We start from the raw sequence: 72,089 nt of genomic DNA on the forward strand, positions 1-72,089 counted from the left end.
CATGTGAAATCTGTCAGGGCTTCTCCCAGAAGACCCTCAAAGACCGAAAAAGACGCCTTGTCGATTGGCTCAATGACGGGGCGGGTGCGTACCCGGCATCGGAGGTGGGCTCCACGGCCTCGAGAAGTAAGTCAGAACCCCCGGCGAAGACGGCGCGTTCTGCTGAAAAACGCCCCTCGGAGAAGCATTCGGAGAAACATTCGAAAGGTCCCCTCTTCACACAAGGCGTCGTCTTCTTCCTCCTCATCTAAAAAGGAGAGAAAAGAACCATCTAAATCCTCCTCAGGAGACCGTCATAAGTCTACCTTGAGTCGAGAGGCCTCGGCCAGCAAGTCGGCCCAGAAAGCGGCGGGAAAACCTCAAGGCCCGACGCCACTTGCTTCGTCGACGGCCCGCTCGTCGACGCCTGCGTCATCGGCGGCTCCTCCCACGGTTCAGACTGCGGCTGTAGGAAACATATCGTCGTCGACGGTGGTTCCGTCTATGGGATGGCAACCAGAGGTTTTCGACCCCGTTCCGCCTGAGGCCCTGCTACAACCAGAGGTGGCTTTTTCCATCTCGTCGGCTGACGAGGAACGTGGCCCGGTCGCCCACCCAACCGATCTGGGGTTGCAACCAACCAGTGCGGCGAGAAGGAAATCCATATTCGGCCATCCCTATTTTAGAACATGTCTGGCAAGAGGGCCTGAAGACCATGCGTCATCCGTTCTCGGAACCGGCAGTAAAAGGTTGTTTGGAGAAGAAATTCAAGGCTCCGGAATCGACTCCCAAGTGCTTGACGTCTCAACCTTCGCCGGAATCGGTGGTATCTGCGGCGGCGGCTAGAAAGGCCAGGTCTCAACATAAATGCACGACCCCGCCGGACAACGAAGCCAGGAGGCAAGACGCTTTTGGCAAGAAGATGCTGTCGGTCGGCGCGACTACAGTTAAAGCAGCCAACTCCTTGGCGATTATGTCTATGTATGACAGGGAAATGTGGCACCGGCTGGCTCCTATCTTGGAACATTTGCACAAGGAACATAGAAAGTCCGCCATGTTGCTAGTGCGGGAAGGAGAAGAAGCCTCCAACCATGCTTATAAACATTGCTGTCGACCTAGCAGAGTCCGGATTTAAGCAAATCAATAATGGCGTAGTACTACGAAGACAAGCCTGGCTCAAGTGCACTACGTTCAGACCGGAGGTGCAATATAAAGACTTGGATATGCCGTGTGAAGGGGAACAACTGTTCGGTGAAAATGTTGATGAGGCCTTGAAGGGCATGAAAGAGGATACTGACACGGCGCGGTCACTCGGAGCCCTCCAGAGTGGTAGGAATTTTCGTTCCTTTCGTCCTTTCAGAGGGGCTTCTGGTAACTCCCGGTTTGGGTCATCTAGAGACCGAGGTTTCATCAGACCCTCCTACTCGTCCCAAAGCTACAGACGTGCGGCCCAGTCTTCTCGTAGAGGCAGAGATTACCAAACCTCCAGACGGCTGGGTGCCTACCCTTCGTCGACGAAAGATAAACAAGCCAAGAACCACTAATGATATGTTTCAGGACGTCCTGGGGAGCCGAGTGTCTCGTCACGTCGACGAGTGGGAGCGCATAACAACAGACCAATGGGTTTTGGACACGATTCATCTGGGCCACTCTCTACAGTTCAAGGACAAGCCACCACACATTCCACCGGTGTTCTCGGCTCAGCCCCACCTTCAAATACTACTGCAGGAGGTGGAGCTTATGCTGCAGAAAGGGGCAATAGAACAGGTCCCGGTGGCAGAAAAAGGACAGGGAGTGTACTCCTCTTACTTTGTCGTCAAGAAACCAAATGGAAAATGGTGTCCCATTCTGGATCTACGAGCACTCAACAAACTGCTCAAGAATTTAAAATTCAAAATGCTTACGCTCCAGGAGGTGATCCGATCGATACAACCCGGAGATTATTTGTCGTCGCTAGACCTTCAGGACGCATACTTCCATATCCCGATGCGTCGACGACACAAAAGATTTCTGCGGTTCGTCGTCGGACGAACCCACTATCAGTTCAAGGTCCTCCCGTTCGGGCTAAAATCGTCCCCCAGGACGTTCACCAAATGTCTGGCTCCAATAGCAGCCTGGTTAAGAAAGGAAGGTCACCATGTGTACCCTTATTTGGACGACTGGCTAGTGAGGGGATTGTCTCCGGAAAGGGCACAAGAAAGCTTAAATGCCACCATGTCCCTCCTACAACATTTGGGCTTCTCAGTGAACTTCGACAAGTCCTCATCAAAGCCATCAAGGACCTTGGTCTTTTTGGGGGCAGAGTTCCACACACAGTCGGGGCTGGTGAGGCCATCCCTCGAAAGGGTTCACAAACTGCAACAAAAGGCATCGGAATGGAAGGTCGACACCAGATTGTCGGTGCAAAGGTACATGTCCCTGCTGGGGACCATGTTGTCCTGCATACCCTTGATCGACAATTGTCGCCTCTTCATGAGGCCTCTTTAGGAATTCTTGGCGGACCAATGGGCACAGAGTCAAGGGCGCTGGTCGGACAAGTTGACCATCAACGGCCAGCTCGTGCAGGCTCTTCAATGGTGGAGAATTTCCGTACATCTAACGAAGGGAATCCCCCTGCTGAACCTGCGTTCCAGAGGACAGTGGTGACGGATGCTTCTCTAATTGGGTGGGGAGCTCATCTGGGGTCCCTACAGGTTCAGGGTCGTTGGTCATCGGAAGAATCCGCCATTCACATCAATCTGCTAAAGTTGAGGGCGGTGCGTTGGGCCCTGAAATCCTTTCTACCACAGATAAAGGGCTCGGTGGTGAGAATCATGACAGACAACACAACAACAATGTTTTATCTACGAAAGCAGGGAGGAACTCGCTCCAGGATCCTGTCGACGGAACCCCAGGAGATCTGGCATTGGGCCCTCCAACACGACATACATCTGTTGGCGTTCCACTTACCAGGAGTAAAAAATGTGCAAGCAGACGCTCTCAGCAGGGAGATGAATTGTCTACACGAATGGGAACTGAACGACCAACAACTGCACCGTGTCTTCGCGAAATGGGGTCATCCGGCCCTCGATCGCTTTGCGACGAGAGACAACAAGAAATGCTCACAATACGCGAGCAGGTGGCCACAACAAGACTCGCTAGGGGACGCGTTCTCCTTCCCGTGGACGGGCAAGTTTCTGTATGCCTTCCCCCCATTTCCTCTCATCCGTCAGACTCTGCAATGGATCCACAGATATCCATGTCGGGTGATCCTGGTGGCCCCGTATTGGGCCAGACAAGTGTGGTTCTCCGATCTACTTCACCTTTCAGCGGCAGAACCAATGAGGTTCCAGAAGATCCCCAACTTTCTGTCTCAGGAGAAAGGGGTCGTTTGGCATCACGACCCGGACAGCATCAGTCTGACGGCCTGGTTCCTGATTTCTCTGAATTTGGCACATTAGCGATTCCAGCGGATTGTCGTCGCATTTTGCAAGCTGCAAGGGCACCTTCCACGAACACTTCCTTAAAGGGTTGTTTCGAACCTTTTCTCCCACGAGGAAGTTTCCTCCGATCTGGAGTCTAAATCTGGTTCTGGCAGCCCTGATGAAACCCCCTTTTGAACCAATGTCGTCGACATCATTAAAATATTTGTCTTGGAAATTGGCTTTCCTGGTGGCCATTACTTCAGCTCAACGTCTGTCAGAAATACAAGCTTTAGTGATCGACCCTCCGTATTTGAGGTTTTTCAGTAATAAAGTTGTGCTGGCCACTAACCTGCATTTCATACCTAAAGTGCCTTCCATGTTCCATAAACACGCTTCTATAGTGTTGCCTACATTCTTTCCAACAGCGTCTTCGGTGGCGGAGAAGACTCTCCATACATTGGACGTGAAAAGAGCTTTAAAATTTTATCTCCATCGCACTCAAAGCTTCAGAGACATGAGACAACTTTTCGTAGTTTATGGTCCTGAGGCTAAGGGTAAGGCGATCTCCAAGCAAGGACTATCCAGATGGGTGTCTTCGGCCATTTCTTATTGTCATTCCAAGGCTGGAAAACCACTAGAAAAGCATCCAAGGGCCCATTCGACGAGATCTACATCGTCGTCGACGGCGTTGTGGTCCGGAATTCCGCTGGGGGATATCTGCCAGGCGGCTTCCTGGCCGGTACCACACACATTTACCCGGCATTACTGTCTCGCACAGCAACATGCTGAAGATACACAGATGGGGCGTGCAGTACTACGTCACCTGTTCCAATAAGGTAAGCCCGAGTGGGGGTTACACCCTTCGCCAACTATGCTTTAAAATGTCGTGTCTTTCACTATTAACATACTATAATGTAATGTGTTGCCATGGTAAATATGCATTGTGATTATTGTGATGTTGGTTTGCATACACGCCTCCAATGTTGGGGGATACTGCTATACAATCTATTCTAAGCATGTGAATCCATGAAAGATCCAATGCTGGAGAAGGGAATAGTTTCTTACCTGTAACTCCATTTCTCCAGCATTGGTATCTTTCATGGATTCACATGCGCCCGCCTGCCTCCCCTGAGCATGCAAACCAGAGATCCTGCATACTACTTTGGGGGCTGAAATCTGAGGGAGCCGCGGGGGCGGAGCTATATATACCTCTAGGTCCTAGTGGCGCCGGCATGCGCGGCCCAAAACGACGTAGATAGGACACAAAAGTGTCGGAATTTTTTCCTATGGAAAATGTCTATATAACTTACCGAGGATTCCCAGCCTGACGACGGAGAATATTCTAAGCATGTGAATCCATGAAAGAAACCAATGCTGGAGAAATGGAGTTACAGGTAAGAAACTATTCCCTTCTTTTGTGTTTCTCCTGGATTCACAAGTTTAGCAACAATCTTTCTTCAACAAAAGTATATCCTTAACAAACACTGTACTTCTGTAGTTTTGCAACTTGCATGGTATACTCCTCTGCCAGGACATTTTATGCAATTCCTATTGCCTGGTGTACTCTCCTGCCAGGACTCTTTATGCAATTCCAACTGCCTGGTGCACTCTCCTGCCAGGACTTCTCTTGTGGTTTCACATGCCTAATATACTCCCCTGCAAGGACTCTTTGTGCAATTCCAACTGCCTGCTATACTGTCCTGCCAGGACTTCTCTTGTTGTTTCACTTGCTAGGTATGCTCCCCTGCTAGTACTTCCTAGGCATTTCATAGTTCCTTTGCACCACCAAAACTGCATATACTGTGGTGTGCTCGGTATATCTATCTGCAGTAATATTTGTTCAAACTTTGCCACACACTTGCATCTGGTGCACTTGTATCTCATTGAAGCTCGACTCTGTTCTTTGCCTTGTCTGCATGCAAACAAACCTTTTATTGGTGTTTGATTCTGCACTTTGCCTTTTCTGCATTCAAATAAACTTCTTGTATTTTCTGTATCCGTAATCTCAAAACATTCAAACTGTTGATGGCACAGTTGCCGGAACGCCCCAGAGTCCCCACTTGCTTTGGGTCGATAGGCTGATTCTCTCCAGTGTCTACAGTCCTGCTCGCACTTCTGCAGCGTCTCTCTGCAGTTTGCTTCCCACTCTGGATGCTGCAGACATCCTTCCGGCCTCCTGTGCAGCTCTGTATTCACACGCCTGCTTCCCTGCAGGTCCCAGTCTGGAGAAGGCTGCTTCATCGAGCTGCTGTGTGCCCAGGAACTCTCTTGCAGCTCTCAGCGTCTCCAAATCACTTCCTGCTCTCGCTCTGCGTTTCTCCTTCTGCGGACGCCTATGCGCCTCCACACAACAGTACGTGTCTCCCGCACTTGAAAGCCTTCTCTTTGGAGCCAATGTCTTCTCCTGCTCTGCTTCTTCCTGTAGTGCGGTTGCCAGCTTTAAATGTCCTGCACACAGGTATCCTGTGGAACAACTAGTCTGCACATTGCGATTGCCTTGTTCCAACTCTTTCATCCTCCTCGTCTCAGTACTTCGGTGAATATGGGAGTTGGAAACCATATATGTCGTCGGATATATATTGTTTAAGTAGTTTTTCCCAGTAGTTTTCCCTGAGCGGACATCTTCATATAAGGGTGTATTAGAAGCAAAAAGAGTTCTGTTGGAGCATTGTATGTCTAGGTCAAAGGTGGGGTTTTGACCTAAGAAAAAATAAGAAGTTTATTTACTTCCTCTACAAGGGGAATCTGCAGCTAACAATAGGCCAGTAAGGTATTGGGCATAAGAGGGTCTTCATCAGGGAAAAAGGTATTGGGTATTTGATGGTCTTCCTTATGGGAAAGGGGGATACCGGGTCTCGTCCAATGAAATCTTAACATCTCCCCGGTAGTTGTCTCCTCCCATGTGATCATCCCTCATAAAGCCACCCCCAGGGTCAGCATCCGGTAGCGACTGCCGTCCCCTGGCCACATGGGAGTAGGTTACTGCCAGAGTATCAGTGATGACTCCATTGTATTAATTACACCCCTTGCTTCTTTCTTTGTATATCAATGCTTTAAATGACATAGCTAGAGAGTACAGCTGGCATCCCAAAGCTTGGCAGAATGTTCGTATCTGTTTTGGCCTTTGTGGACGACACCGTCTTAATTGCCTGAATGCCAAAGTCATTACAGTTAGTGAGAAGTAAATATACTGAATTTATGAACGCTCTAGACATACAAATCAACACAGCCAAATCAGCAGTGTTAGTGTGCTCAAGGTGGTGGAAGCAGCCGAACATACCATCTATGAATAGTAATGGCAGCCCCGTTCCCAGTCGAGCACGCTTTAATTGTCTATACCTGAGGAACGTGTTGACCTCTAGATCTGGCAACCAGTTCAAACAGAGATGTACATTTTGCAATGCAGACAAAAAAGATCTATCCCAATTTCTTCTGGCACTTTGTAACATTCGCAGTCTTGTGACTCAAAACCCATACTGCTATGTATTCATTGCACATCGTGTCGCAATATTTCATGATGAAGTTATCTTCTCTATCTGAAATAAAGAAAGCCCTCTTAGGAAAGGTAGGACAGGACAGTGTTCCTCTTTGGAGCTCCCATCTACTGTCGAATGAGACACCCCATTCCCTGCCCCGGTGCTAGAAGGGAGACTCCAGAACCTAATAAATCAATGACTCGGGAAGAAAGGCTTACCCAAAGTGTCCTGGAAAAATGTAATCTGGAGCAATGTATTAATGCTTTGCCCACCCCTTTCCACTCCTCTCTTAAGACAACCTGAACCTTCACTTAAGAGGGCTATAGAAATTGCCCAGGCAGACTCCAAAGCTTGTAAACTAGAGGGTAACTCCCTAATCTATCTGAGACTGGGAAGAGGAACAAATAATCAGACAAGTGTGTCCCAGTAGGAAAAGTACGAACTCTAACAGTGAAAAGATTCACTGTGCGCTGTCTCAATATACAATGGCTGAAGAAGGATCCCTCCCAACTAGGTGCATCTATTTACTACCTAGTGTGGTGCCCTTCCGATGACTCTCTACTCACTCAGCAGGGAGCCATCAGTATGTGTTATTAACTAACGCGTACTATTATGCCCTCGTGGCGGCTCTCAAATGCAACGGAGTGAAGGCACTCTATATTGGACACTCAGCATATATATGGAGTAAAGTTTCATATCATTTATTTCTTTAGCTAACAAAATTAAACAAATTCTATAGTGACAATTTCTAGATATAAACAAATATTAAGTAGGCAATAATAAATCAAGAAGCCTAAAGTCGAAATCAGTAATAGAAAGAAGCAAAGATAAAGGAAAAGGAAATTAGAAAGGTCTAAAATAAATACAATTGGTATTTTAGAACCAAGCATTATTTTAAGTACATCAACAAGTTGCATGAATAAAGCAATGTATCATGACCAAAATCTAGTCATTGATTAATCCGTTTCTCGTAGCATGTACAGCAATTATACATATAGTTTGGAGAAATGTTCCTGATAGGTGTATCATTCTACTAATAAGTAGAGCTCAATGTTTTCAAAATCTACTGGGGGTCTACGTATGTCGCCTGCGTAGTTCTTGAGAGGCGCACCACTCTTGCGTGACTAGATGTTGATGCAGGGGTAGGCTACATTTCGGCAGGTGATGGTGGAGATGTGACAATGACTTTCTTTCCCACTATTAGATTCACATGCAGTACAGGGGACTGAGATGCAGTCTCCCTGCACCAAAACACTACGTGCTCCACTATGGGAATATGTTCATCAGCTGATCCCATTGCAGTTCTCACACTGCCCACTGCAGCTATTTGGCAAATAGCCCAATTAAGGTTGAGAGAGCAGAGAACTCGCAAGGGGGTAGAGGCCTCGAGATCTCAGGGAGGGGCTGGAATCAGGCTGGGAGAGGCCTGACCGACTAAGGACATTTAAAGAACTTTGACTCTCAGAAAACAGGTAAGATCCGACAGACTCAAAAAACAACAGATAACTAAACAGAACTTTAATTCCCAAGAAAGAAAGGCAATTAATACATACCAACCAAACAAGGACATCAGAATAAAACTTGCAGACAAGGGTGGAGCTGTTGTAGTCATGGATATCCAGAAATATAAGCCAGAGGCATACAGACAACTTTTCGACACACCTTATTACCAGCAACTGGCTGATAACCCTACCATGGAGTACAAAAAAACCTCTGGAACAAATCTTCAAGTCAATGCCCAGCAGTGTTGAAGAACATCTCCAGAATCTGCTATCAAACAATCCAATTCCTGGGACGTTCTATATGCTCTCTAAGATCCACAAACCAGGAAATCCAGGCCGTCCAATCATCTCTGCGGTCAATACACAAAGCAAAGCCATATCTTGATATTTTGAATCGATCCTAAAACCTCTGTTGATGGGCACAAACAGCTTTGTAGAGGACACAACACATTTCCTCAGGAAGATTCAAGAGGTAGAACGTGTAGCACCCTATGCGCTATTGGCCACGTTGGATGTCACCTCACTTTATTCCAACATTCCACATGAAGATGGAATATCTTCATACCAGAGTTTCCTGCAAAACACAACCCCCAAGACAGACATCCAAATTAGAACCATAACGGAGCTCATGAGGTTCATGCTTACACACAACTAGTTCCGCTTCAATGGAACACATTTACTACAAAAGACTGGAACTGCCATGGGCACACGAATGGCGTCCCAGTATACTAACATTTTCATGGCAGACCTCGAGCAGCAGGGTTTTACAACAACAATCCCAGAAATCACTAACATACATGCCGTACATCAATGATCATTTCTAGATTTGGTCAGAAGGTGAAGATTCTCTGAAACAATTCTATGAATGCCTAAATTGCTTCCACCTCTGCATTAAGTTCACCATGGAAATCTCCAAGGTGAGCATACACTTTCTGGACATCAGCATTTCTGTTGGAAGCAGCGGCCTCCTAGAAACAGCGGTATACAGGAAACCAACAGACGTGAACAAATACCTACACAGGCCAGGTTTTCATCCAAGCCACACAAAACAATCTATTATCTACAGCTTGGCCATTCGATACCAAGGTATATCTTCCAACAGGAAGACAAGGGACAACCAACTTGCCACACTTCGTACCTCCTTCTTACAAAAGGGACACTCAGCCAGACGAATTGACAGGGAATTTTATTAGGCGTTGAGAATACCCAGAAATGACCTTCTTAAATACAGAGACTGTGAAACGACAGAAAGAATACCCTTGGTCAGCACATATCATCCGGCACTAACACAACTGAATAGAATTGTTAAGGACCTACAATCAATATTTAACAGAGACGAGGAACTGAGTGACATCTGCAAAGAAACCCCTTTAATTGCATACAACCAAAAAAACATGCACTGTCCCTCACCAGAAGCACATTTCCTCCAGCTCAAGAACAGGGACGGCAGGGAACATCCCCATGCATTGTTAGTAGATACAAAACCTACCAACACATCTGCACGTAATTGGCTGTAAAAGCTCCACAGAACCAAACATTACATATACAAGGAGCATACAATTGCAAATCATGCAATGTGGTATACCTCATCCAATGCATGACATGTCCACAAGGAAAGTGTGCTGGTGAGACTTGCAAGGAACTCTGTCATAGAAGGAACCTGCACGGATGCACCATCTTGATCCATAAAACAGAAGCACCTGGTAGCCAACACTTCACACAAATGGGAGCTCAAGTACTTAAAGATTCTGAACCTGAAAGATGCTGGCCTGAACCTAGACACAGGCTTTATGTCACACTATGGTCTACTTTGAGACTGATATTTTAAAGGCACCCACATCAACAGTACCCGAAGTACCTCTAGCATACACCATTCGGACACAATGTTTAGATCTCCTCCGAATGGGTAAAGACACAGGCATCATGTATGGTAATTTTGGATGTCTGAGCAGAAATTATTGGTACCCATTATTTAAATTATTAAAGAAGAGCCAACAGTGGGAACGTCAACATTTGAACAGTGGTAAAGTATTCTTGTAATTGCCACTTTGTATGTGAGTCATTAAGAAATATGAGGCACAACTAGGATACATTTTGACATAGCACCCTAGAAGTTTAGGGAATATGTATGTATTAGTTCCACAATATACATACAAGTAGGCCTAAGCAATTCAGGTTAACCTATTTACCACCTAGCTCAGTATCCAGGCTGCAGAAACATGCAGCCTCCTCTGACCATATTTTTGTCCGCACACACTGAGGCACAGTGCTCTTCTTAGTCAGGTGGGACATTACAATCACTGCAAGTAATAATTCGTCTGTGACGGCCAGGAAGATGATTATACACATTGTATTGGAAAAACCTGAGTCTGCTTATCACATTGGAAAATGTATACCACTGTACATGTGAAAAACCTTACTGCGCAGGGAAGGTGGAAAAACCATATCCTTTTCCTTCTCAACCTGTGTGCCTTTGAATCTAACATTTTGGAATCTGTCTACAATAGCATTACTGTTTTTTTATGATGGATTCCACTCATTAGACACTGCGCTTAAACCTTTGGACTCATTACGAACTGCAAAACATTTGCTTGAAAAGTACCTTCTCACCGAGGGAAACTGCCTCTCAGTTTTTGATCATGTGTCTGGTTTTCCTTTCCTATTTATTACCCTTCAGCTAAAGGGGCTTTGCTAGACTGAATTCCTGGCATACTTTTTTCTGCAGCCAATGGAGTTTAGAGTGCAGGAGCCCTTGTAGAACTGATCCACGATGGAACTGTTCAAAGGGCACAGGCCCTCAAATTAGGACCTGACATTCAGTTGGGACAATACAGTGTGGGTCAGAAGCCAGACAGTCTGTGAGAAGCCTTAACCATTTTATTTATCATTCTGTTTTTTATAGTGGTAGGTTAGGATCAGGTTAGGTAGGTTTCTAGATAGAGGACAGCTTTACTTTGTACGACCTCCTGATGTACCCCTCTTCAGACTCTTTCCTTTCCCAGAGAATAGGGACTAGATTGATAGGGTTTTAGAGCAGGGTTTTTACAACAAAGTAAGGGTGTTTCTTTACCTTGAGTTGTCCGCCTCCTGAATCTGACCTACCACAACACATACACAATTTGCTTTTTCATGTTTGGATGCTCTGCATACTTTTTTGCTTGTTTGAAACAAGTGCGGGTGGATGCACAATGCTTTGAAGGGTTTTTCATGGGACAGCAACAGAATGAACCACTGCTGTGTTGCATGCATTTATATCCCTTTATTTAGAAATGCGCTTTCTTTTTCTAACATTTCACCATAAGAGGCCAGATGAAAGCTTGTCATGGTGAGATGTGCTTCTAGAGACCATATGGGAGTTCGGATCCTAAGATATATTAGTGTTAGCCACATGCACTAGACACTGTATTCCAGGAGGCTGGCCAGAACATCATACATGCTGTTACATATTCCTGGAGAAATGTGCAGGCCATGTTTATCAGTTGGGTGAGCTACATATCTTTCTGGATCAGGCACCTAATAAAGCACATTCTGTGACATTTTTGCAGGTTCCAAATTATTTGCTTATTGGGCCCTATACATGCAGTTACTAATGTAATGAATTTTATTGGCTCTGTTTAAATTGACTGGTAAAATGAACTGTTATGCTATGTAATGAAGATGATTTGTTTTAATTCATTCATGTTATGTAATTAAGATGATTTGCTTTAATTGAAGGTTGTTAAAGGTTATGTTATAACCATATAACAATAAATAATATATACATGCAGTTACTGTGTTGAGTGGCGCTGTACGTCCCTGCGCACTCCCGTTATATTGTGAAACATGTGGTGCGACAAAATACGCTAATGCTCCGGGTACATGGCAGGTATTTGCATTCAATGCAACAGGTAGTGCTGCTATATGAATAGGTGCTCACATTAAAGTACGACGTTTGCCAAATTATGCTGTGTGACAAGGTCAGTTGTCTGATCTTGTCAAGAGGGCATGGGGGCACCTCTCGGCCTGGGGTAGGAGTCCTATCAGGGTGAAACCCAGAGCCAGTCCTATGCCAGAGGGGGAAGGTGGCAGTTGGGAGGAGCCAGGTCCTGTCTCCTCCTTAATTGCCTTTATGCGCATGGGTGGTACCACTTTGCATCACCCCATACCTCTTCATCAAGATCTGCCCAGCTTATTTCTTTTTATTACATGCCGCACCATCCACCAATGGTCTGGGTGGATCGTCCACAATATGTCAGCCAACTTGAACCTCCAGATAAACATCTGCAATTACAAGATCTGCTTGAATGTTGTGGGGCGAGAGAGAGAACCACTACGCGGAACGGCAGAGCCCATACGTGACCACAAGGAACTCGCCACACGTCCACTGACATCAGGGCATGCCGTGAGCAAGCAGCTGCGGCAGGATTCCCTAACACGGACTGCTTCAAACATGCCACTTTGCGGCTCTCCTACATGAAATTAAGAGATGCTCTAAATCTTACCTGGGACTCAGCCAAGGCATGGCTCCCTGACATGAACAGGCTGCCATTACCTCGGCACTGTAGACCAGTGGGCAAAAAGGGATAGGGCTTAACCCCTTTTTATGTATCCTGATATCTGCAACACCTCCTGGTCAGGAAAGACGGGGTGATATTGGCCCGGGCAAGAGGACCAATGGGAAAAGAAGGCATAGGATAAAGCTGGGGATAGGAAATAGGAAGGTGTGGATTGTTTGAGTGAGGTCCGAGGAGGTGAAGGTGGCAGACCTAGAGACCAATGGTAGACAGGAGTGTGGAGGCGATTTGTAGGGAAGGTGAGTTATTGGTTGGTATAACTGCCGTGTGTGTCTTTTAGAAGGTGAGGTGGTGTAGTAGTGGAATGGAGAGGGCAGAGTAGTGGTGGAGGGGAGAGTAGTGGAGCAGAGAGGGGAGAGTGGAGAGGGAGAGTAGTAGTAGAGTGAAAAACGCACACTAACAGGAGTGACAGTCGGAAGGATTTACATCACAGAGTGGAGTCAGGTTCTAGAGAGAGAGAGAGAGACATTGTAGGGACAGAGGAGAAAACCCCTGGAGGAGAGAGATAGAGAAGGTGGGTGGAGTTGGAGGGGGGAGAGTAGCAGGAGGAAGGTAGAGCAATTGAGAGAAACAGGTTGTGATGCTGGAAATGCCTTATGGAGGGACAGGGCCTCCTTGTCGTACCACTTCTTTGTTTGTATTTTCCTTATGTTTTCTGCCAATGTGGTCCAGCCTGGACCTCTGGCAGTGCAGCTCTTCATTTTATCTTTTGGTGAACAACACCCATGGGATACCATAATGGCACCCCTGGTTAGGGATGCACCCTTGTACCCCTTATCTGTGCGTTTTTGGGCACCTGAGTGTTGCCCACAGAGCAGGGTATGGGCTGGTGGCAGCTACATGCTGACTTGGCCGTAGCTCTGAGCATCCTCCATTTTGGGACACCTAGGCCCTGCCATAGGAATCAATGGATTCCTGCAGGAAGGCAAGATGGTGTCAGCCCTCTGAGAATGTTCAATCTCCACCCTTAGCCTTTCTCCCCTTTCCTCCTGCTCACCTGAAGATTGGTCTTGAATAGATGATATTTGTGATCTTCTAGCACAATAATCCTTCTCCTTCTTTCTTCTTTCTTTTTTTTCTGTGAAAGTGTCTTTCTCACGAAAGGAAGCCACAGTGTACTGCTGTGAATAGCACTACCTGCGGCCCCTCTTCCGGGAGGGACAAACTGGGGAAAAAGTCGTCCGGCACAAAAAAACCCAGAGGTTGAACAGCAACAGCGGAGGTCCGTCGTAAGGATTCCGTGTGGAACAGCAACAGTCCTGGAATCCTTACGACGGACGGAGGTCCGTCGTAAGGATTCCGGGTGGAAAGCAGGCTCCGAAGGAACCGTGAGGTAGCCGACAATGACGGCCAGCGAGAGACAACAGAACGAAGAAAGAACCGGAAAGGAGCCAGAGAAAGGAGGAAAGGAAAACAAGAGGTCCCAGGAAACGGGAAGGCAAGAAGCGGCCCGAAGGGCGGCAGAGGAGAGAGAGGAAAAAGGAAAGAAAACTAGCGTAACCGCAACCAAAAGAAAGCAGTCAGGGAGCTGACCAAGCGGGTTGCAACGCACTGTGTGCCGGGGGGGCATGGCTGATAAGCGTCCCGGGTCGCAGAGAAAGAAACACCAGACTGTTACAGCAACGTTCGAAAACGTGGCGGAACTCTGCAATGGCGGCCCCCAAGCCGCACCCTGGACCATAATGTCCACGGGAGGCGACGCATGACAGTATGCCCCCTTCCAATGTTGTAACCCCCTGGCTTTCCAGGGTGAGCCCTGTGAAACTTCCGCAACAACCTAGGAGCATGAACAAAGGTAGAGGGTTCCCATGAATCTTCCGCCCTCGAGTATCCCTTCCAGTGTATCAAGTATTCCAAGCGACCTCGCCTGTATCGAGAATCACAAATTTGGGATGCCTCAAACTCTGCTTCTTCCTGGGGCGGTGGTTTAAGTGGAACCGAACGGGTAGAGGATCCCTCTGGAGCTTCCCTGATAAGAGAGGAATGGAAGACAGGGTGAACTCTGTGTAAACAAGGAGGCAATTTCAGGCGAAAAGCCACTGGGTTGATTTTGGCCATGATAGGATAGGGTCCGATGAAACGGGGGGAAAGTTTGGAGGGACGAGTCCACCGGGGAAGATATTTCATGGAAAGCCACATCCTGGTGCCCACCTTCCACTACGGCACCGTTTGACGGTGACGATCCGCTTGAGCCTTATTTGCCACTTGACTGTCTAAAAGACTGGACTGGGCAGTCTTGTGAGCCTCCTGAATCTTGGACAACACACCTTCTACAGCGGGTAGGTTGGATTCAATGGATGGAACAGGGAAAATCGTGCGAGGATGAAACCCATAAGTACAGTAGAACGGAGTGAGCCCAGAAGCGGAATGATGGGTGTTGTTGTAGAAAAACTCTGCCGTGGGAAGAAGAGAGACCCAATTGTCCTGTTCTTGGTTTACGTAACAGCGTAGGTATTGTTCGAGAGTGCCATTCAATCGCTCAGTCTACCCGTTGGTCTGGGGGTGGAAACCGGATGATAATGCCCGTTCAATGCCCAACCGATGACATAAGGCCGTCCAAAATTTGGAGACATATTGGCTGCCTCTATCTGACGTAATCTTGTCGGGAAGACCATGCAGACGGAAAATTTCCTTGAGAAACACCTCTGCCATTTCTGATGCCGTAGGCAATCCGGGAAGAGGAGAGAAATGAGCCATCTTGGACATATAATCCACTGTTACCATGATGCAGGTACATGCACTTGAAACTGGTAGATCCACCACAAAATCAGTGGAGATGTGACTCCACAGACGTAAGGGTATCGCACTCTGTTCAAGTAAACCCAAAGGTCTGGTAGTGCGATTCTTGCTGCTGTTACAGATCCTGCAAGCTTGGACATACTGTCTGATTCCGGATCTCATTCTGGGCCAGTAAAATACCTTTTGACGAGATCTAATGTGCCAGTCTGACCTCTATGTCCGGCCGTCGGTTGATCATGACACCATTGAATGACTTGTCGTTGAAGAGGCCCTGGGGGAATAAACAATCAATGGTCCTGAAGCAAAAGCCCTTCTCTGTCAATTAAAGCTACCTTCTCATGGGGGGTAGCCAGAATCGTAGCTTCTTTAACCTGCTGCAGAAAACTGGTCACATGGAGGAAAACCCGATTTCTGGGAAACAGTCTTTCTGTCGGTGGTAAATTGGATGCTTCTAATCCACCCTTCCGAGTGCATCAGCAAGGAGATTCTGACTTCCAGGGATATATGTAATGCGGAAATCATACTGGGAAAAGAAATGGGTCCATCGAGCTTGGTGAGAATTGACACAGTCCATAGACTGAAGGACTTGTAAGTTCTTGTGATCTGTTCGAATGGTGAACGGACAGTTACTTCCCTGCAGCAAGTGTCGCCATTCCTCACACGTGAGTTTCATGGCCAAGAGTTCCCTCTCAATGACCGAATAATTCTGTTGACTGGAAGTGAGGGTGCGTGAGAGATAGGCTATGGGATGTTCATTTCCGTTATGTTCCTGGAGTAGGACTGCTCCCACTGCAGCAGCCGAGGCGTCGGTCTCTAGAATAAAGGGTTTTGTCTGGTCCGGGTGTCGCAGAATGGGAGCTTGACAAAAAAGTTCTTTCAGGTGTTTGAAATTTCTTTCAGCTTGGTCATTCCATGAGAATGGTAACGAGGATTTTTTTAGCAACTGAGTAATGGGTAACACCACTTCAGAAAATGAAGGAATGAAACGCCTATAGAAGTTGGCCACTCCCAGGAACTTCTGTACTTCTTTGACTGATCTGGGAGAGTGCCAGCTTAGAATGGCTTCCACCTTTCTTTGATCCATAAGAACCCCCTGAGATGAGATTACATACCCCAGATAGGGCACGGTGTTGACCCCGAACAGACATTTCTCCTTTTTTACCAGAAGCTTATGTGTTTTCAGACGTGTCAAGACTTCGGTGAGATGTTTCTGATGCTGTTCGGAATCTCTGGAGAATACAAGTATTTCGTCCAGATAGACTATAACCGAGACAAACATAAGATCTGAGAAGACCCGGTCAATGAATCTCTGAAACACTGCTGGTGCGCTGACCAGTTCAAAAGGCATAACATGGTACTCGAATAGCCCGAATGGAGAATGGAATGCCGTCTTCCATTCGTCCCCTGATTGTATGCGCAAAAGGTGATAAGCACTGCGTAGGTCTAATTTGGAAAAAATAGTTGCTCCTTGTACAGCCTCTATTATGTCAGAAATAAGGGGCATGGGATAGCGATCCCGTATTGTGACTTTGTTCAACCCACGATAATCAATACATGGGGCCTCATTACGACCCAGGCGGTAAGTTACCGCCTGGGCCGTGACTTTACCACCATGGCGTAAACTACGTTTACACCATGGTGGTTGGCGGACTTACCGCCCCATTCCGACCTTGGCGGGGCGGTAAGTCCCCAATCCCCATTTACCCTTCCCCATTCCCATTTTTGCCCCATAGGGCATAATGGGAGTGGGGAAGGCGTTAATTAACTCCAAGCTCCCTTAGCGCCATGGATTTTAAGTCCGCCATGGCGCTAAGGGACCTCGTACTCAGGCGGTAAGGGTCGCGCTGTTTACGCCGCCGTAAAACCCTTACCGCCTGAGTCGTAATGAGGCCCATGGTCTGAGTTCAGAAGAATCCCTCTTTGGTATGAAAAACAAGGGAGCACTTGCTGGGGACTTGGAGGGACGAATTAGACCATTCTGCAAGTTGTCGTCCAAATAAGTCCTGAGGGCTCTTTTTTTCTGTTTGTGATAGAGAAAACATTCGACCAAAAGGAACTAGGGCATTGGGAAGGAGATCAATGGCGCAATCCTCTGGCCTGTGCGGAGGTAGTTCCAATGGGTTCTTTTCTGCAAAGATATCCTCGAAAGCCGAGAAGTCCATGGGAAGAGAGTGGACACCCACGGTACTGGCTTGAGGAACGGTATGGGCCTTGGCTTCCATAAACCGTAGATCATTTAAGCAGGCCTGTCGACAAAACTTTGATTCAAAGGTAAAATTGTTGGTGGACCAATTAATCTGCGGATTGTGTTTTCGCAGCCAGGTAATGCCCAAAATGAGTGGAAAATGGGCCGCACGGATGATATCGAACTGAATGGTTTCTGAATGTTGTTGTATGAACATTTGAAGAAACTCAGTAGTCTGTGTAATAAGGCCTGAACTGAGGGGCGTACCATCCACCCCCTCGACCTTCTGATCCTCCTTGCGGTCCATGCGTCATAAGCCGACAGAATCGGCCCAGATTGTGTCCACAAAGTTGCCGGCGGCCCCACAATCCAGTAGGGCCAATGCTTCGATCTTGCGATGGTCTATAAACAAATGCACTTTGAGTACCATTAGTCTTGAATCTTCCTGTGGATTCACTGGACCCACTGATAACGACACATAGGGACTGGTAACTTCCCCTCAGATTCCCGTCCCTCCTAGGACCGAGGGTTCTCATTTCCCGCTCGTCGTGAAGGAATCTCGGAGCAATTCTTAATTTGATGTTGGTCTGATCCACAATAGGCGCATAACCCCAAGTCTCTTCTTCGCCTTCTTTCCTCTGGAGTTAAGGACGAACGTGTGGTTCAGATCTGCATAGGTTCTTCTGATCAGGCCGATGCTGCAACTGGAGGAGGAGGAGTATGGGCGGGAAAGGTAGTATTCCTATTCCGTCGCCTTTCTATTCAGCGTTCGTAGAGTCGATGTTCTATTTGTAAAGCTGCAGTTGTCAGTTCTGGAAAGGATGCCGGCCGGGGATATCGGGCTAACTCTTATATATCTTCTCGCAGTCCTCTTCCGAAGATGACATATTGGGTCTGCTCCTGCCAACCAGCTTCTGTGGCTAAGCGTTTGAACGTGGTAAGAAAGGTGTGCACATCAGTCTGGCCTTGACGTATGTCTAACAGATCTTCGCCTGCAGAAAACGAAATTTCAGGCCTCTCGAACTCTTGTTTTAGTCGACCTACAAAAGCCTCGTAGTCTTGCAGTATAGGGTCTGTTCCTAACACAAGTGGAGTGGCCCAGGCCAGGGCATTACCTGACATGTTGGAAATCATGAATCCCACCCGGGCGTGACCGGTGGGAAATGTATGAGGTCTAAAGGCAAAATGGATACTACAAGCTTCCAAGAATTCCTTGAGCTTCTTTGAAGCCCCGTCATATTTCCCTGAGGGGAGTGCAATGGGAGGCAAGTCCACTGGTTTTGGTTCACGATTAGAAACTAGTTGTTTTAACATGTTATTTTCAGTCCTTAAGGTTTGCACTTCCATATATAAATTTCGAACCTCTGCTGAGCGGTTTTGAACAGCAGCCACCATCTCTTGCAATTGTTCAGGGGTCGCCATCCTGACCACTGGGCGTTGCAAACTGTCAGCCCTCTGAGAATGTTCAATCTCCACCCTTAACCTTTCTCCCCTTTCCTCCTCCTCACCTGAAGATTGGTCTTGAATAGATGATATTTGTGGTCTTCTAGCACAATAATCCTTCTCCTTCTTTCTTCTTTCTTTTTTTTCTGAGAAAGTGTCTTTCTCACGAAAGGAAGCCACAGTGTACTGCTATGAATAGCACTACCTGCAGCCCCTCTTCCGGGAGGGACAAACTGGGGGAAAAGCCGTCCGGCACAAAAAACCCCAGAGGTGGAACAGCAACAGCGGAGGTCCGTCGTAAGGATTCCGTGTGGAACAGCAACAGCGGAGGTCTGTCGTAAGGATTCCGGGTGGAAGGCAGGCTCCGAAGGAACTGTGAGGTTGCCAATAATGACGGCCAGCGAGAGACAACAGAGCGGAGAAAGAACCGGAAAGGAGCCAGAGAAAGGAGGAAAGGAAAACAAGAGGTCCCAGGAAACGGGAAGAAAAGAAGCGGCCCGAAAGGCGGCAGAGGAGAGAGAGGAAAAAGGAAAGAAAACTAGCGTATCCGCAACCGAAAGAAAGCAGTCAGGGAGCTGACCAAGCGGGTTGCAACGCACTTTGTGCCGGGGGGGCGTGGCTGATAAGCGTCCCGGCTCGCAGAGAAAGAAACACTAGACTGTTACAGCGACGTTCGAAAACGTGGTGGCACTCTGCAATGACGTCCCCCAAGCCGCACCCTGGACCATAATGTCCACGGGAGGCGGCGCATGACAGATGGCCCCTGTGGCCTCTTGGTTTCTATTGCCTTTCACCTTGTTTCCCCAAAGTCCTGGGGAGCACTGCCTCTGTTCCTTCCCCCTGACTGGCTGTTGGGTGGAAATACCATATATGACTCTGGGGCTGCCTCCTGTCAGGGTGACTGGAGCTTTCCCTGAGGTTGTGTGTTGTGGGTACACCCTAGGGGCGGCACCTGTATGAATGGAGTTTGAAGTGAACTCACATTCGAAGGGATTGTGTCCTCCGACGTATTCCTTATCTTTGATAGTTCATCTCCCAGCTTGCTGGCCTCGGAATTTATTTTTCAGTAGAGGGCGCTGCGCGTCGACCTCCCTCGAGCCGATGTCCCTCGACGGCCTCTGTATCGGCGCCAACTTCATCACGCGTATAGATAGACTCGCGCAGCGTCCGTTGCTCAGTTCCGTTTTTCCGCGCTTTGTGGGGCCTCGGAATATCATTGCTAAGTTCTTCAGTCAAATATATCATTATTACCTCGTGAATACCGACTCGTACTTGATGGCTTCCACACCCGAACCGACGACTCCACGGTCCGGCTTCAAAAAATGTCGAGACTTTGGAAAGAAAATGTTGTTAACGGATCCTCACAGGATCTGTTTATGGTGCCTGGGAATCGAGCACCATTGTTCGGAGTGCGAGGACTGCATGTCCATGACGGCGAAAGCCTTGAAGGAGCGTAAGGGGAAGCTCGAGAGAGGTAAGGCAGTTAAAACTTCTTCGAAAGTTTCCTTGGCAGAGTCGAGACATTCGTCTCCTCGCCATCACAAAAGACATTCTCATTCTAGGTCTCGAAGCAGTTCCCATCACTCTTCGAGATCTAAGCATTCAAAAAATAGACGTCGAAGATCCCCTTCCTCATTTTCGTCTTCTTCCGTTTCCCCAAAAAGGGTCTCCTGCCCCACAAAACATAGCTCTCAGGCTGAGTGGGAGGAATTCAGGAAAAAGATGCTAAGCGTCTTCGAGAAAGCAGCCTCGACCCCCTCGAAGACTGCTGAGGGTGATACCCTGGGTGAAAGACCCAAAAAATCAAAAAGCCGCAAGTCGCAGCACCCGGCGAAAGAAGCCACTCGAGAGCGTCACGAACCCTCAAGTAAAGGCAAAGTTGCGTCTTCGACACCGTTGTCGAAGATCCCTTCGACACATAGAGCGGCGTCGTCGACGCCGTTATCGAAGGGTTCTTCGACGCACAGGTCAGTCGAGTCGACGCCGTCTTCGACGTTGACGCTGAGAAAGGATAAACCCACGGCCACCTCACAGCCAGTGGCCATACCCAGAGCCTCGAGCACAAGAATTGTGTCGACAACCTCGAGTAGAATCCCGATACTCTCGAGTTCATCGAGGCCTCTGCCACCTTTCTCGACGCCTTTAACGTCCGCGTCGACGACGTCGACGTTTTCTCAGCAAATCATGACGAATTTGGCTCCTTCTGCTCTGGAAATGGGATTTATACCATTTTCAAGACCTGATCACTCCAGAGTCTTATCTTCTATTTATGAAGAAGGGGAGGATTCAGATCAGGAAAGACCTTTTGAGTTGCAGGGATCTGCAACTCCTGTACCAGAGGAATTTACCTCTGGGGAAGGTAGGTTGAAAGACCTTCATGAATCCCTACAGGAAGCAAGTGGGTTGGACACTTCCCCAGAAGTGGAATTTGCCACACCAGACTCAGGGGAACATGCTGAAACCCCTTATCGAATCTTGATGGCAAGGATAATAGACTTTATGGGGTGGTCCACACCCTCACCTACTTTTCAGCAAGACGACCTCACAGACATTTTGGTCAAAGGTCCACAGGAGGATCCGGTGGTGCCATTTCATGCGGCATTACAAAGGAGAATATTGGCAAACTGGGAAACACCTGAGGTAATCCTGGCGGTTAACAAAACATTATCAGCTAAATATAGGGTGTCTTCTGCTGACCTTGAATATTTATCCAAATACCCAACTCCGGAGAGTCTGGTTGTTCAGGCAGCTACTTCAGCAGGTAGTAAATCGGCTTACCCTACTGTCCCACAGGATAGGGATAATAAGAGATATGACTCTATGGCCAAAAAAGTATTTTCCGCATGTAGCATGGCGTTGAAATCCATCAATGCTACTTTTACGCTCACAAGGTTCAGCCACACACTTTGGGAGTGTGCTTCATCAGCGGCTGACTGCCTTGCGGAGGGAGAAGAATGGGAAGCATTCCTAAACATCATCAAGGATGGTAAAGACGCTATGTGCGAATCCCTTCAAACTGGCATTGATTCTGCTGACAGCATCAGCAGGGCCATGGTGGCAAGTACAACAACCCGGAGATTTGATTGGTTGCGAAAGTCTGGTTTTGCTCCAGATGTGCAAAGCAGACTCTTGAATATGCCCTTTGACGGCTCTTCTTTGTTTGGTAAGAAGGCGGATGACAGTTTAGAAAAACTACAAACATCAAAGGCAGCAGCAAAATCCCTAGGAGCTGCAATCCGTCAGACACCATATCGCCCCTCAGGAACCTCTTGGAGAGGTAAGTCCTTTCGCTTCTATTCCGCATTCGGAAAAGGCAGAGGACAGTCGGTTCAAAGGGGTCAGAAAAGATTCACCCGAGGTGGACGGGGTAAAAATACAAAAGCTGCAGCAGCAGCAGGTGCCTCTTTACCCTCAGCATCTGCATCAGCCGCCTCCAAACCGCTCTGAGGACTCTCTTCACAAAACACCAGTAGGGGGCAGGTTAACTCAACATCTGACGGAATGGCAGGCTATTACGTCAGATGCTTGGGCATTGGAGACAGTTGCCCAAGGTTACTGCCTACCTTTTCTACGCATCCCTCAGAGTCATCCACCGGGGAACAGCTCTCTGAAAGTTCCAGATCCGCTCCTCTTGCAGGAAATTGTAGACCTGCTAGAGAAAGGTGCCATAGAACCGGTACCTGTAGCGGAGAGGAACAAGGGCTGGTACTCCCCCCTACTTTCTCATACCGAAGAAAGACGGAGGACTGAGACCTATCTTGGATTTACGAGAATTGAACAAGTTCCTCAGGGAGGACAAGTTCAAGATGGTAACTCTCTCTCAGATCCTTCAGGCCCTCCAGCAACAGGACCAGCTGGTATCTCTGGACCTCCAGGATGCTTATTTCCATGTGCCAATCCATCTCAAACACAGGAAATACCTGAGGTTTGCAATTGGCGGCTCTCATTATCAATTTCGAGTTCTGCCATTTGGGCTGACCTCCGCCCCAAGGGTCTTCACCAAGCTAATGTCGGTAGTGGCTGCAAGTCTAAGGAGGGAAGGGATCCACGTCTAACCCTACCTGGATGATTGGCTGATCAGGGCTGTATCTTCGGAACAAGCTCAGACCAAGCTAGATTATGTCTGCCACTTCCTTCACAAACTGGGCTTCTCCCTCATTTTAAAGAAGTCACAGATAATACCATCACAGAGACTCCAGTTCATTGGAGCGGTCCTGGACACTTCCCTGGGAAAAGCCTTGCCACCAGAGGTGAGGGCTCAAGATATTCTGCAGATGGTCACCAAGTTTCAAAATGCCCAACGTCTCCCAGCCTTCGACTTTTTGAGGTTGCTAGGCCTCATGGCATCCTGCATCTTCCTTGTGCCAGAGGCTCGCCTGAGAATGAGATCTCTTCAGTGGGCACTGAGAACTCAGTGGTCGCAATTCTCAGGGAGAATGACAGACCTTCAGATTCCGGACAAGGTGGCTCGAGACCTTCAGTGGTGGGCCTGCCAGAAAAACATATTGAAGGGGGAACTGTTTTGGCAACCATGGCCGGAGATAACAGTAGTCACAGATGCCTCACTCACGGGGTGGGGAGCCCATACCAACGACTTGACCATCAGCGGTCGTTGGTCTCCATCGGAGTCCAGACTACATATCAACCTGTTAGAGCTGAGAGCAATCAGACTAGCGCTGAAAGCTTTTCTGCCATCTGTACAGGGGAAAAATGTCCTGATAATGACGGACAACACAGTGGCCATGCACTACCTCAACAAAAGAGGAGGCGTAGGATCACTGCCACTGTGCAGAGAGGCAATGCACCTCTGGTTTTGGGCAATTCAAGAAGGAAACTCTCTATCGGCAGTTCACCTAGCCGGAGAGAAGAACTTGACGGCGGACACTCTGAGCAGGCAGGGCACAGTCTCCCACGAGTGGGAACTTGCTCAGGAAGTCCTTCAGGAGATCTTCGCCCTTTGGGGAAACCCTCAAGTGGATCTGTTTGCCACTAGTACCAACAGAAAGTGCGATCTGTTTTGTTCAAGGGAATTTTCCCCGAGAGGAGCTCTAGGGGACGCGTTCGTAGTGGACTGGTAGTTTCCACTCCTGTACGCGTTTCCACCAGTCCCTGTCATTCCTCAAATGATCAGGAGGTTGAGAAGATTCCGGAGAACCATGATCCTAATTGCCCCAGACTGGGCCAGGAGAACGTGGTACCCGGACCTTCTGGACATGTCCATCTGCCCTCCAATTCGTCTTCCACTCAAGGAGAATCTTCTCTCACAGAAGGGAGGTCATCCAGACATCAAAACCCTCAACCTTCACGCCTGGCTTCTGAAAGGTTGAGATACAAGGATTGGGACCTCACTGATGACGTCATGGAAGTGTTGCTTTCGGCCAGAAGGCCAGCAACAAAGTCTTTATACCGCTGCCATTGGAACAAATTTTGCAGCTGGTGTAGAGAAGAGAATATTGACCCCTTTTCATGTGGTACACCAACAGTGTTATCCTTTCTACTCTACTTGGCAAATTCAGGCCTTCAAGTTGGCACTATCAGGGCTATCTCGCAGCGCTATCGATCTTCAAGCGCACTGCAGAGGAGCATTCGTATTTCAAATTACCCTTAGTAATACAATTTCTAAAGGTATTAACTAATGTCTACCCTCCAAGACCTTTCCAGGTTCCTTTATGGGACTTTAGTCTTAAATTTCCTGATGGGTACTCCTTTCGAACCACTCCGCTCTTGTTCACTAAGATTTCTCACCCTTAAAACTGTCTTATTAGTGGCTTAAACATCTGCTAGAAGGGTGAGCAAATTACAAGCTCTATCTTGTAAACCCCCTCATACAATTTTTCATAAAGACATGGTTGTCCTACAGTTGAAGCCTAATTTCCTCCCAAAGGTAGTTTCTGAATTCCACATCACTCAGAAAATTACCTTACCTTCATTCTATCCACCTCCCCATCCGGGGAAAGAGGAAGAAAGGCTACATAGGTTGGACCCAAAGCGGGCTTTAAGCTTTTACATCAGCAGACTTGCTAGGATTAGGCAGGCAGACCAACTGTTCGTAGGTTACTCAGGGCACAAATTAGGACTACCGATAACAAAACAAACCATTTCCAGATGGATTATTTTGGCCATCTTGGAATGTTACAAACTAGCAGGGAAAGAGCCTCCTCAAAATCTTAGGGCTCATTCAACCAGGGGTATCGCAGCCTCCTCAGCCCTCCAAAGAGGGGTTCTGGTTCGAGACATATGTGCGGCTGCCACATGGTCGTCCGCACATACTTTCACAAGATTTTACAACCTGGATTCCTCCTCCTGTCAAGAGACTAGGTTTGGCAAAGCCGTCTTACATTCGGTTCATTCCTAAAAGGAAACATGGCATTTTACTCCCACCTCCAATTACACACCACTGCTATGGGAGTCTATCAAAGATAAGGAATACGTCTGAGGACACAATCCCTTCGAAGAACAAGTTACTTCTTACCTTGTAACGTTCTTTCGATGGGATGTTCCTCCGATGTATTCCTTATCGCCCCTCCCATCCATCCCCACAGTAATACTTCCCTTGTGGTTGCAGCTTACGCTCCTTCAAAGTCAATAATCAATGAATGTAAAACAACTGTTAACGTCAAAACGTAACTGAGGAACGGACGCTGTGCGAGTCTATTTATACGCGTGATGACATCGGCGCCGATACAGAGGCCGTCGAGGGACATTGGCTTGAGGGACGTCGACGCGCAGCGCCCTCTACTGTAAAAAGTTTTCCGAGGCCAGCAAGCTGGGAGATGATCAATCAAAGATAAGGAATATGTCGGAGGAACATCCCATCGAAAGAACGTTACAAGGTAAGAAGTAACTTGTTCTTCTGTGTTATGGGTATCTGGTTTCTGTGTGTGTGATACAACGAATGAGACAGCCCTGACTAAAACTGATATGAATGCAGTGTAATGTGCTGAAAGGCTGGGTGCTTGCCCCAATCCACATTCTTTTTTATGGGTGTCTGGGTGGAGTGAGTGTCCTGAATGCCTGTGAGCCTGATTGGCTGCCTGCATGCATGAATGCCCTTCTGCGTGATTGGCTGACTCAGCCTGGCTCTGCCAGAGTGATTGGGGAACCGATGTGTATATCTGGGGACCTCTCACTTACCAATTTGTTCAGAAGCAGAAGTCGAAGCTGAAGCAAGAAGAAGCTGTTCCTTGAAGCCCAGCTGGAGGAGAAGTCTGCTGCTGCATTTTCTTTGTGTAATCCAAAAGCTGCCGTTTTCTTCCAAGGACTGATCCATAGAGGACCTGCAAAGGAGACGTCTCCAAGAGCTACAAGGGACCCTTGTGCAACCTGCTGCTCTTCATCGAATTACCCTTGAAGCCAGTGTCATGAATAGGCAACTGAAACGCCTATCCCTGCGATCAAAGTGGAGGCTCTCCTATAGACACTCTGTCAATGCTCTCCACTCCAAGATGACGCCCTCATTCCCCATACTTGACAAGACCTCTATGATTTCAATATGGTGCCCTGCTGACAACACTGTGTGTGACAGCAATCAGACCCGGCTCGAAGCGTCTCAACGCTAAGGGAAGCTTAGCTCAGCATGCCTCGGTTTTCTTCTCTATGACAGTTTGCTTCCGAAATATTGCCTTTCTTTCCTACTTAGCGTTTTCTCCTGCTCTGTCCCTCCGTGTATCCCTGGACCTCTGTACTGCTCAATCGTTCCCATGTTGCTTGTTTCCCTGGAGCATGCCTCCTGGATCCTTCTGTATTGTTGCTGTTTCCTGTCTGCCTTTCAAACCCCTGGGCTCTCCTCTGCTATTTGCGGGGTCCAAATTGCATAGTGCACATCCTTGCTGATGGGAAACTATTGAATTCCATTCTACTTCTGAACATCCAACTCCATATCAATTCCACATCAGGTTTTTTTTACCCATCTGTCAGGGATGGCACTCTATTAAGAGTGGCACAGGACACCCAGAAAGGGTATGGGTGGTTGTGCCAAAATAAAGTGGACAGATAAGTACACACACAGCAGAAAGGAAAGAGAACGAAGAGTAGGCAAGAGTAGCAAGGAAAAAGGTACAGAATGAATTCCCTCTTGGGGTGTATGCAGATATAGGAAAAGAGTATTCCACGAACCTTAGGAAATACTCTAGCCTTCTGCACAGTTTGCTATAACAGAAGCCCACGCTGTTTGCTCATGGCTTAGAACAGCAGCTATGGGTGTCTGTAATGTAGAAACGAGACAAGGGAAGGGGCAGAGGTTGACTGATGGGAACCAACAGACAAGCTCTGTACAAAAGGGTCTACAAACAGTACAATAGAAGATACTTACAGACAAATTCAGGAAAGGAGGTATAGCAAACTAGCAGAAGGAAATGAAGGGAAAGTCGTGTAACAGGATTGGATAGCAGAGGACAGTAAGGAACAAGGTTGAGAGCTCAGAGGAGTAGAAAAGCAATGAGCAAGCCCACAGGAGCAGGGCTGTAAGGTAGAGAGCCCAGAGGAAAAGGGCTTAGGGCAGCAGAGTAAAGCAAGCTGCACGGCAAGGAACCCAGAATGGCCGGGCAGCAAGGAGTGAGCCCTGAGGGGCAGGGCCGCTGACCGTAGAAGGTTGCAGAGGACTGTAGAGGGCTGCTAGGCCGAGAACCCAGCGGAAAAAGGTAGGTAGTAGGCAGCGGAGCGTGATAAGCTGCAAAGTAGGAAGCCCAGAGGACAAGGGCTGTAGGCAGCCGGAGTGAGGCAGGCTGCAGAGCAGGGAGCCCAGAGGACAAGGGCTGTAGGCAGCCGGAGTGAGGCAGGCTGCAGAGCAGGGAGCCCAGAGGACAAGGGCTGAGGCTGGAAAGCAGCAGAGCGTGATCAGCTGCAATGTAGAGAGCCCGGCAAGGCAAGGGCGGAGGCTGGAAGGCAGCAGAGCGTGATCGACTGCAATGTAGAGAGCCCGGCAGGGCAAGGGCGGAGGCTGGAAGGCAGCAGAGCGTGATCGACTGCAATGTAGAGAGCCCGGCAGGGCAAGGGCGGAGGCTGGAAGGCAGCAGAGCGTGATCGGCTGCAATGTGGAGAGCCCGGCAGGGCAAGGGCGGAGGCTGGAAGGCAGCAGAGCGTGATCGGCTGCAATGTGGAGAGCCCGGCAGGGCAAGAGCGGAGGTTGGAAGGCAGCAGAGCATGATCAGCTGCAAGGCAGGAGCCTGGAAGAGCAGGGCGGAGGCAGGGAGCCCAAAAGGCTAGGGCTGTAGGCAGCAGGGTGTAGCAGACTGCAAGGCAGGACGCCCAGAGGAGCAGGGCTGAGGCAAGGAGCCCAAAAAGCTAGGGCTGAAGGCAGCAGGGTGTAGCAGACTGCAAGGCAGGACGCCCGGAGGAGCAGGGCTGAGGCAAGGAGCCCAAAAGGCTAGGGCTGAAGGCAGCAGGGTGTAGCAGACTGCAAGGCAGGAGCCCACCAGGAGCAGGGCTGAGGCAAGGAGCCCAAAAGGCTAGGGCTGAAGGCAGCAGGGTGTAGCAGACTGCAAGGCAGGACGCCCAGAGGAGCATGGCTGATGCAAGGAGCCCAAAAGGCTAGGGCTGAAGGCAGCAGGGTGTAGCAGACTGCAAGGCAGGAGCCCACTAGGGCACTGGAACAAAGAGCAGGTGAAATCAGGAAACAGCATATAAAGTTTGTAGCTCGAAGCAAAAAGGTGCCGGAAGGACTCTCAATGCAAGAGACTGAGCTCTCGCAGGCAGCAGCCTTTATACTGCCCAGCCCAGCACAGAGGCAGGCTAATTGGTTGCACCTGGCTCAGCACACCTGCAGACAATCGGCCACCTCCCTCTCTGTTCCTGAGCTGGTGGAAGCAGAGCAAATCCCTAGGGCTTCTGGGGATTGTAGTTCTGATGAAGAAAAATAGGACTAGCCAGGAATGGATGATTATAGCCAAGTGCATTATGGTAAGTGTAGTTTTCTGGGAAAAATAAAAAAGCACCAAAGTCTTGCAAATGGGAAATAAAGTCCAAGTAGTGAATAGAGGTAGATCCAGGAGTTTTCTGTAGATAAATGAATAACAATTTGTCCATATTGATCGCCAATGTATGCGCCCATGGCGCAGGCATGACACCATCTGGGTTTTTCCTGATTGGTGGTTGGTGTGAGTCCCCGGAGATCTGTTGTCCAAATGGCCAGGACACGGCCATTGCTATTGGAGCCAGTTCCTGGGGGTGGACTAGTGGGAGAGGATTACCTGGGCGATGGGTCTTCGGGGAGTGCAAGTGGGACACCAAGGGTGAGACGCTGTATCCCTTTCCCTGTAACACCTTTTCCCCATCCTACCCTGTAGGATATTTAGAAGCTCTACCTCTCACCCCTTTTTCCCCACACAAACACTTTCTTACATGGTCACAGATAACAGACTAACACCAGAGCTGTTTACCTGACATGTCCCAACAAACGGGTAAGGCAAAGTCAGGCAATTGACAACAACCATGCACACCTGCCGGCTCTTTGCCTTCCCCACAGGGATAAAAGGCAGAGAACGAAAGCACACTTAGAGCAAGGACAAACACACGAGGAGACAGCTACACCAAACCAGCAGTTCAAACGGAGGAGAAAGGCAGCGAGACCTGGAAGGACGACGAAGGGGGGATTACCCTTCCCCTTTTTGACTCAAACCTCTGAAGCCTCCGAAAGGGAAAGCATAAGACCGGGAGTTACAGCTGGCGTACAGAGCAGCAGATGTCAACGGTACCCAGGGGCCTCCCACATTGATAACGCAGGCAGAGAGGCAAGTTGGCTACTGTGGTACCATCCTTGACTCCAGATATCAGAGAAGCCAACGGGTTCAGCACAGCTGATGGATCGGAGGAAGCTGATAGCAAAACAAACTGTGTTGAGCACAAGGTTGCAAGTAGCAACATTTTGAATGCAAGGAATTTGAAATAGAAAGAACTTGTGTGTGTGTTTGAACTTTAAAGAAAGCCCAGTTGAGGTCCAGGTGCAGAGGTATTGGCACCACAGGGGCGCTAATTCGAAAGACTCTAACCGGGACCTGTTTTGAAACTACAAGAACCAGAAGGGCCTAGGATGGGGTGGCGAGAGGTGTCAAGAGTGGTCCTACAATGGCTACGTTAAATCCCTTGTACACTCAAAAGTCTCTGACCCGTTGCCAGTGGAAAGCTAAGGGAGGGTAACCCCCCTTTCCTATAACATTGTGAACTGTGGAATAATGCAAGTGTGAACCTGGCAGAGGGATGCCGAAAGAAAGCCAGGAGAAGGAGAACCTTGCTTTCTGATGAAAAGGAACAATACATGAACTGTGTTAGAAATACATTAACTTTTTTAAAGAAAGGCCGTAATGAACCCGATGGACCAAACTGCAAAGAGGATCGAGCCCGGTGGAGGGAGATCATGGGGGCGAAGAGTAATGGCCCAAGGTGCAAGATCACTGAGAGAACTTTTGTTTGTCTGTCATTGTGAATCAGCAGGCCTTCTAAGGCAACAGACTCTGTCAGGAAAGAGACTTAGGCTCTGAAGATTTTAATATTGTTGAACTGAAACTGTAAACCTTGTGCATGCGAGGCCCAGGAGTGTGCTGTGCTCAGAAGTTCCGCCTTGTCCCGTGCTTAAAACGTTGGAACGGGAGACCCAGCCATACCATCCTGAATTTTCATTTGGTGAACACTGCATTTCTGATGAACATTATCCCACACTCTTTTTGTAATTTAGAGGTAAGGATTGGCAATTTTTTATTTTTTCAGTATAGGCCCTTTTTTATTTGACAAGACACCACTAGGACTGCGTTATTATTATTTGATGGTCGTAGCTTGCTCACATCTAAGAATTTAGGTTTAGATTAGGTGTTTCCCTCACCCATTATAAAGTTCAATAAACGCCCTTGAACTGTGATCACTTGTGACTGTCTTCACTGTTGCCACCATGAGTTCCTTACATTGGCTCTGTGTGTTTCCCTGTCTGGTACTCCATTCCTCAGGCATGGTGGCGCCCAGAGACGGTCTCCCATTTCTACACGACTCCCGGACCAGCCAAAGAAAATGCCAGAACAAGATCACTAATACTAACATGACACAGGTGAGACCAAAATATCATTTTTCTTAGAGTTCTACGTGTCAGTCCCACCCTGAACCTGACAGTTTGAGACGCCACCAGTCTCCTGTCAGAATGGACCCCATGCAGGATGTAATACGGTCCATGCAAGAACTTTCCACAGAGATCCCAGCCTTGAAAGCTGAACATGCTGCACTCAAGCAAATGGTGCTCATCCGCGATCCTTCTCTGTGCACGGTGCTAGAAAAATAGGATAGGTCTCCAACACTTTTTCGACAATTTGTGGATTCCTGTGCAATCCATTGTTACTTTCAAAACACTATTCTATGCCTCTGATAGGGCAAAAGTGGGTTTTACAGTGTCACATCTTTCGGGTAATGCTCTTTCTTGGGCAACCCCTCTTGTCACTGGGACTGATCCATTATTGGATAGTTACGCTGCGTTCCTGAATGCATTTAAGTCCATGTTTGATAGTCCTGATATGGTCTATTCTGCACAAGAGTCTCTATTTGATTTTCGACATGGATCCCTGAATTTAATTACTTCTGTTTCCAAATTCAAACAATTGGCTAAAGATGCACCCTGGCTGGATGATGCATCTTTTACCCTCTTCCACAGAGGGCTAAACGAACAAATTAAGGACGAACTAGCAAGGATACCCCGTGCTGACACCTTTTCAGCCTTGGTAACACTTACACTGCATATTAATTTCCACATGCAGAAACGAAGGAATGAGAAGAAGAAATATAGAACCCCATACGTTCGCCCTTCTCTCACTACTCCAGGTGCTTCTGCAGAAGTCCAGCCAGAGCCTGAACCTATGCAACTCGGTACCATACGTGGTCCTCTTACTCCTGAAGAAAGAGCTAGACGGATTTCACAAGGACTTTGCATGTACTGTGCCTCTCAAACAGAACTGGCCAAAGATTGTCCTAAAGCTCTGCCACATTGTTCAGGAAAAGCAGGCTCCCAGTCTTAGGTGGTGCAAAAGATGGGGGGAGCCTGCAGTGCTCCATTCATTCTCAAATATTGTCCAGTGTCTTCTCTTTCTCTGGTTATTCTATGTGTCACTGTTATCTCCATTAATCAAAAACTCATTACAGCTCTTGCCTTGGTGGACTGTGGAGCTGCTGATATGTTCATGATAGTGCAGGGGCTTAAGCCCATAGCAATCCTCGACAATCTAAAGAGAAAATACGAGCTGTAGAAGGAATTGATGGCTGCCCTTTATCATCCGGCCCTATCATCGAACATATGGAAGCAGTCCAGTTAATCATCGCTCATCATCAGGAACAAGCTTCTATGGATTTAATCAAAGCTGCTCATTACCCCCTGGTTTTGGGTATACCCTGGTTGCAATGACATAATCCGTACATCTACTGGTCCACTGCAATTTTGAGACTCAGAATATTGTCTCAAACATTGTACCCATTCAGACCCTAGAATTCCCATCCAATATGATGATACTGCTGCAGGTACTCAACGACTTCTCGTTTCCCATTTACAGAAAGAACCCCTTGAATATCAAAGTCCATGGAGAAAACGTTACCTCCTCACAGACCAGAGGATTGTGCTATTAACACCATACCTGAGGCCATTATTCCCTTTGGATGTATGTTCATCCTCTCTACATCTGAGAAACAAGCCCTTAAGGAATATCCTACAGTTAACCTACGCAATGGTTTGATAAGGAGCTCTAAATCCCCTGCAGGGACTTCTTTGTTTTTGATTCTCAACAATGATACTGCGGAAACTCAGACCTTGCTTGGATTATAGGGGCCTTAATGAAATCACCATAAACGACAAATATCCTTTACCCCTGATTGCAGACATTCTGGAGGTTCTCAGAGGAGCAGTGATTTTTTCCAAGTTGGATCTTAGGTGGGCTTATCATCTGCTCCGGATCCATGAAGGAGATGAGTGGAAAACTGCTTTTAGAACACCATTTGGCCACTATGAGTACTTGGTTATGCCATTTGGCTTATGAACGCACCATCCATATTTCAGAGGTTCACAAACAGGATATTCTCGGATCTGCTGTTCCATTGTGTCATTATATATCTTGATGAGATATTAATTTTCTCATCCAAACCAGAAGATCATGTGGGGTATGTACTTCATGTTTTGACTCGTTTGCGACATCATCCTTTGGCTAAGCCCAAAAAATGTCATTTCAATCAATCTTCAGTTTCCTATCTGGGCTTTTTTCTTTCTGAATCTAGAGTTTATATGGCTCCCCGTAAAGTCTCTTTTATTTTGTATTGGCCAATTCCTTCTAGTGTCAAACAGATTCAACATTTTTTGAGACTGGCCAACTTCTACAGGAAGTTTATTCCCAATTTGTCCTCCCTGGTGCTACCTATCACATCCTACAGGAAGTTTATTCCCATTTGTCATGCCTGCTGCTACCTATCACAAGCTTGCTGAAGAAAGGAATCATATTTCATTGGTCAAAAGAAGCCTAAGATGCATTTCGTAACCTGAAAGAACGCTTCACTCAAGCTCCTATACTCAGTCAACCCGATGTTAACAAACCCATCATTGTCGAAACAGATGCCTCAGACTCTGCAGTAGGCACTGTACTTAAACAACTACAAAGTGATGTTACAGAACATCCCCTGGCATACCATTCAAGAACATTAAAGGACCGCGAACAGCACTATTCGGTCCAGGAAAAAGAGCTGCTGGCCATTTGGCAAGCCTTTCTTGAATGGAGATATCTCTTATTAGGAGCAATATGTCCCGTAAAAATGCATACAGACCAGAAAAATCTTCAAGCTTTGCAATCATTAGAATGCCGAAACAGCCGGCCAGCCTGATGGGCCTTTTTCTTCGCTCAATACCAATTCACTCACACATCCCAGGCTCACAGAATACACTTTCAGACGCCCTATAATGCAAATCTTCTGAAGTTATTGAATCAACTATGCCCTATACAACTATTCTACAAGAAGAAAAGTTAATTTACCATGTGGACATGTTTATGGATCTCATAAAACATGAATCTTTAAAATCACCCTTTTTGTATTCAATATCCACTCTCAAACTGGAAACTGAGAAAAGAACATGATCTACTCTATAAGAATCATCGTATCTTTGTTCCCACAGAAAAAAACAGAAAGGCATTCTTGCGTTTATACTATGATTCTCTCCCTGCTGGCCATAGAGGAATCACTGCAACCAAACAACTTCTTCTTCCCCATTTTTGGTGGCCTGCCATGACCTCCTCAATAAATCAACATATATATATATACTCCTACGTCCCGTCCCCTTTCCTCCATACTTGTGGACATCTCTCCGTCCTGTGTGACGGGACCGGAGCACTTTTTAAAAAGCATCCACATTTTTTTTAAAAATGTGTCCCTCCTCTCTTTCCTGCGTGGGGCCTAGCACTTGGACGTAACCCCGCCCACCTTGGCTCCGCCTAGCGCATCGCCCATCAGTCCTTTTCTACGCTCGATCGGGGCCGGACGCACTTGCATCCTCGGAAGATTTTCTTCCCTTTTTTCCTCTCTGGCTCTCGCTAGCGTTCGTTTACTAGTCTGTCTGTGTCTTTCAAATTAGACTTTCCAGATTGTTCATCGTGTCACCGTCGCTTCGCGAGGGCGGATCCCCATCCTCTTTGTTTAGAGTGTTTGGGTCCGGAACACCCGTTGGGACTCCTGTTTTTACTGTGACTCCCTTTCGACCGGGCACTTCTACGACGGTTGGAGCGGTGGGAGGAGGTGTTCCGACTAACTCATCCTTCGCATTTTCAGTAGTTCATCGACGGGAAAAAGAAACGCCGGTAAGTCCTTTACTTTTCAGAGCACCCCGGCCGGGGGATACCTTTCCGGGTTCCTTTCGGTCCGGGAGGGGCGTTGATCGCTCTGTCACCGGGGTTCGCCCTGAGGTGCCCGTTGGGCCTAATAATTCTACCAGAGTTTTCTCCGAAGGTCTCTGTAACGGGCCTGTGAACACCGGAGTACGCTCCGAGGCCCCTCCTGTGGGGGCTGTTTGTAGACCCAGTTCTACTGAATCTCGCTCTGAGGCCTCTCTGTCGGCTTCCCTCAAAAACAAGACCGGGGTGCGCCCCGAGGCCTTGGCTGGGCTGGTTGTTACCGAACGGATGTTTGAAGCCCGTGCATATAAGGCTGTTACCGGGCCTGGGTCCGAGGTCCCTCGTTCAGAGGCTAAAGCTACCAACAGTTCTGAGAGGCCGGTCAAGGCTTTATCTGTGAAAGAGCTCTTGTGGTGATACCTGATCTGTTGAGGGGGCAAAGAAGCAAAGTTCTTCTTTTACCGGCAGTGCCGAGGTCCTTCCTGCGAAGGCTTAGTTGGCAGTTGGTATGTCACAAAAACATTCCAGGCCTCATAGTACCGGCTCGGCCGAGGTTCCTTTTGTTAAAACTAAGATTAAGACCCCTGATCCATCGACGGGGACCCCTGCCTCACTTCCTCACGTGCCGCAGTTCCCCTTAGATGAGGACAAAATGGTGCCTGTTCCTGCCACGACCACGGCGGCCATTTTAGGTGCTAACCCTACAACTACGCCATCGGCCTCTGGTGTAGGGCTCGGTCCCTTGGATGAACCTAAGGTCCCTTGTGCGCATCCTTACCGGCCGGTTTATGATTGGCACGCCCGGATGCCTCTTCCACACAATGTTTTGTTGCCCGCGGGGGCGGCTCCTTTGATTTATGGGGATAAATCCCGGTCCGTGGAGGGGCCGGTGTGGCACCCTTCCCCGTTACGTCCCAGGATTTCTCCACCTCATGAGAGGCCTCCTCAGGTTCCGAAGCAATCTCCTTAGGACGCCTTTTCCGGTACATTTCAAGCGCTTATGCGCACTGACCCCATGAGGGAATATTTCAAAGGGCTTTTCAAGGAGATATGGCCATCTGCGCCTCCGGCTCCACCCGTTCCTCCGGTGGTTCCACCGGCGCCTCCCTTGCCCGTGGTGCCTCCCCTGGCTCTTCCGCCTGTGCCTCCATTGTCCCCAGTGGACAAGGCAGTGCCTGACACGGCTCAGCAGAATCCTGACCTGTCAGATGACCGTCAAGGCGATCAGGACAACGAGGACCTTCCCCGCTCTATCAGAGCCTTTCATGACTGGGTACGCAGGAGGGCGTGCTTTCTGGGGCGTTCACCCTGTCTCCCCTGGAGCGTACCGGCCTGTTCCTGCAGAAGGACGTTCTGGCCGAGGTCCGAAGAGTCTGGGAAAAGCCACACTCGGGACTTTTTGTCAATAAGAAGATTGACGCGAGGTACAGGCTGCATTCTTCGGAAGAGGTCGCCCTGTCGTCTTGTCCGCCTCCCTCCTCCACAGTGGTGGCTGCGGCTACGTTGCAATCCAGACCTGCAGCACCCTCTTCCTCGACGGCTACTCAGGTCTTGGGAAAGGAGGACAAGCTCCTGGACTCCTTAGGGAGGAAAATCTTTGCCAACTCAGCCTTGCAGTTCAGGCAGGCCAACGCTGAGTTGATATTGGCGGGAGCTAACATGCGGATGTGGAAAGGTCTGTCTGAGTTTGAGGAGCACATCCCGGTCGAGAAGTTGGAAGACTTCAAAGGAGGCCTTTCCGATGTCAGGGTCTTGGCCCAGGATCTCCTGGAGGCTGCGGCTCATCACGCAGACACCTCGGCTCGGGCCTGATGCTTGGGGTTGATACCTCACGGCAGGCGTGGCTACATGCCACTAACTTTTCTAAGGAAGTGCAAGACAAGGTGTTGGACCTTCCATTCGATGGTAAGGAGCTTTTTCATTCTACTACTGATGTAGAGCTCACCAAGACCAAGGATAGCACTCAGATGGCTAAATCATTGTCTGTTCTGGTCAAAGCTCCTTTCAAAACCCAGAGACCGTTGTCGCAAAGTCGACCCTCCTCTGGTTTTAGGGGCTTCCTCGACTGCAAATCTTGCAGAGTGGATACTCCTGCGGGGAATAACCGCCATAGACAACAACACACGTGGTTTTTCTCCCGCTCCTCAGCCTCCTCAACAGGTTCAGGTGGCACCGTCACCGATAAACCTGCCAAATGAGGGTTTTCCGCGCTCGCACGAGACCCCGGTGGGAGGACGCATTGCGTCTCATTGGGAGGCGTGGCAGACCATCACAGAAGACAGATGTGTCTTGTCAGTCGCTCGAGCGGGCTTCCGCTTACCTTTACCCTCTACCCCACCCCTCAACCCTCCTTTTCAGCTGTCGGGCTCACCCTCCCTCAAGGCCGAGGTTCAGAAACTTCTGGACCTCAGAGCTGTGGAACCCGTTCCCCTTGGGGAGCGAGGGGAGGGCTTCTACTCCCGGCTGTTTACAGTGCTCAAACCCAACCAGGCTGGCCTGCGCACCATTCTAGACCTTTCCCAGTTCAATCTTTTCCTACCCCAAGAGAAATTCAAGATGATCATGCCCAGCCAGATATGCTCCTCCTTACAGATGGCCGATTGGCTCAGCGTTGTGGATCTTCAGGATGCGTATATGCATATCCTGATTTAGAATCCACACAGGGGATATCTCCGCTTCTCTTTGGGAGAGGAGCACTTCCAGTTTCGGGTGCTTCCTTTTGGCCTCAGCTCGGCGCCGCATGTCTTCACGAGGATGATGTCGGTAATTGCGGCCTATCTTCGTCTCCAGGGTATCCATGTGTATCCCTATTTGGACGACTGGCTCTTACGCAGCCCTTGTCCGCTGGCAGCAGCGGGCAACCTCCAGTCTCTCCTTCAGCTCCTGTTCCATCTTGGGCTGTCGGTGAACTGGCGGAAATCCTCCATGACGGTCTCACAGGACCTGATTTTCCTGGGTTTTCGTTGGAACACAATCGACTGCAGAGTGTATCTGACCGAGGACAGAATGGCGGATCTGCTAGCTACGTGTCAGATGTTTGCGCAGTCGGAGAGCGTGTTGGCCTGGTGGTTCAATAGGCTTCTGGGTCTCAGGGCCTCGTGTGTACTGGCTCTTCCTCTTGCTCGTCTCAAAATGAGACGGACCCAGATGGCTCTTCAGAGTTCATGGCGTCAGGCAGTGGATCCGGATTCCATGCGGATAATGATTCCGGATTCCATGAGAGTGGACCTGGATTGGTGGTCATCTCTCAGCAATCTGTCTGGGGGTGCGGGGTTTCAGGACCCGGTCCCCACGGTGACGATCACGACGGACTCCTCCCTTCTAGGGTGGGGTGCGACGTTAGATCTTCTTCAGGTCTCTGACCTCTGGTCGCCTCAGGACAAGCTCCTGCACATAAATCATTTGGAGCTTCTGGCGATCTTCCTAGCGCTCAGGGCGTTCAGACCGCTCATTGTCAACAAGGTGGTCCTCATAAGAATGGATAATGTGGTGTCAATGTAGTACATAAAACAAGCAAGGGGGAACGAAGTCTCCCCCCACTTGTGGACCTGTCCATCCAGATTTGGGAGTGGGCCGTGCTTCATGGTGGCTGGCTGCTTGCAGTGCACATGCCAGGCCAGCTGAATTTCACAGCGGATGTCCTGAGCCGGCTGACAGTTGTCAGCTACGAGTGGGAATTGAAGGCGGAGGTCCTCTCATGGATTTTCTCGCGTTGGGGCACACCGGAGGTGGACCTCTTTGCTATGGCGGTGAACAAGAAGCTTCCTCAGTATGCCTCCAGAGGGGGTTGGGAGCCTCCTCTCTGGGGGATACTCTCGAGATTCCATGGCACAACATGAGAGCTTACGCCTTCCCGCCTCTGCCTCTAGTTCACCGTGCAATTTGGAAGTTGAAGAACTCGGCAAACTGTTCCCTTCTACTCATAGCCCCGTGGTGGCTGGCCAGGTTTTGGTTCTCAGAACTTCAACACCTGTCGGTGTATCTGCCGATTTGGTTACCAGTAATCCCCGACCTTCTTCACCAAGGGGAACAACAGATGTGGCACCCCTCCCTACAATCGCTCAGCTTGGCGGCATGGTGCCTGAGTTCAAGTCTTTAGAGCATCTGAGTTTGTCTGTGGATAACATGCACATTATCCAGGCAGCCAGGAAACCCTCGACCAGATCTCAATACAAGAGTAAATGGCTCAGGATCTGTCATTGGTGTTTGGAGAAGACGTTGGATCCGGGGGTGGCGACGATTGACACGGTGCTGTCCTTCGTGTCCTCCCTAGCAGAGTCAGGAGTTCATGTTCTGCCATGCAGGACTTATCTCTCAGCGGTTTCCGCTTACCTTTGTACAGACCTGTGTTCTTATTCTCTAACTAACCCACAGGTGAAAAGGCATTTTGCTGGCTTGACACGCCTCTACCCTCCGGTTCGTAATCCGCACCCGCCATGGGACCTAAATGTAGTCCTGACGGCGCTGTGCCATAAACCCTTTGAACCAATGGCTACGGTGGACCTCAAGTAGTTGTCTTGGAAAGTGTCCTTTCTGGCACCGTTACGTCAGCAAGGAGAGTGAGTGAGCTCCAGGCATTGTCGGTGGAGCATCCTTTCTTGGTCTTTCACAAGGAGTCCTTCGGACAAACCCGGCTTTCCTACCGAAGGTGGTGACCGAATTCCATCTGAATCAGTCGATCTCCCTTCCGGTCTTTTTTCCGAACCCTGCCTCAGAGGCTGAAAGGGTTCTACACTGTCTTGTTGTCCGAAGAGCTCTTAAATTCTACCTGGACAGGACTTCCGAGCTTAGGAGTTCTTCTCAACTTTTTGTGACCTTCGGTAACCCTCAGGGCAAGCTGGCGTCTAAGGCAACTATTTCTAGGTGGATCGCCGCCTGCATCACAGAATCTTTCACCTTCCAAGGGCTGAAACCTCCTAAGGGTATCCATGCACACCTGGTGCGGGGCAAGGCAGCCGCGGTCGCCTTTCAGAAATATGTCCCCTGGGAGTCCATCGCTAGGGCAGCTACTTGGGCCTCCCATCTGCTTTCTGTAAGCATTACTGTCTCGACATGAGCTCAAGAGCTGACGCTCAGTTTGGTCAGGCTGTGCTGAAGAACCTGTTTCAGTAAGGGGTATTTCCAGAATCCCAGTGATTTGGCCGAAGCCAAAATTATCGAGGCTGAAAAGACCGAAACCAAAGTGTTCGAATAACCAAAAGTTCGAACACTTTGTTTTCGGACATTGCAGCCGTGATAATTTACAAAAACACACACGAACACACACACACACACACCCACACACACACACACACACACACTCACACTCACACTCACACATACACACACACAATACCCCCCACCCACACCCCCAGCACACCCCCACCCACACCCCCAACATACACAAACCCCACTTACCTTCATCTTCACGCTGGTTCCTGCAGCGCCAGTTTCCTTTCACTTCTGTGAAAGGGAACCCGCGCTGCAGGGTCCTTTTCTTCTCTTTTTTTTTTAACAGAAGGCTGCGGGGGTGTTCCGCAGCCCCCACTCACTATACCATGAAGTATAGTGAGCGGGGCAATGCGGGGGACATCCTCGTAGCCCCCGTTTGTTTTTTTTATTTTTTTTACACGGACAGCTGCGGGGGTGTATGGAGGAAAGGGGACGGGACGTAGGAGTATTACCAGGTTACTCACCGTAGTGACCACCTTACTCCTAGTCCATAGTCCCCTTTCCTCCATACGCCCGCCCGCCGTCCCCTCTAATAAGGTTCCTCTGTTATTGCTAATGGGTCTTTGACCTGGCGATAGAAAAGGACTGATGGGCGATGCGCGGTGTGGAGCCACGGTGGGCGGGGTTACGGCCGCGTGCCGGGCCCCGCGCAGGAAAGAGAGGAGGGACACATTTTTGAAAAAAATGTGGATTCTTTTTACAAAGTGCTCCGGTCCCGTCCCACAGGACGGAGAGATGTCCACAAGTATGGAGGAAAGGGGACTATGGACTAGGAGTAAGGTGGTCACTACGGTGAGTAACCTGGTAAATCTTGCCTTCAGTGTGCACAAACCAAGAAACCTAAAGCTAGGCCTGTGGGTCTTCTCTTGCAACCGGAATTACCATCAAGACCATGGAAATAGTAACTGATTCCACCTTTTAGAGCCTGTACCACAATCATGGTAACAATGTATTACTTTTCTAAAATTGCTCACTTCTCACCATTAGCGAATCTTCCTACCTCTGCAGAAATGGCTCTTATCTTCTATACAGACATATTCAGGTTACATGGCTTATCCGATACTATCATATCTGATCGTGGATCGCAGTTCAATTTGCGTTTTTGGGCTGATCTGTGTCATTTGACTGGTATTAAGTGAGCCATGTAATCAGGATATCATACACAAAGCAACAGAGTCACTGGGTGGGTTAATCAAACCCTTGAGCAATATCTTCGATCTTTTGCCAGAGTAGACGACGATTGTGTCACTCTTCTTCCAGTGGCGGAATTTTCATATAACAACTCTATCCATTGCTCTACAAAAGTGAGTCCTTTTTTCTGCTCCTCATGGTATCATCCAACTGTTTTCCCGGTAAAAACCACAGAACATGCTCCACTCATGTCAGTGAAACAATGGACCACAGGTATCCAAGCCATTCATAAACTTGTACTGGAACAGTTTTGATTTGCTCAACGATCTGCAAAACACTATGCCGATCGCAAAAGAAAGGAAGCTCCACCTTACAAGCGTGGTGATCAAGTGTGGCTTATGGTCTTCAACTACACCCTTCCTGGCATCAAATTCATTCTGTCTTTCATGTCTCCTTGCTAAAACCTTATCATCTGCCTACTTTACCACAAAAACCACCACCTCTACCGTACTGGTTAATCAAGCCCCAGAATATGGAGTCAACCACATCTGTGATACCCACTACCGATGTGGAAGACTACATTATCTGGTAGATTGGAAGGGGTATCCCCCCAGCGAACGATCATGGGAATTTAGCAGCAATATTTATGCCCCCATTGCTGTACAGTGTTTTCATATGTTACATCCTGGAAAGCCCGGAGGATTGAGCCATCAGAGGGGGCATGCTGTCATAAATAGGCAACTCAAACGCTGGTCCCTGTGGTCAAAGTGGAGGCTCCCCTATAGACACTCTGTCAATGCTCTCCACTCCAAGATGGCGCCCTCACTCCCTATATTTATTTATTTATGTATTTATTGGTCACTTGTTAGGCACTTATAGAATTAGCAAAACTGTTTCAAAGCGCCCACAGGGCAACAGGGTGGGGACAGGGGAAGGTAGGCAATGAATTACAACAATGATAAATAATTGAATTAATAGTAAAAACAAATCATGAGAATAAAAGGGAGGGGAGACAAACCTACTATGCCTTGTGAGTGTTCAGAATGTGCAAGTGCAGAGGGAAGGAGTGTAAGGGATAGGTGCTGTGGTGCTCATGGAGAAGTGCAAAGAAGGGAAAAACGTAGGTGCAAACTCCCATGGGGAGGGTGAGCCTAAGAAAGTGCAGTAAATAGACAGTGGCTGGAATTATAGATGTTGAAAGGGGCCCCTAGGGGACCCTGACATCTATGGAAACAGGGCGAGTCACCGCACACGATAGATACGCCAGACACGAGGTTGTATTCCCAAAGCTAGGGTTTATTGCAAAGCAAAAGTCTCAGTTGGCCAACTCGGTTTCACGCCCCGCGACGTGTATCTCTAGACCTCGAGGGATGCAAGAGAGTGAATTACGTACATCAGTTACCTATATACAAAATGCATATCAAACAATCAGCTATGACATGTTTAACACCCCCTTTTATTGGGTTTCTTTGAACTTGGTGCGATGATGGACATCTCCGACAACTATGACACCTTCAAACATCTATTCTAGTAACAATTTGCAATTTTGTGAGTGCGAAGGCATCTTTCAGTTGTTGAATAGAACACAGTGCTTCTGTTCTTGGAAGCGAGCTTCATACGGGGGGGAAGAGTTGCATTCCGGACCTTCCTATCTATTAGGTGTTATTCGTGTCCTGGGAGCCGACACGCTCTAGCGGGCTCAGCAAAGGGGGGCCGTAAGAAGAGCATAATTCAAGCCTTTAGCTGTATTATTCTAACATATTCTACCATATAACGAGACTGGCTGGCAGCTGCGAAATGATTAAATGCCCTGCATCTCTGCTTCAAGGCTATATTCGGGAGGGAGCCGGGCATTCTTCCTGGCGCTGCCTGCGTTTGTGTTTCAACGAACTCTTGTTATCCTCCCGGCCCTGCGACCTTGTCCTTTTTACATACAGACAACAATGTTTTACAGTCGAGCAGTGTAAGCGGAAAATATACTGCGAAGCAATAGGACAGAAAGCAATGAGCAATGGTTAGAAAACAAAATGGCGATTCTTGTTACATCAAAATGGCCGTTCATTGGCAAACTCGAAAACCTATATTCTGTCATATCGTGCATGAGACGGTTGGCCCACGGCCACCAAAATACGTTTGCGGTCACAAAGTAGAGGTATCCATTTTTCTAGACTGACAAACCCTCCTTTGGCCGTATGCCAAACGTCTCATCTATTTCTTGAAACCTCCTCTAGTAATGAGGAGTCTGAAGAACTTATGTCTGAATTTTGCATGCTATCGTAAACATCATTGTCTTCATCAATATCTATTGCCATCAACTCTTTTACTGCTCTCATCTCATTTGGGTCTTGGTCTATTCGACCATGAGGTCGTTTTTTCTTTGTCATCATATGCATACATCCTTCCGTGCATCCCTCAGTTACCTCAGCGCAAACTATGGGTAGTCAATGTATACAACAACAGCACGTTAGGAATATTCCAAACACCACTACTAATATTGAGATCAACTTCCATCCCCAGGAACGTAATATTCCCCAAAACCAAGATCCTATTCCCCAGCTTCCTTCTTCAGTAGGGAGTTCAGAGCTTAGGACGTGCATTTTCTTTATTGCTTCAAAGATCGTGGGGGAATAGTCATCGACATAAACGCAACACGCTGATCCCACTATTTTGCAAATTCCCCCACGATCAACCAGGATCACATCCAGAGCCATTCTATTTTGCAGCGTCATTAACCTGATTCCTCTTTCTTCCAACGTCATGTTAAATAGTATATCTGTTGTTGTGTTTATTGTATTTTTTAGGATTCTGGACAGTTGCCTTATATTATAGGAGTTCACTATCTGCCCTAAGAATGAATGAATGATTTTGCTACATCAGTTGCTATTAAAACACCCTTGTCAGTCCTTTTGACTCTAGTTCTGGATAATCTGGCCAGTTCTGGATAATCTGGCCATGGCTGCTGTTTCTAAGAGGAATACTCCTGGGAACAGTAGACCTAGGTAACATGTACCTACCCAGTTTCTGGGCAACTAAGGATATTTTTTCTCGCCACATATAAAATAAACTGGATCACCTACATATACTGGTTCTATTTCCCATTTTAATACCACTGTATTCATGCATCCAGTATATGTTCCGACTGAAAAAGAGCCTTTCTTATTTAGACAAAAAGGGACAGTTCTTGGGCTATAATTCACCATGTAAAATGGGGGAATTGCATCTTTGTCCCCTTCTGTTCTTACACGAAACGTCATTACAGATGTTTTTTCTGGTGGGGACAATCTATCTGGTCTATTTTGTCGTGTGATCTTTCGTGTATTTTTCCTCGTGGGCTCTGGGGCTATTACTTGTGCTTTATGGAAAATGGAACAACCCACAGGCTTCATTATTATCTCCTCAAACTCATTCATGTTGGTTCTGTCTAATTGACCCGTACTACTCTCATTCCATTTCCCATAGAACATTGCACCTAAAGATGCACTACATGCAGAACTTAATGGTAATGGCTGTACATACCACCCTATTCCTTACCCAGCATGCTGCGGTAAATGGGCACATACCCAGCGATTTGTTTTCTTCAGAATTGCATGTGTCATGTTCATGATTAATAGCAAGGTATTATTTCCAAAACCTTCCCTTTGTCTTTCTTCCATTGGGGGCAGGGTATAAGTGATCACCTGAACCGGGCTTTCGGTAGTGGATATATTAATTATTGGTAAAAACATTTCTAATGGGTGTATTGCTTCCACATACCATAATGTTAGGGCTGTCGATATTGGTGCTACCACGCTTATAAAGCACATTATTATCGTCAATACCAGCATACAATTTGTTTTACTATGCGTTTTTCTTAAGTTTACAGTCTTTATAATTGACTCATTCTCAGCGGTGGTGGTGCAGGAAGAGGCTGGAACCGGTCCCGGCATGTTTCTCGTCGTCCTTCTTTCTTATCACAGTTCGTTGTGGATATCTCTCTTCGTCGCGCTTGCTCTGATGTCAATAAGTTCAACGGAATTGTCACAGTTCAGTTCTGCCTGTCCTTTTTAGCCTGGATTCGTATATTCGTTTTTAGACAAGATCACTTGTCCTTTCTTATACTGCTCAGAGGACCTTTGATCAGTTATCTTATCGCCTTAGTATCATGTGCGCCCAGCTTGTCCGCTCTGGTTCCTGACACATGTACTTTTAATCAGTTATCTCATTTGCCATAGTACCATGTGCGCCCTGCTTGTCCGCTCTGGTTCCTGACACATGTACTTTTATGATCGCACCGAGGAGCTGCACAATTCTCACGCTTCTCTCCTCTACACCTCTAGTTCCTTCTCCGTCCATGAGCTGAACCAGAGGTTGACATAAACACCAAAAAGAACTGCTGATCACTTTGTCTTCCGAGGCCGCAAGTTGTATCGCCTTACTCCTGGTATCGTGTGATCCGTGAACAGTGCCGGTGCACTTCCAGATTCAGGCTCAAAGTCAGCCTGTGGCGCTACTGCAGGTGCTGGTGTGCGCCGCGCCAATGATGCAGATCCGTTCTTTGGCATGCTGGCAAGTGCTGGTGGGCGCCAAAGGGGTACATGATTTGTTTCTGCTGGTATTTGCAAGGCAGATTTCGTGTCGGCCAGCAGTGATGTCGATTCTACTGGGCAACGTTGGGGCACTCTTTGCCGTTCCCCCTCTTTGGCAATTGTCTCAGGCTTTGTTTCGAGTTTCACTTCTCGTTTTGGCAGATTAGGTGGCTGCTTACTGGCAACAGTTGCTTTCGTTTCTGGGACCGCTGTCTCTTTCCGGTCATCAGTGTCAGGTAAGTCTTTCAGTGCAGTTGGAATCTTCTTGGCATGGGTGGCATGGATCCACGACTTCCTTCCATCCACCCGTATTGCCGTCTGCGTCACCAAGAGTACTTGATGGGGCCCGCGCCACCTGGGTGCTAATGAGGACTTTCTTTCAAAATTTTTAAGCAGCACCCAGTCGCCTGGCTCCAGCGCGTGCCCCGGACCGGTGTATCTGACTGGTAATGCCTCCTGCACCTGCTGATGAATCAAACACAATTTCTGCACTAAAAGGCCACAATAAGTACTAAGCACAGGATGTTCTACCTCACTAAGTCGTTTTGGCTGTGGTGCGCACCATACATTTGCCGGCCTCCCCATCATGATCTCGTACGGGGAGAGCCCAGTTTTAGCCTGTACAGACGTACGCATGCATAATAGTGCTATTGGTAATGCATCCACCCAACTCAACTTGCTTCCCGCACAAATCTTGCTAATCTTTGATTTAAGAATCCCGTTGTGCCTCTCCACAAGACCGTCAGAACTTGGATGCCTTGAACTATGGAATCTCTTATCAATCTGAAGACCAGCACATTTATGTAATACCACTGCGCCCACAAAATGTGGTCCATTATCAGATCATAGGACACGGGGCAAGCCAAATCTGGAAAAGTACTCCTTCAACATTACTTTTGCCTTGCTCATTGCTGTGCAGTCCTTCAAGGGATATGCCTCCACCCACTTACTGAATGCACAGATCACCACCAAGACGTATTTTAAGTTTTGGCACCTCTCCATCTCTATGAAATCAAAATGGATCACCTCAAATGGCATAGAGGGCGAGCCAAAACTGCCTGTTGGAGTCACTGTTCCCTTCCCTACATTGTGTTGCAAACACGTGATACAGTTCTGCACCAACCTCTCTGCATTCTTTTTTATGTTTACATTCTGCCAAACTGTAAAAAGGTGCTGTATTATCTTCTTCGCACAGACGTGCGTAGGGCTGTGGGCCATTGTGACTATTGCAGTCACGTACGTATTTGGCAACATCCAGTTTCTAGTTCCCTTGTCCGCCCAACAACCCTACAGATCCAACTCAGCAGATCCCTCTGCCCACCCCTGCATTTCATCGGCCGTAGCTTCGGCCTGTATTTCTTTGACAGTGGCAACTCCATTTTCTATCATACAGGGTACTTCCTCAGTCTGAACCGTCATCATTTTGGTATTCAAATCAGTGGCAGTTTGTTTTTCGCAATTCTGTCTGCAAACGCGTTTCCCTCTCCTACTTTGCATGTTACTTTTTTATGTGCCTCGCATTTCACTATTGCTAGGCGCTTTGGAAACGTGAGTGCAGACAACAATCGTACAATCAAAGGGCCATGTTGAATTCTGGCGCCATGTGATGTCAAAAATCCTCTCTCAGCCCAGAGTCGACCAAAATTATGAACCATTCCAAAAGCATACTGACTATCAGTATATATATTCACATTCAAATTTTCAGAAATCTCGCAGGCTCTGGTTAATGCTATTATCTCTGCGGCCTTGCTGAATTATAGGGAATTCTTTTGCTTTCTACAACGCTCTCTACGGTAGTGATAGCATATGCGGCAGTTGTCGTGCCATCTGGTAATTTAAAACATGAGCCGTCAAAAAATAACTCTCCATCTGGCTCTTTCTGTGGGATATCACTTAAATCAACTCTCCCCTTGGTTTCTTCCTCAGTGACCATTAAGCAATCGTGGGGGGGTGATTCATCCTTCCCAATTTCTTTTATGGTTGGTGGCATTAATTCTGCTGGATTCAAAGCGCTACACCTCATAATTTGGATATGGGGCGCAAACAAGATAATCTCATATCTTGTCAATCTAGCAGAGGTGAGGTGTTGCGTCTGTGTCCTATTTAATAGAACGTCTATGGCATGTGGCACCATCAAAATTAAAGTGTGCCCCAATACCATCCCTTCCGTTTGTTTCACTGACGCAGCAGCCGCCGCGACAGATCGCAAACATCGTGGTAGTGCGCGCGCTACAGGGTCCAGCGCAGAAGAAAAATAGCCGCACGGCCTATTTCTTCCGCCTTGTTCCTGTGTCAAAACCGCCAATGCACATCCTTCACTTTCACACACAAATAGTCTAATAATTTTCTCATAATTCGGCGTACCCAAAACTGGAGCCGAGCATAATGCAGTTTTCAATCCATCTAAGGCTTTCTGACATTCCTCATCCCTCTACAAAGGCATAACCGCATCATTTCTAGTCAAATTCACCAACGGCTTCACAATTAACGCAAAATTACCAATCCATTGTCGGCAAAATGAAGCCATGCCTATTATGGCTCTGACTCCTTTTTGTGTCTTTGGAATAGGCATACAAGAAATACTTTCTATGCGTTCTGGCGTTAGTCTTCTCCCTCCTTTCGAAAGTAGGTAGCCCAAATAGGCCACCTCCTTTCGATTATATTGAAATTTCTTCAAACTAGCTTTATGGCCATGTGCCGCTAGGTGTGACAGTAGTAATACAGTGCTTTCTTTACAAATCTCCTCTGTGTCTGCAGCTAGCAATAGATCGTCTATGTATTGCAAGAGTACACAACCCACGGGTAATTCCAGCATGTCTAGCTGCTCTTTTAATGCTCTACTGTAAATACTTGGACTTTCCGTGTAACCTTGCGGAATCCGCGTAAATGTAAATGATCGTCCTCCTAATGTGAATGCGAACAAATATCTGCTGTCCTTGTCCACTGGAATACTGAAGAACGCGTTTTTCAAATCTACTACACTAAAATATTCTGCTGAAACAGGTATTATTGTCAATATTGTAGTGACATCTGGCACTAAAGGAAATTGTGGATCTACTACCTTGTTCAATGCGCGTAAATCAATTATAAAACGGTATGGTACCACATTGCCTCCTTTTTTATAAATCGGAAGAATCGGGCTGTTGCATGTACTGCCTGTAATTTCCTCGATTACCCCTAATTTTACCAAATCTGTAACAATACTTTTCAATCCTTTCTCACCTTCAGCCGAAATTCTGTATTGGGGTATTCGCGGTAGGGTAACACCTTCTTTCAAGATTATCTTTACTGGCTCTATCTTTAAACATCCTACATCATTGTCATGCATTTCCCATATACAGGTTGGTACTTTACTTAGTTCCCCTCGTAACGCTTCAGACATGAATTCTGACACAGGGGCATCGTGTGGCCAAATCGTTAGAAACACTCCGTCCGCCGTGCAATGTATAACGGGACCTAGTTTTTTCAACAAATGTAATCCCAACAAATTCTCCCCACAATTTTCTGTTAAAAGGAAAGGACAATGTTCAGTAAATATTCCTATTGTAACTGGGACTGGTTTAGACTCTGGGTTTATGACTGGTGTACCTGCGAACCCTACAGAAACATTATTTTGCCCTGACAGTTGTATATCCGGAACCAAGTGGTGGTCTATTGAACACTTCTGTGCTCCCGTATCTACAAGAAAGCGGTGCTCCTCATTCCCGACTCTCATTTCTACGTAGGGACCTCTCTGATTCACGGGAATAGACACTGTTTCCGACCCCTCTCCTGGGCTGTCCTATTGGGGAAATAACACATCGTCTGATGTGTAATCATTACTATTACTGTAATATGTGTTTGGCTGTGTATCGAAAACGTTCCCACTCTTTCCTCTATTTCCCCCACTCTAGTTTCCATATTGTTGATTTTGCTGTCCCTGACTCTGATTTGGGGCATTTTGGTTTTGGCCTTGGTTTTGATTACCTCTGTTATTGTGATGCTGCTTCATACTATTCCTATTTGGTCCATTCACTCCTGGGTGTCCTCTCTGCTGTCTCCTCTGACCAAACCCATTTCTATTCTGTAGATGCGGACATTGCGCTCGCCAATGTCCTTCCTCCTTACAATATGCACACTGATTCGGTCCCACTGTTCCCCCATGCATATTAGAATTACTCCTTCCTTGTGCGTTCCCTCGCCCTACATTATGTCCTGTTATTTGCTGCAATAGTACCTGTGTTCTCAATAGACATTCTTTCAAGTCTGCCCCCACCTGTTTTAGCAACGATAATTCGTTCCCCATATCCTTCTGCCCCGGTGATGGTAACTGCTGCCATTTATTATGCAACCCTTTTTTCCCCTTCTCAGGTCTCCCGATATCCCTACTCCTATATACAGGTGTAGTAAACATTTTGATAGGTGCAGTAAAAATTTCGACATAATCATTATCTAATTCATCTCTAAGCTCAAAAAGTCCATATACATGTTCTCTCACTTCTTCATCCCTCTCCCTACAGCGTGCTTATGTATTCAAATCTAACAATCGCTGCAGTGGTAATTTCCCAATTAACTGTTTCCATTTCTCCACCAAATATTCACCCATGCATTCCAACACTACCTGTCTCTCGTTGCTCCTCCGGAAGTCATACATCGAAGCCAATGCTGCCGTCCCATCATTCCCGTCTATATACATCTCTGCCTGTTGCTGCAATTCCACCTTCCTTTCTTTGCTGATTGCGCTGCGAGTTACCCTTGTGCATCCCCGTTGGTCATTTCCGCCTCTTGCCCCCGTGGTTTCAATTTCGACCCCAGGAGGAACAGACGGTACCGAGTGTGTGTCTGAGGCGGGAGGTGCGGATGGGACAATGGGAACAGGGAGTGTCTGTTGTGGGCCTGGTTGGCTAATAGGAAGTGGTACGCGCGCGGTCTGTGGCTGTGGGAGGGCTTGAGCTACCGGAGGGGGAGCTTGGGCTACGGGGGGTTCTGGGCAATAGTTACTGACGTGTCTGGTCTTACTTCTGATCTTGGGCCTTGTTTTGGATGGGTCAATATATTTTCTATTAATTCATCTGCTATGTGTAATTCCCGTTGTGGATATATTTTTTCTATATTCAACTGGTCTCGCCTACCTGCCCTTCTTAGACTCTCAGTCCACTCCTCCTCTTCTTTCTCTTCCGCTACTTCACCTTTCGATTTGTGCCTGCGCGCATGCTTCGCTCTACTTTTAAATCGGAGCATTGCTTCCTTTCTCCAGTCTTTAATAGTCTCAAATCCTGCAGGATGCGCTTTCTTTCTTATGAACACCCTTTCCAGGTTGTCTATCCTCGCTATCTCAAAACTACCATTGATCGGCCACTGATGGTCTTGTTGCTTTCTGGTTTGTCTATGCCAAGTCTCACAGAATATTATTGCACCCACTCCATACTTCACATACATCTCATACGCCGGCGTTCCCCCAGGTGGTACAATTTGGCCATCTTCCAAAGATTGTCTACCACAGCGGAAAATCCCCGCTAAGGTGAACAATACCCCAGGCATGTTTCAACCTTCCCCATGGTTAATCAACTTTACCTAGGGCGTTTGATTTTGCAAAGTCAACTCTCAACCAATATCAGGATTACTTTGAATCGGGGAATGACTCACCTGATAAATCAAGTCTTCTGTATACTGACGCACCAAAGGACGTCGTGTCTGCGTTTCTTGGCTTCACCTCGTTTCGGGACCCTCGCCTCCTTGTTCTCTAGTCAGGCACGTCGATCAGGGATCAGATGTGTGCAGATCTGCAAAGGAGTCTCTCATCACTTTTACAGGGCACCCCGAAAACCTCTTGATCCCGGCTCGATCGTCCCGTCCTCGCCGCTCTCCGCCTTACTCAATTAGAACGTTCTGCGATGGAACAAGTGGGGGAGGGTCCCTATTCGGACGCCATCTTGAAAGGGGTCCCTAGGGGACCCTGACGTCTATGGAAACAAGGCGAGTCACCACACACGATAGATATGCCAGACACAAGGTTGTATTCCCAAAGCTAGGGTTTATTGCAAAGCAAAAGTCTCAGTTGGCCAACTCGGTCTCACGCCCCGCGATGTGTATCTCTAGACCTCGAGGGACGCAAGAGAGTGAATTACGTACATCAGTTACATATATACAAAATGCATATCAAACAATCAGCTATGACATGTTTAACACCCCCCTTTATTGGGTTTCTTTGAACTTGGTGTGATGATGAACATCTCCGACAACTATGACATCTTCAAACATCTATTCTAGTAACAATTTGCAATTTTGTGAGTGCGAAGGCATCTTTCAGTTGTTGAATAGAACACAGCGCTTCTGTTCTTGGAAGCGAGCTTCATACGGGGGCGAAGAGTTGCATTCCGGACCTTGCTATCTATTTAGTGCTATTCGTGTCCTGGGAGCCGACACGCTCTAGCGGGCTCAGCAAAGGGGGGCCGTAAGAAGAGCATAATTCAAGCCTTTAGCTGTATTATTCTAACATATTCTACCATATAACGAGACTGGCTGGCAGCTGCGAAATGATTAAATGCCCGGCCGCTCTGCTTCAAGGCTATATTCGGGAGGGAGCCGGGCATTCTTCCTGGCGCTGCCTATGTTTGTGTTTCAACGAACTCTTGTTATCCTCCCGGCCCTGCGGCCTTGTCCTTTTTACATACAGACAACAATGTTTTACAGTCGAGCAGTGTAAGCGGAAAATATACTGCGAAGCAATAGGACAGAAAGCAATGAGCAATGGTTAGAAAACAAAATGGCGATTCTTGTTACATCAAAATGGCTGTTCATTGGCAAACTCGAAAACCTATATTCTGTCATATTGTGCATGAGACGGTTGGCCCACGGCCACCAAAATACGTTTGCGGTCACAAAGTAGAGGTATCCATTTTTCTAGACTGACAATGTGGGGGGTCAGGACGCACAAGGATACATAGGGGCCCTGCACATCAGTCACGCTACTGTATGATTAGCAGGGAAGAGAGAAGGAGAAGGAGAAGGAAGAGGTAACGGTCTTGAGGCTCTTTCAGAACTTGAGGAGGTCCTGCTCAAGACGCAGAGTGGGAGGGAGGTTATTACACAGAAGGGAGCCCACAGAGGAAAGGGATTTACCACCAGCTCTCTTTATAGCAAACAACTTCACACGCAGGGAGTTGGTGCCAGAGGAACGCAGGAGTCTAAAAGTAGATTATTTGGTCAGGAAGCGTTGAAGATAGAGTGGTCCCTGGCCCCAGATAGCCTTGTGGATGATACAGGCGGATTTGAATTTAATCCGTGCTGAGCCCAGGAGCCAGTGAAGGCTTTGTAGGGCAGGAGAGTTGTGGTCCCTGGGCTTGAAGCCAAGGATAAGTCTTCCAGCCCTATTCTAGGTTAGCTCGAGGGGTCTCAGTGTGGACGAAGGAAGATTGAGGAGGCTGTTGCAATAGTCTAGCCTGAAGAGAACCACAGCACAGGGTAACATTGAGTCTGTGAGGGAAGGTGAGGAAGGATAGAGTTCCTTTGAGAAGGAAGAGCTTAAAGTGGGACTTCTTGACAATCAGCCTCATCACGACTTGGGCGGTATCCCGACTGGGATACCGCCCATCTGTATTTGAATTACCGCCCAACACTCCGACGATATTATCGGCGGATCACGGGTTGGGCAGTAACTGTAATTCCCCATTCCCCATTGGGTCCATTGGACCCAGTTGGGATTTTTCGGCGTAATTACCACCGGCCCTATTACTGCACGGTAATTGCGCCGAAGATCAGCATGTTTGCTGCACATTTACTCCCAGCTTAGAGCTGGAGGTAAATGCTGCCAGCCCTAGATTTAGCGGACCCTTAAATGCGGCGGTAATAGCGTTACTGCCACATTTAAGGGCTACCGCCCAACTCGTGATGAGGCCCAATGTCCTGAATATGAGGGATGAAGGAAAGGGAGGAGTTGAAGATGACTTTGAGATGCCTGGCTTCAGATGAGAGGGCAGGGGGAGAGCCCATGGAGGAAGGCCAGATTGAAGGGAAGAAGTAGGGTGCATGTGACCCAATTGGGAGAATCTCTGTTTTGCTGACATTGAGGCAGAGGTCGTTAGCAGTGCACCAGGCCTGGATGGCAGAGAGGCAGTCAGGGATGAAGGAAAGTGCAAGGGCGTCAGTAGGAAGTTTGAAGAAGAGTTGTGTGTCATCAGCGTAGCACTGGAAGTTGGGGGAGAAGGAGGCGATGAGGCATGCCAGCAGAGAAAGTTATGTTTTAAAGAGTCAGGGCAAAAGAATGGAGCCCTGGGGGAAGTATGGGGGGAGAAAGGGCCCAGAATGATTTTAGAGGAACGGTTATTTAGGAAGGAGATGAGCCAGTCCAGTGCCCCCTACAAGATACCAAGGGTATCAAGGAGCCTTTTTATTAGGATGGTGTTAGGGAGAATTCTCTGTAGGGCTAATTTCCCAAATCTAGTGAGTCCCCCAGCAGCTTTGCTGGATTTTTGGGGTTTATTTTTTTCTCTCCTGCTAAGAGTGAGATTCTTTTGCTCCCACTCTTAGACATGATTTGAGGTGTTCCTTTAACTTTCCATGTGTTTTATGGGCTTTGGGGTCTTTTACTCCATAGGGTCTCATGTGTTTTTTTGATGTGGGTTACACCGCACCCTCCGTGCCGTAACCCAGGGGTGTCCTAGCGACCCCCCAACATAGACTCCACACCCTGGGACTGACTACTGTCTCCCAGGGCATGTAAAGTCACCATTGGCTTTACCAGTCCCAAATTATGAACAGAAACCAGTACAAACCATCATATTGTGGACGTACTGGTCAGGGCAATTCGATTGCCCCGGGGTCTGTTGTTCGAGGGGGCACGTCTCCGTCCCCCCTGATCGAGTTTTGGCTGGTGGCAGTGGATACTACTTTTTATATTCGAAAGCAAATATATCTCTATGGGATTTTCCCATTGTTCGAAACTACCAACTTTAATTATTTAATTCTTATAGCCTCGAACATACCGCCGGTTTATTTATTTAATATTAATTCACCGGTTGGTATTTTTTGCCAGAACTCGATTCTAAAATGGCGTTTGTGTTCTCTTCTGTGACTCCAACCCACGTCGAGCCCTTTGTTCCACTTTTTGGCGGGCTTCTCCACAGAAGCCTCCAAAAGTGGTGCCACTCTGTCTGGGTACCACAGGGGGTGTGGGAGTGGGTTTAGGCACCCTGTACTGAGTTACCTTGTTAACTCAAGTCGCACTCTTGTGTGATTTGCCCAAGTGGTGGGCCTGCCGGCTCACCACTTAGCATGTTTGATTGACAGCTAGGCTGAGTGAATGGGGGTGTGCTGCATAAAAGCAGGGCTTTGGGGACTGGAACTTCAGAAGTCGCCACAGGACCTGAGAATCCGAGGAGGGAGAAGCTGAGCCGGCCTGCAACGACGACACCACCGGTGGAGCCCTGCTGAACCGTCTCACTACTTTTCCCAACGACAGAGGAGATCTCCAGCCCGGAGAGTCTTCTTCCTTCGACTGGTGGCGATAACCAGTCTACCTTCTTTTCGCCTTCCTGGAGCCTCTCGTGGCTGCCTTGCCTGTGCCAAGCACCCCGGCAACCGGGATACCACGTTTTCACCACTACCGTGAACCGAAAGGGTAGTACCTTTGTACCGGAGAACTCTGCGGCTGGTTTCTTCCCTGGCAGTGCAACGACCTTCATCTTTCCTCCACAACGAGATCTTCTCTTCCTCTGGACGACGCTGCGACTTGCACCCGCTGCCAGGAACAACTGCCCCCCGCTGAAGGATCCTCTCCATTTAAGGTACCGTGTTCCGCCTCGCTTCCCTTGCAACCGATCGAACGGGGTGTATTAAATCCTCGTCTCTCGAACCTGGGTTAGCCTGGGACACCTTAGCTAACTTTTCTGCACTGAACTAAACCTTTTTCGAACTACCTCCAAAAACTTTGAAGACTCTGTGTAACTGTCTGATCTTGGGCTTCTTCCGCCTGGCTCCCTTGAAAGTGGGCCTGGCACCTAAACTTCCTTCCTCATCAGTAGACTGTGCTTTCCTAACTTGCTGGGGTTCTTTAAAAAGTGTTTAGTGTGTATGCTTCCATAATTCTGCTTTTCCCTCCCTTTTTATTGAACTTGTTGGAGTGCCATCGAACGTTAAGCGCTCACCTCTGTCTGGAAATAAGTGGTGTTAACTAAGACTTGTCCAACACGTAATCAGGGATGTACATATGATAATAGTGATTGTGTTTTGAACTTATCTTACCAATTTAGTGCTAGTGTGTTTTATAAGTGTGTGTGAAATAAATAATGATATACTTTTACACCCAAGCTCTGGTCAGTGTTTGCTTGTGCTACTGTATTTCTGTACCTATTTTGCATGCTCTGTATACTGCCTAACTCTTCTTGAGGGAAGTCTGACTGCTCAGCCACAGCTATCAAGTGAATCTGTGTGGTACAGACTTCTACCAAGTGGGTTTACTGCCAAACACCTGTAGTCTTAAATCTTTGGCAGTGGTCCCTAAGGGAACTGCACAGGTTTCTGCCTAACAGATGGAATGGTTCACTGTGTCAAAAGCAGAAGAGAGATCAAGGATGATGAGGACAGTAGGGGAGTTTGAATCAAGGGATGCAAGCAGTTCTTCACGGGTGTTCAGAAGAGCAGTATCCGTGCCTCTGGATGCTCGGAATCCAGACTGGTGGTTGTGTAGACCGCAAACAAGTTCATTATGAGAAATGAGTTGGGGGAGGGCCAACTTCTCAAGCAGTTTCCCCAGGAAGGGGGTGATGGAAATGGGGAAGTAGTTGGCTGAGCAGGAAGGGTCTGCAGAGGTTTCTTTTTTAAGGAAGGGGCGTACAAGGGAGTGCTTGAGGGAGAATGGAAAAGAACCAGTAGCACAGGAGTGGTTGAAGAGATCAACAAGAGCAGGGGCGAGAGCGGAGATGTTGTCCTTGATGGTTCTGGAGGAGCAAGGGGCAACATGTTTGGAAGAGACCTTCATGGAGTTGACAACTCTGGGGACTTCTTCAGGGGAGACAAGAGCGCGAAGGAGGAGAAGGAGGAGAGTGAGTGGTGGGAGGGCAGACAGGGGCGGGTTGGGTTTGAAGATCTGTGTGGAAGATGTGGCCTTTGTCGGGGGCCACATCTCTTTGATTCCAACATGGCGCTCTGCTGGCAACGCTCTGCGTGACCACGTTGCCACAAGAGTTATCAGTAGCAATCAGACCCGACTTGGAGCGTTTCAACGCTAAGGTAAAGCTTAGCTCGGCGCTCCTTGGTTTTCTTATCCGTGACATTTCACTTACGAAATATTGCTTCTTTTTCCTTCCTAGCGTTTTCTCTTGCTCTGTCCCTCCCTGTATCCCTGGACCTCTCTACTGCTCGATCCTTTCCATGTTGCTTTATTCCTGAATTGTACCTCCTGGATCCTTCTGTATTGTTGCTTTTTCCTGTCTGCCTTCCAAATCCCTCGCCTCTACTATTTGCGGGGTCCAAATTGCAGAGTGCACATCCTTGCTGATGGGAAACTATTGGATTCCATTCTACTTCTCAACATCCAACACCATATCAATTCCACATCAGGTGTTTTTACCCATCTGGGTTTTTCCTTATTGGTGGTTGGCTCTGGGTGTTTCCCTATCTGGTGTTCCATTCCTTAGGCAGGGTGACGTACGAGACGGTCGTCCATTCCTGCACGACTCCTGGACCATCCAAAGAAAATGCCAGAACAAGATTGCTAATACCAACAAAGACACAGGTCAGACCAAAATCTCATTCTTCGGTGAGTTCTACATGTCAGTCCGACCGTGAAACTGACAGCTAGTCCTGTGTGCCTGCTGTCCGGAGAGGGGGGTCTTCGTGAGTCCTGAAGAAGAGTGCCTGGACATCTTGAGTCGAAGAAGTCCATTGGTGTCACCCAGGGTCCAGAGGTGCATTTCGTGACCGCTGGAAGCCGTTGCTGTCTTACAGCCAGAAGAGGGCGTACCCTGGCATAATGCTGCTGGACACCTGGAGCTTCGAAAATTCCAAACAGCCTAAGAAAGTTTCGAGGGACATCCTTGCCATCATCACTGACCACTTTTTCCCGCTGCAAAGAGTCCAGAGTCGCTGAGTGCAGAGCAAGGTCTGTCGGTGACTTACCCTCCACCAGAAGCTAACAAAGATGTCCAGAGGGTCCGAACTTGGTGAGGGTCCGAGGTCTCCTCCAGTGATCCAGTCCAGGTTGGCAGAAGCCGTCCAAAGGTCCATGCTGCGGCTGCAGCACCGAAGAAGCGAAAGGTGGAATGACGCAATATTCTGAAACCCGACACCAAAAGTGACCAATGCATCCGTCACCGCCAGAAGTCATCAAAAGATCCCAGGGGTCTTACTCTCACCTGCCAAGCCTTTAAGTAGCCAACAGCAAGTTTAATCTTCCCAGAACTTCTACAGTCAGAGAAATCATCAACCAAAGGATAGCACTACGAACAGTAAAACTGCTGCACTTCAGAACGAATTTGGTTCCATTTTTCTCGTGGACTCAGCATCCCGGGTGACCCCTTCTTCCAAGGGGCGTCCATACTCGGAGGGAATCGTCGAGTGAAACCGAGAAACTCTGCCACTTCGCCTGCCAAAGCACCAAAGGTACTGTGATAAGGAAGAGCATCTTCTAGCCTCAGGAGTCGTCCAGGGGTCCCAGGTTTGTCTTGGATCCTGTTCTCTTGTGGCCTCTCAGGTACTTTAAGGGTGGTAGAACCTTTTAAAGAACGCAGAAGGTTATTGAACATTATTGAACAGGCCTGTAAAAGACAAGATAAGTTACTTGCTAACTTTTCCATTACAGGTTGCCCAGGTTGGGGGATCATCACACGGAATTGTATATCTAGTCTAAAGAAAACATTCTGCCATTGCTCACAACTAACCTGCCTTTCTTCCCTATTCTATGCTGATACACCTCACATAAGAATTCACATGCCTATTTAAAACTGTCTGCAGTTAATGCATCTATTACTAAATTTAAGTATTGTGTGGTACCACATAGAGTGTATATATTTGCCATTCTTTGAATAAGTATTTCCAAGTACAAAGTGTTATTATTTAAATCTATATTTATTCCTGAATCTTATTTTATATAAAGAAGCTGTGTTATTGCCTAACATAGCGTGCAGATATTGCTTTGTGGCGGCATGTGGACGCACTGTACTTAGGAACCTGCCTGCATCACCTCCTGAAAGCTTAAACCTGGCTGCTCGTCCATTGCTAGCAAATTGAGAGCCCTGCTGGGGTGTTCTGTGCCTTTACACTACCATATAGAGGGTAGACATACAGATACCCCCTCCAGTATTTACACAGGTAGAGAAACATCAGGGCTTAATAGGAAGGCAATAGATTGGGGCTTGAGTGCCTGGAAGACACAACCCCACATCCCTTAGATTTAACCGTAAGGGTCCTAGCACGTCCCACAGGGAGGTTAGATAGATAAGGGGCTGCCTTTGTGCCCTTGCGATACACTAGAGAGCCGCGGTAAACAAGCAGTAGAAACTAGCTTGGACAAAGAGATGTCTGGTTTAGGGAGGATCTTGCTTTCTCTAGACAAGAGAGCGAGAGGGACAGCCCGTTGAACCGTTTATGTGAGTTGGTCTGTTCTTAAGGCCATTGCCATGAAAAGGCCAGCTACTGCCACAAAATAGCAGGTATATCACTCATATGTCCATTGTAGCTCGTAGTGCTGCTACATGGAAATAGCCGGTCGAGAATAGTTTGCCATTGGTATTCAAGCAGAGTAAGGAAACCACGAGGAAGGACTGAGCCAAGAGCAGCATCCTACTCCATGGCACTGCCATCATGTAGTGATGCCCAGCCACAGACACCTGAGGTCTAGATATGTTTTCATATGGCCATGTGTCATGCAATCCTGGTGCCATCTGTTGAGTCGGTACTCCCAGGAATTGGAATGATGTGTCTGCTTCTCAGCCAGTCAGGTAATGCAGTCATAGGCAAAGGCGTTTACCATGCTAGGTAAGGTGTCATAATATTCAAATAACCTGGCACTTTCACAACATGCCTGGTATTGCCACTCAGTGTTGTTCTATACCCAAAAAATCCTGTTAAGTTGTGCATTTCCATAATATGCCTTGGTATGTTCATATCATGCCAATCATTGCCAACATATGAATTGTGCCTGTACGTGGAGATCTTGGAACTCGCTTGATTGGAGCTTCGTTTACTGACCGGCACTGCGAGTCGCTCCTCGACTCTTGCCGCCGTCAGCTGCGCTACACGCTTCCTGGAGGAGGCGGAGCCACGCACGGCACGTGATCTATCACGTGACTTCGGGAGCAGCCAAAAGACTCAGGCTGTCTCCCGCTCTGTGAATTGTGCCTCTACGTGGAGATCTTGGAACTCGCTTGATTGGAGCTTCGTTTACTGACCGGCACTGCGAGTCGCTCCTCGACTCTTGCCGCCGTCAGCTGCGCTACACGCTTCCTGGAGGAGGCGGAGCCACGCACGGCACGTGATCTATCACGTGACTTCGGGAGCAGCCAAAAGACTCAGGCTGTCTCCCGCTCTGTGAATTGTGCCTCTACGTGGAGATCTTGGAACTCGCTTGATTGGAGCTTCGTTTACTGACCGGCACTGCGAGTCGCTCCTCGACTCTTGCCGCCGTCAGCTGCGCGACACGCTTCCTGGAGGAGGCGGAGCCACGCACGGCACGTGATCTATCACGTGACTTCGGGAGCAGCCAAAAGACTCAGGCTGTCTCCCGCTCTGTGAATTGTGCCTCTACGTGGAGATCTTGGAACTCGCTTGATTGGAGCTTCGTTTACTGACCGCCACTGCGAGTCGCTCCTCGACTCTTGCCACCGTCATCTGCGCTACACGCTTCCTGGAGGAGGCGGAGCCACGCACGGCACGTGATCTATCACGTGACTTCGGGAGCAGCCAAAAGACTCAGGCTACCACCCTTGCGGCGTTAAGCCCGACAGGGGTGAAGGGCGCTGACTGTTCTGTGACTATTCGGTGCTGTGACGCTACCCTCAACTCGGAACCTGTGGAGGTGAGCCATTCATATTACAAACATACAAGCACAATGTCTTAGTGCACTCTTGCTCTTTTACATCGTGGAATCTGATACAATTGAAGCGAGATAGTATTTACACGACGGTACCTATCTCTTCATCACTACCCCTTTATAGGAGAAGGGTGATTAAAATCCATCAAAATCCATGGCCAAAACCAGGCAGAACAAAACTCGATACAACCTGCGTAAAGGCCAAGAAGAGTCCAGGCACCTTTTACTGCAGAAAGCTAATAAGAATATTAATCCTACAGAGGTGGAGGGTAGATCGATTAAAGGGACTATTCCAGCTATGTTTGGGAAAATCCACACCAAGCCAACTAACGCTGGGGAGAAACCAGGAACGGAAGCCAGTAATTATCAACCGCCAGTCCAACATAATAACAGCATTTCTTTGGATAATACTAACTTTAATGACATTGATAACAACTCCCTCTTAGATTTATGCTTATCAATTCAAAAATCAATGGCCACATTAAACAATCCCTCTACAGTATCCAACGATTGCCCACTTGTGATTGAGGCACAGGTTTTAAACGCAGCTCAGAGGGGGCAGCAAAAGCCTGGGGGACTTATTAGCCCAAGACAACCAGGCAATTCAACATCAAATATATCGGGCTCGTTCCCCATGCGCCCCTCCTCTATCTCCTCAGTGGTTTTGTCAGAGGAACGGCTATCAACTTCCCCAAATCTCTATATAAGCTCTGAAGATCCGGAATGTATGGACAAAGGAGATAGTGGAAACTCCGAAGTCTGTAACAGCCCAGCCATTATAGATCTGCAAGCCTCAGTGGCTTCTCTTCAATTTGCTATGAAAATACTGCTAAAACTATGTGGGAGGATCCACGCAAACTCGATAATACAGCTGGGACTACCCAATCCTCTCATTCCCACTGGGCAAGATCTATCCAACCAGTACCCCCCTAATGGTGATGAAGGACAGGATTCACAGATGATACCCGATAATTTAGATAAATCTATAGAGAAAGCCTTGGAAATACCTCTGACAAAAAAACAGCGACGTCAACAAAGACGCCTAGCCTCAAAAAATTTGGTGACTGAAATAGCCTCCCCTTTACCTGCCACTAATGCCCCAGCAATATGTGCAAAAAAATCTAAACGTAAGAAGCGAAAAACCAAAAAAAATGCTAAGAAAGGGATGGGGACCCTAACAAGTTGGATCATCCCGGATATACCTCAGGAAATCACCAGCACGATTATGGAGGACCCCAACTCTGACCTCTCTACTAGCTCAGTTGAAGTGGACACTATATGCTCGCACCAAGAAGAACAGCATAAAGTGGACAACAAGGGACCCCCTAACCCACTGGAAACAACAGAAATTGATACCCCTAATACAAGTAAAATATGCATTATCAAAAACTTAAATCAAAAGAAGAGGGACAAGTGGTTGACAAGAACGGAGGTCTTGAATAAACTGCATTTGATCCCACAATTGCGGGTAATCCGCTCGGAGGACTTCTCTTTTGTAGAACCACTTACTGTATGCAATCCCAATGTAACAGCCCTCCATTGCTGTGTCTTGGCATCTGCTCAATTGATTCGATCTCATAAACAATGTCTATTACAGGTGGGGGTGGAAGTAGATGCCTGTAAAGAGAAGGAGGATCCCTTACTTCCAAGTGTTGAGCCAACGGCAGCCCCAAATAAGAGTGGTATACCCACCCAAAAAACGGGAAAGAATGTACAGATGGCAGACATTCAAAATACACTAAAATGGTTGGCAGATTCGCTGCCCCTAGTTCTACAACAATCATGAGATCAAACCCTGTTAAGCTGGAATACACATGGTCATCAACATTTTCTTACCAACAAGGGCTCTCTATCAATGATAAGTAAATATCCCATCTTTTTACTACAAGAAACTTGGCTGCTACAGCAGACAGCCATGGATGGGTACACTATCTATCACACCCTTGCGAAGAAAGGTATACGCGGACGACCATACGGGGGTCTAGCGATTGGGATATCCAATAAGCTGAAAAGTAGAATGATCCCAGTGGATAGTGATTACCTGTGTGCTGCTGCTCTGACCGTCAGGATTAAAGCAAGATGGGAAGAAATATTATTAATAAATATATATAACCCCCCGGGCGCAAAGCATAGAGAACATATACAAGATACCCTGCATAATCTCTTAAGTGATTGGAATGTAACCAACGGTAGAGATTTTGTTATTTTGGCTGGGGATTTAAATTGTAGAATTAACAGTGGTAGCGGTATAAGTAATAATCAGCTTCTAACAAGTAACAGTATATGGAATCAGGCTTATAACGGATATAGAGGGGATGTGTTGGAGGGCCTTCTTTGAATGCTGGGACCTTGAAATAATTAATGGTCGTACTAGAAACGATTGCCCTGGTAAATTTACATGGAAGAATGGGAGCAGTGTGAGCACCTTAGACTATATCTATACTAGTGTAGAGATCGCATTAATTGTAAAAGATATGAAGGTGAGCGAGTACAAATGGAGTGATCATGACCCGCTGATATTATCATTGGGACTCAGCCACCCGGATGCTGCATTGGTTAATATGGGAGATCTCGTAATTAACCATTCCCTAAATCGTATTTCCTGGTCAACGAATAATATCCTAAAGGCCACAAGGGCGTCCGAAGAGTGGGATATTGAACAATTAAATTTGTTTATGCAAAAGTCACCGGAACAAATAGAAAATTGGATAAGTAAGTTCTCTGCGTTGCACGGTTCCCATAAAATGGGCCTAATGGTGGGCAAGGCCTCAAACGAATTAAAATTCGACCGTGCGATCAGAGATAGGAAACGCAAGCTTAGAGGAGAGATGAGGTATATAAGAAATGGCCCGGACCCCAAGAGGATGATTGCCTCCAAAATAAGAAAGTTGAAGACCACTTACCAAATATGGCTAAAAATACACAAAAACACATGGAAGATAGAAAGGTGGCAACATACAGTCAGAACATTATGTGGTAACAACACTCGCAAAATTTGGTCCATATTGGGAAAGGCAAAGGGGAAAACTCTACCCAGTATGGTTAATCCTATAGGAGGTGACAAATGGATCTCCTTTTTGGAAACTAGAAATATGGGGAGCAGCCCTGGGACTTATATTCCCAAGGCCAGCAAACCCCCTATTCCCCCATTCTCAGTTTCTGTGGAGGACCTACATATAAGAATTAAGGCCTTAAACACCTCACGAGCCCCAGGGCCTAATGGCCTTTCTAATATGGTGCTGAGGAGTAACCCCCTCTTTTGGGCAAACCTCTTGAAAATATTGTTTGATAAGATATTAAACGAAGGTAGTATACCGACATCTTGACAGGCAGCCATCATCATACCTGTCTTCAAGAAAGGCAGCAGGTCCGATCCTATGAACTACCGGCTCTTATCTATGTTAGACTGCTCTGGGAAACTGTTTGCAGCACTCATCTTGAAAGAATTGCTAATATGGGTAGAGAAAGCTGGGATCTTAGATCAATTCCAGAGTGGTTTTAGAGCAGGCTATTCTACTTCCAACAATATATTTATTATGAATACTCTGAGAAGCAAGGCTCTATCTCGTGCAAATCCCCCTCTATATGCACTATATATAGATTTTAAGGCGGCTTTTGACTCGGTCAATCGCTCCCTTCTATGGAACAAATTGAGGAATCTAGGCTGCCCTGAACCTCTACTGTATTATTTGGAGCTATTACATTCAAATAATACTGTTCAAGTTAGGCTGGACAATTTGGGTTCGGTAACCAAACCCATCCCTCAGAAGCGAGGAGTAAAGCAAGGATGTGTTACTGCTCCAACATTGTATAACTTGTTTATCTCAGATATACCCAAATGTCTTCTAGGGATTAATAATTGTCCCCCTAAGTTAGGCCGCTACCACTGCCCACTTTTAGCTTATGCAGACGATTTGGTGATTATGGATCACACTTTTAGTGGTATCCTGAGATCAGCCAAACAGCTATGGCGTTATGCAGAAAGCAATGAACTAGTTATTAACAATAGTAAGACCAAGTTGTTGTTATACACTGTTGGTAGAGTGGCTAGACCAAGAATGATGATGGGTGTGGTCGAAATTGAATATACATACATGTACAGATATTTGGGGGTAGAATTTGATAACAAAGGAAACTATTTCACTTGCATCCAGGAGCGCAAAACAAAAGCTGCTCAACTTACAGCTTTAGTCTATAAATTCACACGAGAGCAATGCGGATTCTCAATTTGGGCAGCACGTCAGTTATATATCCAATGTTTGGCTCCTATGGTGACGTATGGTTTAGACCCACTGATAAATATGAACTTAGGATGGTTACAACTGATTGAGGGTAAGTTCTGGAGGAAAATCCTCGGCCTTCCACAGTGTATTCCCATGGCAATTATTAGACTTGAGCTAGGAATTTTCTCCCTTAGAGCCATGGTATTAAGAAAGAGGATGGAATTCCATATTAAACTCAATAATAAACCAACAAACAATCTATTACTGACGATTAGGGAAGAGTGTGCGGCTGGTAGACAGGCTAAATTTGAAAATCAGATTCGATCTCTGACTGAAGAAATTAGCTGGTCACCTGAATGGGGCCGGGAAAATGAAGTCCTGATTACCAGCATGCGCAATCGCCTCAACCTGTGGGATTGGCAGAACAATTTTAAACATCTTAATAGCCTGAAAAGCTATAGCTTTTCAGACTATTAAGATGCTATATACCTATGGAAAGGCGCAACTCTATCTAAATCAGTGCCCATCAGAACACCTGAGGCGGTTTATCCTATTAATGCGCCTCAATCACTTACCGACTCTATCTACCCAGGGCCCTGTACTGGGGCTAAGCCTAGCAGAAAGATATTGCAGGATTTGTGATCTCCCTACTGAACCTGAGACGGCTCAACACGTGTTGACGAGCTGCGGCAGGATGAGAATAGAGTATATCAAATATCTGGGCGAATTTGTCCATAACACAGACTATATGGGCCAGGCAGATTTTTGGAAGCAGTGTGTTAACACATATAACCCTAAACTGCATTTAGCACTTTTTCAGGTCTGGCGAGTGGCAATTGCTCTCATGAAATTAAATTCAAGGGGGTCTTCCCCCGATAAGTAATTGGCATTTTGTTGTGCAAGCATGAAATGTTTTATCTTAATTATTAATTAGAATAGGATGTTTACTCACCTCTTTTAGATTTTGACTCGAATTCATATATAAATTATCTAGAAATTGTATCAAGGATTTTACTAAGATTTGGAATTGTTTTGTATTCTACTGTATTCTATTTATGCATTTTAGATATCTGATGTGAATTTATGTGTAAAGTTTTTTACATTTGTTTAAATTTGTATCACATTAATAAATAATAATAATAATTGCCAACATAGGTAAGTATTTCACATCATTAGACCAGGTACTCCCACCACTTGTGAATATGTTCTCAATGAGTCACAAGATGAAAGAATAGGTTATTCACGTTTATTATAAAATGATTTGCAAAAAAGGCAATTAGAGCTCCAAGACTAAGGGTGACACCTGTAAACCTTTCCTCACCCTTGAAAGGGACTCCTACCTCCCTTGCCCAGGCTACCTGCTGCAAAAGGTCCTATTTTAATTCAGGTTCCCTACAGACAGAGTACCCCTACCGTCTAACCTGTTGCTGTCCTAGAGAAGATATAAAGGCCTTATTAATTTCGCACAGACCCCTGCATGGACTTACTAGGTGACCTAGTGGAGCAGTGAGAAAGGCCTTGCACGCCTTTCCTCCAGCAGATAACAGCCTCTCAGCCTTTTCCTTACCTGCTTGTCGCCTCTCATTTCCATGGTCCTCTGTCTGCTCTCTCTCTCGTCACACATTGTCACCTGGTCTTTCTGCCCTTTCCCCTTTTCCTGTCTCTGCCTTCCAGCTCCCTTCTGATCTTATCTGCATCCCCCCAGATCTCAATCCTCCAAACACTACCCTTCTGCCTCAGCTCTCCTCTACCCGCCTGCCTCACTTCCCTCTCACTCAGACACACTCTCAATCCCTCCCTAACTACTCTTGCACTCACACAATCAACCAAATTGGTACCACATTTTCATTCTAACACCTTACCATCACTTTCTCCAAAGACACCAAAAGTCTCCACCAATTCCTTCTCCACCCGCTGCATACTCCTTGCTGGTTGCTTGGTCTTCCTTCTTCATCCAAACTTACCCATAACTTCTCACTGCTCGTTGACCTTTTATATCCCTTTCCTTCCTACCTCGAATGGTCACTCTGCTCCCATTGGCTACCTAGGTCTGCAGCTTCCCTGGACCAATTTCTAGGTTCTCTAATCCCAACTCCTTCCATCTCTTCTTCTGCCCTGGAATTTCCCAAACAGTCTTCATGAGGGTCTTTAGCCCCACTCTCTTTGCAGCATGGCTTGGAAATCTTTAGTAGGTGTTTGGTCTTCCATTCTGCTCCTAAATGGGGAAGCCTAGTCCATTTTCATTTGGGTAACCTGTCCGTTCCCCTGTTCCAAGCTGGGACTTGTCTGTTGGGCCCAAGTGCCCTATGGCTCTTCTGTGGATTTTGCTGCCTGCCAGGGACCACCAGAAATATTAGAGAAAAAGAGCAAACTAGGACAGAGACTGTTAGGCATCGGGCCACACACATTCATTCACACTACCACATTAATTGGCACACCACTAATAGGACACCAACACAAATATAGGGACTCGTTCATTATTGGAGTCCCATGCTCAATAGCACCCTCTCACCCTTGTACACTACTCATCCCTTCGTAAATCATTCATGCAGTGTGAGACAGGCATGGTATCAAGAGAGATGACACAGACAACAAAGATAGTTCTAACAGCAGGGTGTAACGCCTAACTTGCCCTATACTATGGTGGGATTTTCCCTGCCTAAAGAAACTAAGGAACATCAATGTTGAAGGCGAGCGTCCCCAACCAGCACGATCCTCCCCGCAATGAGAGACAATGACAGACTCTCCCAGGTTGGGAATAAAGCCAAGACAGAGTGCGGGTGAGCTTAAATGGGAGTTTATCAATCAGAATAGGGCATGCAAAGAACTCTGCAAACTCCGAGAGCGCTCTGTCTGACAATCACAAAGACAGGCGTATATATTTACAAAAAACGTCATAAGAACCTACACATTATAGGGGGCACAAGTTCAATGGGATTGGGTGGCGACGACTAACTATAGGTGCTGCTGCGATGTGGTTGGCCGTGGCTGGAGAACGTCACTGGTCAGCCTCGTGGGTTGGGCTGGGCCTGGCAGGTTGGCAGAGTTCATCCGGGCGGTGTTGTTGTGCCATCGCGGCCAGTGTCAGAAATGAATGTCTTTTCCTGACTTATTTGCCCTAGGCCATGCACACCGCAGTCATTCAGTCATTGCAATATTATCTTCTTTAGTAAATCTTCCAATGGGTTATTCTACAGGTTAATGCAACACAGGAGGAATGCACCTTGTGAGGGGTCTGATGGTCATTCGTCAGGGCAAGGTTACCAGTGTCCTGTTGACCGGGACCATAGGTTGAGGGGCTAAGCTTCAGGGCATGGGTCGGATGTGGTTATAAATGTGCTGCTGTGTGTTGCCAGAGTGTTGGGTGTCCTGATTGCACAAGGCCATAAGTCTAAGATGATTTGGTGGGTTGAGGGGTTTACGAGGGGGCGCCTTTGGAAGCGTGGGTTCAGGCAGGGGTTTACTGCTGTGCTGTAAATAATGCAGGTGGCGGCCCGTGGCCTTGGGTGCTGCAGAGGGGGCTACAAATCTTTGAAGCGGCTCCAGTCTGGTTGGGGGAGGTGGAGCAGCGCGGCGCGGGCCTCTGCTCTCATGTTTGGCAGTCTTTGCAGGGTGGGAGGGGGAATGGCCTTTCACATATTCACAACGGTATCTCCCTCGTGTGTTGCCGACTTTAGGTAAAAACATCACAAACATTTGAACGCTCTATAATACTTATTCAAGTCACTTTAAAACATGCATTTCAACTTTGCTGAATGTGTCTCGATTATATTCAGTCTGGTCACCTTATTCGTACACTATGTTTTAACAACTACAGTATTTAGTTATATGCATATACATTTGCAGTGAGTGAGGTAGTAGCAGGGTTGGTGGAGTACATAGAAAGTAACCCGCCACTGTACGTGACGGTGGTGGTACATGAGGGGCTTAGACATACACGCGTGACGAGTGCATTCTCGCACACTCTTCACATGTGCCCTCTGTATGGTTACATTCGTTTTCTTGTGTACCCTAGCAGCATTAGTTCAGTTATGGCGCGGGACCGCGGGGTGTACGGCTTTCACTGATACATATAAAGAATAATCCCCCGGAATGCTTTTATCATTTGCACACCCCTGCAGGGGTGTGGGTCCTTCACGGCTGGTATCATGTACGATAATTACACAATTTTGCAGGTTTCTTTAGTAAAAGTGGTTGTATGGAAAGGAAAAAGTGGTTTTCGACATTCACATTTGGGTACCTTTCTGCTTTCATCAGATGACCATTCTACAGATCTTCCCATCGCCCAGGCCTTGCTGACCGGGTCATTCTGGGAGCAGTGATACACTGCGGAAGGTGAACTGTTACAATGTTAGTGTATTACGCTAGATCATGTCCGTCTTGTTCGTGGGAACGGGCTCGCAGCGGATCTGCCATGGTGCTGCGGAGACAGGGAGAACTGAAACTTTCCGACGGTGGGGGCCGCGCTACAGTGCGCTGAGCTCACACCATCTTTAGTAGACAAAATGTTTTCTGAGGCCTAGCTAAATTTAATAAGTGCGGGCAATGTCTTCAGCAGGTGAGCCATCCACCACCTGGGCCCTGGTGGTAAGGAGGGGACGCCCGATGAGCCATGGCCCTCACCTGGGGTGGAGATGCAGGCCAGGGGGGTCCCTTGGACCACTCCTCCCCTACATTTCCCCCCTTTCGTTACTTAAGTAACGAATACTTTAACTCCTCCAGCCTTCTGCATTCTGCTTCGTCCATCACCGCCTCATCCCATGCAGGTGTGCCTTTTATGGGCATCCATGCTCTGCATACCCCCCGTAAGCTTTCCCCTCTTCTGGCGTATTCATCTGGGGTACAAGTTAGGTATATACATCCGCCATCTCCCGCCAAATCTACCCACACCTCCTGGTACCATTCTAGTACACGGGGCTCTCTAATGGTGGTGTGCCATGCTTTATCTACGATATCTTTGTCGTGATAGATAGGCACCAGCTGATATCTTGGTGTGTTATCTGTTCCTGTTTGTACCTGCACTTCCTGCATGTATTGTATTGTCCCACGAGTGTTGCCCATTGTCACCATCATCATTGCACCATTAGGTACTGCGTTAGCGCAACATCGAAGACCCACCTGGCACAGGCAAAAGGCAAAAAGGAGGAACACCACAGCTGGCATCAAAAATTTCACAGTTGTTCCAAGCCACGAGGGGACCCAGGAGAAAATGTTATCGAACCACGTACTGTCTTCTGCTCCACCTTCCATTTTCATTTTTTCTCCTAGGTTGTGCACTGCTTCGATCACATGGGACAGGGAGCCGTTTTCTGCATCTTCGGAAGGTACGAAAGTGCAACAGGCACTTCCAATTTTTCGGCAAACACCTCCATCCATCGTCGTCAACAGGTCCAAGACATACCTGTTTTGCATTGTCATCAGCTGTAAAGCCCTTAGTTCCACTTTTATTACGTTGAACCCTTCTTCAGTGTCATTGGCCAGCTGAATCAGTTCCCAACGTGTTATCTGGAGCCACTTTGCGTTTGCCCTTGCTTGGACACTTGAGATGAGTGAGGCAAAGAATGTTTCTGCTGAGCTGAATAATCGATATCTGTCTGGGATCTGAGCCAACAGTTCTGATGATGCCTTTGATATGTAATTTGATGCTCTTCTGTTACGGGTCAGCACCTCTCCCTTGTTTCCGGAGGACAGGACATACAGTTGTGACTCCGCAGTCGGCTGGGCTGCACTCTGTTGTATGCGTTCCTGTGTCCTTTTGCTTCCATCGATGTGGCTTTCTGGTATTACCATTAGGGCTGAGTGCAGAGTGGCCATTGAGCAGCTGCCACTCCATGACGGGGGAAGGTGCAGATATGCCTGATTGCCGCATACCCAGTACGTGTCCATTAGGGCCGCTGTCCCTTTTCTCAGATCTGGGATGGTGAGGGTCTTGTTGCAGCTCTTGTTTGTTCCCATGGTGGTTTTCCCCTCTCCTTTGAAACATAGTTCATAGTCTATTTCGTTCTGCAGTTTGAAGGGTTTTTCAATGGCGGTTACCCAGGTTAGTTTTGAAATGTGTTCCTTCCATACTGGTATGCATGTTTCGTCTATCCACTGCAGTTTCTCTGGTGCCACACCTCTCAGTGCTTCAGCTTTACACATTACTTCTTCATCCTTCCACTTGTTGTCTGAAAAAAGTGTCCCATGTATTACAAAAAATGGTTCCTCCAGACATACCACCCCTGCCGTTTTTGGGTAGCAAGTTTTCTCGTTCTGCAGCATTTTAAAAGTAACTTCATGTGCGTGGAAGGTGTTCTTAATCCTGCATAACGTGAGATGAAGGAGACATTGGGCATCTATAATTGGCAACTCTTTGGGTAGCAATACTTTGGGTGTACCTGAAGCATGAGGAATGAGGGAGCAGACATAACAGCTCTCATTTGTTGTTTGTTTTGCGGTGGCACTCATATCTGCATACCACTTATTTGTCTGGTGGGGGTGTCGTGGGTCTTCCATTTTGTCTAATCCTAACCCATAGTACTCATCATACTTCCTCCTCCCGGTTTCCCTTTTCCGTCTGTTGTTCTTAGACCCCCCTTTCTCATTCCCGCCCCCCTTGGCCCATTCATCGTATAAGTTTTCGTGTGCTGCTAGCATCTTTTCCTTTTCGTCCCTGAGTTTATCTTGCAGGTTGTTTTTTAAGATGGGGGCAGGTTGACTGGTGGGGGTATCATACAACCACGATATGGCAGACGGGTTTCGGTCATTTAAACTGCGAGCATTATACCTATACATCACTGGTGGAGACACTGTGTTGTTTTGCATTCCACCCTGCGGCTCTTTCTTTTCTGATATGGCAGCATTG

The sequence above is a fragment of the Ambystoma mexicanum genome, chromosome 3p (genome assembly GCF_040938575.1).
Source record: "Ambystoma mexicanum isolate Mex_15411 chromosome 3p, UKY_AmexF1_1, whole genome shotgun sequence".
Taxonomy (NCBI): Eukaryota; Metazoa; Chordata; class Amphibia; order Caudata; family Ambystomatidae; genus Ambystoma; species Ambystoma mexicanum.